Source organism: Arachis ipaensis, chromosome B1, assembly GCF_059453495.1.
Source record: "Arachis ipaensis isolate K30076 ecotype BB chromosome B1, ASM5945349v1, whole genome shotgun sequence".
Classification (NCBI taxonomy): Eukaryota; Viridiplantae; Streptophyta; class Magnoliopsida; order Fabales; family Fabaceae; genus Arachis; species Arachis ipaensis.
The window spans coordinates 28,369,435-28,441,523 of NC_142436.1; the positions used below are offsets into that span (position 1 = coordinate 28,369,435).

A 72,089-nucleotide genomic window follows, 5' to 3' on the forward strand; every position below is an offset into this window, starting at 1 on the left:
TATTGTCTTTCTGCCATGTCCCTGGGATATAGTGCCCGTCTCACTATGTGCACTCCTGGGATATAGTACCCGACTCACTTTTATGCATTCCTTGAGATATAGTGCTCGCCTCACTTTTATGCGTTTCTTGAGATATAGTGTCCGACTCACTCTTATGGCAAGAAAGGTTATGCAAGCAGAATACTACCTCAGCCCTCACATATGAATGTAGGCGGGAGACTACCACAGCCTCTACGCCGGTGCCGCTAACTCGACAAGCGAGATTAAACCACCATTTTTGCCAGGGACATAGTGACTTACTAATCAATGCATATCATTATTATTTAGTGATCACTGCTCGTACTCAACAAATTCATCAACATTGATCTTCCGAAATTTCTCATCAACTGTCATTTTGTCAACTCATCACAATCATCCTCATTTCTCAAGTTCTTTCAAGTTTATAAACCATTTAAATAAGATATCGCTCAACCTCATTCATTTCTCAATTCATAAACATTTCTCAATCATCATCAACATAACACTCTGCCATGTCTATACAAGTTAACCTCTCCACAGAATTTTTCAAGTCTAGGTCACTGACTTTAAACTCATAACGAAATAACTTTTTTAATTCACCCAAAACCCTCTCGCTCATCCCAAAGTCTAATCATTAGTTAAGAAATCTCAACCAATTATTAAAGAGGATTAGAAAGCTAGAGGAGTGCTTAAAAACTCAAAAATCACTTTTTTAGTAAAATATGGATCATGCGTACGCTATATGCTGTAGTAAAATAAGACAATTAAACCTCTAGAATTTTTTTAGGAGACACTTAAACCCATAACTAATGTAAACATAAATCTATAATAAACCATGAAGTAGAAAAAGTATCACTAAATTTCAATAAGTCATTATACATGGTGCTGTACTAGTTGTTGGCCTTGGTTAGTAATAGCCTTAGTTCCTTGCTTCTTCTTCTTCTTACGTTGTAGAGCTTTTGTTCGATGACATGCGCAAGAAAGGGTTGGTCTCGAATGGTGTTACTTTCATTACTTTGATTGATGGAAAATACAAATATAAAAAATTGATTTGGTTTGGAAGAATTTTCAGGTAATGATCAATCAAGGCATTAGATCAGACTTGATCACGTACAATGAGCTGATCGATGGTCTTTGCAAAATCTGTAATTTGAAGGAAGTTAGAAAACTTGCAAATGAGATGAGTGAGAGAAGTTTAAAATCTAACAAGATCACGTTTGCAACACTAATAGATAAATATTACAAAAATAGGGACATGAAATTTGTATTGGAGATCAAGAAGAAAATAATTGAAAGGGATTGAACTTGATGAGGTAGCTTTTACTGCAATCATATCATGACAGAGAAAAAGAATGAGAAGGAAGAGCAAGAAACTGAGGCTGCCGCCAACCAACGCCAGCAACAGTGCAGCAAATACAATGGCTTGTTAAAATTTAAGGATACTTGTCCTACTTCATGGTTCATTATGGATTTATATGTCTACGTTTAAATTGGTTAGGGATTTAAGTGTCTCCTAAAATTTTTTAGGGGTTTAATTGTCCTATTTTATTGTAACGTATTGCTGACACGGCAAAGGGCGTTTTGTTTCTTGAAATGGTTCCTTGACACATCATCAGCTAACGTGACATGTAGGTAAAATACCTTAATTCTGGACAGAGACACTAATAGAGGGGGTAGAATGTCTAACGGAGTTAATCGTTAGGGGTCACAATGTCATTTTCCAATCAATGAGGGGTGAAATGAGAGTTAGCAAAATCGTTAATAATTGGGGTTACTCTAAAATAAATATTGTTTGGATTATATTACTTAAAATCACTCTTAAACAAAAAATTACAATAAAGATATAAATTTAAATAAATTTTATTAATTAATTTTATAATAAAAATTAATATTTATTTATTAAATTAAAAATAATATATAAAAATTAACAAAATGTATTTTATATCAAAAACAGAAATAATATATGAATAATATATCAAAATATACTTTATTAAATTATATTATTCATAATTGTTTTAGTACTCTCGGTAATTTTTTATTTAGTACTATTTTAGACTATAAATTTTTATTATTTATAACTTTATTAATAGTTATAGTTAGTATTTTATTTATTGTATCCTTTTTAGTAGGATCAATAACTTATATTATAACAAAATTACAATAATAAACATAATATACAAGAATTATGATTACAAATTTTAACATAGCCAGACAAAAAATAAAAAAATTTTATACAAAACAAAAATAAAATATAATAAAAAATAAAAGAAGGAACTCATATAAACAAAAAAAATAAAAATTTTATAAAAAAAATATAATTATATACATGAAAGATCTTAGTACTAAAAAAACTACGAAAAAAATAAAGAACAAAATTAGTAAGAAGAAAATAAATTCAATTAACTAATTAGCTAACGTAATTTCCTGAACGCAGAAGCTAGAATTTTTAAAATTTTTAGCTTCATGTAAACGTGGGTTTAGGATGTAAAATCACATATGCTTTTAAAAGAGACGAAAAAGTAACCAAACACACAAAAGAAAGCGTTCAAAAAACTTAAACGCACTTTTCTCATTCCTAACGTTAAATCAAACGCAGACAAATTATAGTTTATAATAATGATATGGCAACGAAGGGATAAGAGAAATTCTTAAGAGCCATCAATTTTTAATGTTTTTTTGTTATTATTTTTTATTAATACAAACACTAAATTATCTTTAATAAATAAATTTTATTAATTTATGTGTGTAAACTCTAAAAAAATATAAATACAAATTACAAATTGTATTGATTCATATATGCAAACTCTAATAAATATAAGTGTAAACTATATGCTGATTTTATTATATGATAATTATAAATTACTAAAATAGTTACTGCTCTACTTAACAATTGTATGGACAAACTAACTGTTTTGATTCAATACTATAGTTTAAGGAGTTATGTAGATTTGAAGTTAAAATTTGTTTAACTATATTGGTAGAATATAAACATTTAACAAACAAAAATATTTAAAAAATAATAAAAATCGAATTAAAATAATTTAAATTTTTTATTTTGTTTTTTAATTATTATTAAAATAAATAAAAAGTTTTAAATAGTTACTGCTCTACTTAACAATTGTATGGACAAAAATTAACTGTTTTGATTCAATACTATAGTTTAAGGAGTTATATAGATTTGAAGTTAAAATTTGTTTAACTATATTGGTAGAATATAAACATTTAACAAACAAAAATATTTAAAAAATAATAAAAATCGAATTAAAATAATTTAAATTTTGTATTTTGTTTTTTAATTATTATTAAAATAAATAAAAAGTTTTAAATATAATAAACATATAATTTTAGATATTATATATATACAATTATAGATGTTAAATCAAAGAAAATAACATTATTATTTCTTTAGCATTACTTATAAAAAATGGGTATAAGTATAATTGAAATAGTGTAGCATTTGCTGTGCAAAGCTTCAACACTCTTGCCACTAAGCCAAACCTACTTCTTTGACTATTATCGACTAATAATAAAATATATAATAACAAAGTTTACATGAGAATGCTCTAAATTTACAATCATACACTAGTTCATATATGTAAGGTTAATTTTATTTATTAGTTTTTTTTTAGATTAGACCCATTAAATTAAAGGCTAATAATTTATATAAATTATATATATATATATATATATATATATCATATTAAAGCAATGAACTAATGAAATTTATATATAATTGATTTAAATTTAAATAATATGAAATATTAAACATTAATTTTTATTTTTCAATAAATATTGTATTATAATTTTATATATTTATTTAATTATTACCAGGTTAAACGGTTCGACTACTGACCTATCGATTGAACCATTAATCCAATAACCCAATAATTTCACCGGGTCGATTGTCGATTCGGTTTTGATAACTATGCTAGTAATTGATTTGTTATTACTCCCATTACATATAGTTAATTATGTTTTGACATATCAGCACATTTTCAATAAAAAATAATTCAAGAGATTAAAATAAAAGGTGAATATTAATTTTTGAGATTAAATTAAATAAAAAACAAATTTAAAGACGCGAGTGCAACATCCAAAATCAATTTAAATATTAACTCGAGATTAATCGCTATCGATTTTTAGCTATAATCCTTTATGATTATTAACCTCATTTTTATTAGAATGAATACTCAACTCGGCCCTGAGAGCAACTCCAATGGGCAAGAAGTTGAGACCCTTTTTTTTTTAAGTAAAGTGAGCTCAACACAATAGAGTGGAGCAATAAAAGTAGCTAAAAGCAACATCAAAAATCCAAATACAACAACTCCTAGTCATTTTCGGCATGACCATCAACAACCAAAGGGCTCACCACCAATCCATTCTTCGGGATACGTAAATGACATGTTTATAATTTCCACCACACTTGAGGCATGATTTCGGAAGAGCCTACCATTCCTTTCTAGCCAGATTGTCCATATAACAGCAAAGAAGCCAATAAATCACCTTTTCCTGTCCGTCTGCCTTGGTGATGAATTCGTCCAGGTTTCAAAATGGTACTTTAGTGTACCTGGAAAGCTCCACCTCCTTCCAAAGGCAAGCAGCCAAGCACACCACACTTGCCAAGTGATCTCATAACCAAGAAACAAATGAAAATCAGTTTCCACAGACTTACAGCATAACACACACATATTGTCATTCGGATCAATAATCCATAGTCTACACAGTCTATCATTGGTATTCACCCTGCCGACCAATACAAACCAAGAAAAAAGCTCAATCCTTGGAGGGATGAACCCTTTCCAAACCGCACTAGTGAAGCTATAGCTTGTAATTTCCTCCGGTAGTATTTCTGCCTGCAACACCCGCACAAAGGAATTAGTTGAATAAACACCTGTTTTTATCAAATTTCCATACTACTCTATCCTTTCTCTCTCAGTTGTGGGCTTGACTGATTGTAATATCTCATGAAGTTGGTTTACTAAATCCAACTCCCATTGGAACAACTCTCTCCTCCATTGGAAACTCCAAATCCACTTTAATCCATCCCAAAATCCACAATCACTTATAACAGATCCGTGAAGGTTGGAAACCGAGAAGAACCTAGGGAACAAGTCTTTCAACACCCCATTAGGTAGCCAGCTATCCTCCCAGAAGCGGATTGTTCTGCCATTCCCGAGGTCCATAGCCATCCCTCTGATCATCTTTTGTCTCAGCTGCGGCTCCCTGATTTGTAGCTGACAGATATTCTTCCAAGGACCCCCTCTTGTGGGTACAGGCTGGGCGCCCAGCATCACAGCAGTATCCATGTTGTTACAGGAGCAAACCACTTTCTTCCATAAAGGACAATCTTCTTTTGAAAATCTCTACCACCACTTAAAAAGCAATGCTGGTTTCGAACCACTGCATCACCAACTCCCAATCCACCTGCCTTCTTGGGAGCCATTACTACTTCCCATTTCACGAGCGGTATCCCGTGCCTCCCATCTTCTGTACTCCACAAGAACTGTCGTTGTAGGGAAATCAACTTCTCTGCCACTGTCTTTGGCAACTTATATAGGCTGAGATAGTAAATAGGCAGACTATTAAGGACAGACTTAATGAGGACTAGCTTGCCTGCTTTGTTGAGGGTCTTTGCTTTCCACAAACTCAGCTTTTCTTCCACCTTGTCAATTACCGGTTGCCATGTCTTCACCAGCCTCGGATTTGCTCCAGTGGGATGCCCAGATATCTGACTGGTAGTGACGCCTCCTTACAACCCAATAGAAGACACATTCTACGGACCCACAGCCTATCACAATTGACCGGGTTAAGGCTGGACTTCTCAAAATTAATGCTCAACCTAGACATCAGTTCAAAGCATCGGAGCAGCCGTTTATAATTCATGATGGTCTCCTCCTCAGTTGGACAGAAAAGAATAGTATCATCTGCAAACTGCAAGTGGGACAACTCAATGTTATCCCTTCCAACCAGTAGCGGAGAGATACGTTCGTTCCTTACCGCCTCACCAATCATCCGATGGAGGACATCAACAACTAATACAAACAAAAAGGGAGACAGTGGGTCGCCTTGCCGCAAACCCCTTTCCATTTTGAAAGGCTTCGACGGTGATCCATTGACAAGTACCGACATAGATGCAGAGTAGACACACTCCTTGATCCACCCTCTCCACCTCTGACCGAACCCCATCTTCTGCAGTACAATATCCACAAAACTCCACCTGACCCTATCATAAGCCTTTTGGAAATCAAGCTTTATTATCACTGAGCTCTTTTTCCGTGACTTCACCCAGTGCACAATTTCATAGGCGATCAGAGCCCCGTCATGTATTTTCCTGCCCTTTACGAAGGCGCTCTATGTCTCTCCTACCAAACCCGGCATTACTTTTCGCATCCTCTGAACCAACACCTTAGATATGATCTTATGGACACAACCCACCATACTAATCGGCCAGAGATCCTTTATTTCTCTAGCTCCAGTAAACTTCGGCGCCAGTGCCACCCAAGTGACGTTCGACTCGCTAGGCAGCTTAGCTGACTGGAAGAACCCTATCACCGCTCCAATGAACTCCCTTCCTATTTCTCCCCAGCACTTCTTTATAAAATTCATATTATACCCATCACTGCTTGGTGCCTTTGTTGACTCACAATCCCAAACTGCATCCTTTATTTCTTCAAAAGTTGGCATCACCTCTAGCTCTGTTGCCTCTTCCGCATGAATCTGCTTTACCAGCCCATCCCTGAAACCAATATTCGGCGCTGCCTCCTGGTGGTATAGCCCCTTATAGAAGTCTCGTATAGCAATCTTGATCCTGGCTTGATTCCTTACCAATCTCCCTTTAACCATCAAGGCATCAATCCGATTGGACCTTCTTCAGGCTGAGGTTAAATTGTGGAAATAACGAGTATTTTTTTCCATCTCCTTTGCATGCCGAGACCGGGACATCTGCTTCCAATGTAGCTCCTTTCTGATATACCATTTCCTACAGAAGCTCACGAGCGCCTTTCTCCTTACTTCAACCATCCCATCAGCCGCTCCGGTGCTTACCATGTCATCTAGTTTCTTTATTTCATCCTCAAGCTGTGTAATCCTTATGTCCATGTCCCCAAAATTCTTTCTATGCCATATTCTCAGCGGGGTCGTCAGAGCTTTTAACTTGTCCATGAACTGTACCTCCCCTAAGCTCCTCCATTCCTCCTTTACCATCCTCAAGAACTCATCGTGAGTAAACCAGGAGTCCAGACTCCGAAAAGGTCTTGGCCCCCCTCTAAGCCGAGTGACCTTCATAATCATTAGACAATGGTCTGATAACCCTCTTGGGCCTCCTCGCAGCCTTGTTTCAGTAAACTCTTCTAACCATTCCAAACTAACCAGAACCCTATCAATGCGGCTGCAAGATTGCCCCCTGAACCAGGTGAACAAGCGATCAGTGAGTGCCAAGTCCACTAACTCCATATCCTGAATCCGTGATCTAAACTCTGCTGCAGAAACCGTCAAAGAAGTAGCTCCCTTTCTCTCTTCCACATGAGTTATCTCATTAAAATCCCCCATGTAACAAAACGGGACTTGGCATAACCCATATAAGAAGCTCAGCTCTTCTCACATAACAAGCTTTTCCTTCTTATCATGTGGACCATAAACTAGGCAGAAAGGACAAGAAAAATTATTTTTTAGTAAGACACCCTCCACACACAACCATCTAGCTCCTTTATAGCAGTTGTTCATCTGAAATACTGTTTCATCCCACATCAAACACAGGCCACCTGAAGCACCAAACGACCCCACGAACTCCCATTTAACTGCACTATTACCCCACAGTTGCACTATATCAAAGTTATTCATGACCTCTTTCTTTGTCTCTATCAATCCTAACATATGCAATTTAAACTTTCTTCAAAAATTCTTTACCATGCTCAGTTTACCAACTCCCGCCAACCCCCTAATATTCCAAGAGCTAAAGATCATTTTAAAGCATTAATATACACCTTTTTCCGATTTTTCGATCGACTTCTCCATGCTTTCTCCTTCTGCTTCGCTTGTTTTTTCTTCTGTGCGATTGCCTCGTTCTGTGCTTGTAGTATTGCCATAATGTCATATTCTTCGTTATAAAGCACTGCCCCTGATTCTACTGCAAGTTTCCATGCTTCCCGGTTTTCTTGCATTTCAGCTGCCCATATGTTCTCGGCCATTTCCGATTCAGCTTCGCTTCCTACGTCACAAGTGGCATTACACTGGCCCTTCGAGGCTCCCCCGGTACCACCTGTATGTAGTTCCGACGGAATATCAACCAACCCCGGATAGCCACCTGTGCCACTACCCTCTACAAGACCCTCACCTTCGGGATCATTAGACTGCTCTCCCAGGCCACCCCTCTTCCATGGCAGCTCCACAGATAGGTCTCCCAACCTTGTTCCATCTCCTTCCAGCTGACAGCACCACACTCCCTCATGGCTTTCATCAACATTTTCATCACATGCGACCGCATATCCTGTTCCCCCGCCAGAGAGAGTCGCCACCAACCCACCACTCACCGATGGTGTCCCCCGCGCGTCAATTCCACCAGATTCGTCTCCCCGGTCCTCCTTCCCAGTGAGTTCCCTTCCCATCGCAAACCTCTCAGACTCCCTACCCGCAGCACAAGGCCAAGATTCATGTGGCCTCTATCGTGCCCCACTAGCCCCATCATGGGTCGCCGACCAAACCGGGCACCCCTCACCGATAGCCGCCTGGCTCACCATCGCCCCAACACCATACACCAGCGTGGAGGACTTCGAGTGGTAACCACCCATATCAGGGAGGTGCGTCGCGCTCTCTGGGTCAAGGTTTCTGCAGGCCTCCCTACTCCTGTCCGTGCCGACCAAGAGTGTGCCGCCTTGTTCACCCTCTTTGACGTCGCAGCGCAGATCCGCAGTAGCCCTGCCCTCAGGTCAAACCAAACGAGGACTCCGCACTGTGTTGCCTCCGACCCGCTCCACTTCAGGCCCAAGTAGCACCAGCTCAGATCCAGCAGCAGGCGTAGCGTGTGGGCCTTGGTTAGTAAGGCCCAATTCGCCTTCAAATTCCTTAGACAACTCCAATTGGGCCCTGAAGCTAGGTCTCATGTCTCTGACCCTTCTAGCATTCAAACCCACCCTAAACCTGCTTGTAACCTCACCCGCAACCACCCGATATCCATCATAATCCCATGATTGAGTTCTTTCTGGCGTAACTACTGCATGGTCAGCCCTTCCCTCTTTGGGAGACAAATCTGTATCCGTTGCCGTTGTTATTTTTGAATTCGAAAAACAGTTACTCCATTCGTTCAATATCTCGGGAGTAATTACGACTCTGCCCTCCGGTCTTTCTTCCATCCTATTCGTCAAGGCGACCATCTCAGCCGTCGTGTGCCAACCCTTCCGCTGCATGGGACTTGGAGGACCACCAGCGTTACTCTCAACGTTTCCCTCATGCCCGTCCACAACAACTTGCGTCACGCCACCTGCATAGCCATGCGAACCGCTTCCCATCTCCTTGACACACACATTGAAGCCAGACGACCCTACAGATAAGCAGAGCCTTTCATGGATAGCATCAAACCTACATGTATCAATCAGCACCTGGCCAACCCAGAACGACGTGACAGAGTTTGTTTCGTCCTCACAAACAACCACCTCACCCCACTGGCCACCAATCGCACGGAATGTATCCTCCGTCCAAACATGTAGCGGAACTCCATAACACTCAATCCACACTCTTCTCATATCATACCGTTCCTGCTCATTCCAAAGGCACACACTCTGAAAAAACTGCAGGAGGCTATCCTCGTAAAGCCCCAACGCTTCTTCCGCACTCTCGGTTGTATCAAAAATCAACAAGGCCTTGTATTTTCCTACGTTACAAATTTTAACAACGTGAGGCCAGGCCTTCCAGGCTAAATTGTTCAACAATCGGAAGTCAATTTCTCTCGTGGTACTCCCAATAACACTCCTCTGCAGCCAGTTCATATTAGTCGTAGCCACAGAGACCTCCAGACCCTTCACTCCCACTTTCGTCACATCCTTCCCCGGAACCATGGTCGTAGCTGGAGTGATTCCACCTACGCATTTCCTATCGTTGGCACGAACTCCCTCCTGATGGTGCTCGATCCCTCGATCAACCACCACCGCAACTGTACCTCTCCGTGCAACGGCAACATCCACTGACCTCCCTCCCTTAGAATCCTCTCTTCTGTACTTAGCCTCCCCTACAAAAATCTCCTTCCCCCTTAACTGCATGCGGTTCATTTCTGCAATTGCTCTCAGTGCTCCTCCCTTCGTAGTATATCGTATGAATGCGAATAGATAGATCATCCCATTTCGCAGCTTCCTTGAGAGATAGATGTTGTTAATCCTTCCTGTCCATGAAAATAGCCCAAACAATTTCTTTTTTGAAATATCCTCTGGTAATCTGTCCACAAAGATGCTGAAGGAATCCCGTTCCAAACGAACGTACTCCTCCCGATTCCAAACCCTGGGATCCTTTTCATGTCGCGCAAAAAACCTAAAGCTACCCTTCCCGGTGTTTCCCCATCCCTCTCTCGCTCTCTTTCGCTCTCCCATTCTTTTTGTGTTTCTTCTAGTTAATCCTAAAATAGTTTCTTAGATTCACTGTTTGCATGAGTTCAGGAAAATTATACAGTATTTTTTTCTAAGTTGAGACCCTATTTCTGACAGGAGTAGGAACTTACCGTTGGAGAGATGAAAGAAGGAGTTCCTGCACAGTTTTTTAGGAGAGTGAGTCCTTCTAAATAGGGACTTATATTGTCCAATAATAACTTGCCACTTGGCAAGTTATTATAAAACTAAATAATTATATCTTTATTTAATTAATAATTTATATTAATAATTTAAATAATAATTAATTAAATAATTAAATCATAATTAATGTATTAATAATTATAATAATTAATTAGATTAAATAATTAAATTTTTATTTAATTAATAATTTATATTAATTATTTATATTTTTCTTTGTAATAAGTAATTTTACAAATTAGTGTAATTTCGAATTATATATTGTGTATTTATTATTATATATGAATTTTTTTAATATTAATATATTTTAATAATAAATTATTTTTAAATTTATAAATTTAAATAATATTATTGAAAAAATAATTATATTAATTTTAAGTATTTTAATTAATTAATTAAGTGAAATCACAATAGAGACTAAAGTTAGTTCCTTCTAATGGAGAAGAGAGAGATGCTTTGAGTTCTTATTTACTATTTATGACGCAAAAACTGATGTGAAGTTATTTTTATGTGGACCATAAATAAAAATTGGGATGAGTTCTCTACTATAGATGGTCTGACAATTACCTCAAAAAAACTACGAGATCCTTAACAAAAAAAAATATTTAACCCAACTCTTTAACTTTATTTTTATGGAACTGATGAGTGGTTGTGCAGAAAAAACAAAAAAAAACACAGGAGGCTATTACTTGTTTTCTGATTTTTTTGAGCTTCATCCGACTTATTTGGCTTCTCTCGCCACGGAAAATTCCCTGGCTCTGCCCCTTTGGACTCTGCACGCCCATTCACTCTCAAGTCTCAACTCGCATCCCTAAGACCTACGCTTCATCTTCACTCGATGGCGTTATCGTTCCTTCCATCCACCCCAACCCTTCAATCTCTCAAACCATCTCTCCCCTCAATCTCACCCCCATCTTCTCACGCCCCTTCCCTTATGCTTCTTACTTCCTCCAAATTGACGGGCCCAAGCCCAACCGGCCCATTTGTCCTCACCAGAAGACACCACCTTTCTACCAGAGCTTCCACCTCGCAGTACACTCCCACTGTAGCCGAGGAACTCGCCGACGTAACCATTTTCACCGCCGCCGGCGACCCTGTTGCCTTCAAAGACCTTTGGGATCAAAACCAGGTAATGAAACCTTCTATCTTCTTTATACACTAGTAACTTAATTAGAGAAATTATGTTATAACCATCATTAGTAATTACAAGTTTGTTAGTTAGTTATTTTACATTTTCAATTGCAAGATAGTAGAGACTAAAGTGTACCTATCGCAGTGTTTCTTGTTCTTGTACATGTTAATTGATTTTGTTGCCTGAGAGAACATGGATTAACGAGAAAAATTAGCAAAGCCAATTGTTATTAACCCAAGTTAATCCCATCTTTGGTTCAGAGAGAAATTGGAGATGCATCTTTTTATAGCTAACGGTGTTTCTCGAGATTGAATTAGTATAATATTGCTTAACCCTTCTTAAAACAAATCATCATTTTTTTCCCTGTTACTAAACTAACTAACTATAAATCTTCTCAAAACTTCATGTTAATTTAGTCGTTGAAAGATTTTTAACATTAATTTAGTTCTTGAAAGAAATGCATGATATCTCTTTCTTATACCAGTTTAGTTCTACCAGAAAGATAAATATGATATAATTTTGGTCCTTGAAAGAATAAATTAATAAGTTTATGGAAAATGAATGATTAAATACATATTAAATGCAACTTTTATGAACAAAATTACATCATGTATTTTTCCTGTCATAAACTTATTAATAATGTCAAAAATCTTACAATAGTTAAATTGATAGCACGTGTATCTTTCAAATTAAACTGCTGTAAAAAATCTCAGAGTGATCAATAGTTAATTTGTTTTTTTCCCCGGTTTGATAGCCTCTTTTAACTGACTGTTAGGCTAAAATGCAGCTCAGATTCTTTCTTCGGACAATATATATGCCTGTTTAGATTAATTTGTTTTGGGTTTAAAGTAAAAAAGTGTTCTGAGGGGGGGGGGGGGAATGTGATTATTTCTCTCCGAATATCGGAAACAACCAGGATTAATTGAATACTGGTATTGATTTTCACAGGGCATAGCTGTGGTGGCCCTATTGAGGCACTTTGGATGCCCTTGCTGGTAACTGATATTCTTTCGGTCACCATTGAAGAGTTTTTTGAAGAATAGTTCTTCTAATTATGCTTTGTTTGATCTTGTTCCAAGTTGGGAATTAGCTTCAGCCTTGAAAGAAGCCAAAGCTAGGTTTGATTCAGCTGGTGTTAAACTAATTGCAGTTGGAGTTGGTGGCCCCAGTAAAGCCCGCATGCTTGCTGAGCGAGTAATTTCTTTCTCTTGCTTTGTATATGTGTTTATCTTAGTCTCTGAAGTTTCAAAAGTATCAATATAGTTTTGAAGGTACACTTTTTAGGTATTTTAGGGACAATGACATGTGGAATGCAACTTCAGGGATAAAACAACCTACGAAATATAATTTTAGGACTAGAGTGATACTTCAAAAAATTAAGGACTAAAGTGAATCATGCTTACAATTTTTTAGGAACTAAATTGAACCATTACTCTTTTCTTTTTTGCTCTTTTTTGGTTATGTTGTGAGGGACAACCTTGAGGGTTTGATTATGTTGGTAAAAATAGATGGTAATTTTCATAAGGGTTTATAGATGGTAATTGTCACGCTTATCAAACTTATTTTCAATTATTTGGTCAAATATTTTCGGATTGAAAACCTTAAAACAACCATTTCAATTGCAAATTTATAGGATAGCAATGTTAATTGGTTTTATCTTGATCAGGCCTAGGAGTAGCATGTGGATCTCAATACTCTAATATATCTGAATTTTGAAGGATTCCTGTTATTGTTCCATATCTGTTTTTCCATGCACATTTTTTGGCCTCTTGATGTCAAAACTGACATGTTCTGTTTGACTTGATATTTTTGTATGTTAAGTTACCATTTCCAGTGGATTGTCTTTATGCAGATCCTGACCGCAAGGTAACATATATCGGTAGAACGTGGTATATTCACCTACTAAATCTCATCTTCTATTACATATGTATGTTAATCAGTTCTTCTTTCTTTCAGGCATATAATGTTTTGGACCTATATTATGGTTTTGGTCGTACATTCTTTAACCCTGCCAGTGTAAGCTTAACCACTGACTTTTCTGTAGTCATATCCATGGTTTTAAATTGCGGTTCCATTCGTGGTTGTAGTTGCGCTATGATGCCAAAAATTAACGAAAATTGCATGTGAGCACCAAAACAGTAATATTGGGGCTGCATTGCAGTTGCGGACCGCAATTTGAAACCATGGTTATGAGTGAGATCGATTGCATGCTGTTTGTTATTATGTTTCAACGAAGAAATTGATATATACAGGCAAAGGTGTTATCAAAATCTAGATTTGATGCTTTGCGGAGTGCTACAAAGAACTATACGATAGAAGCCACACCAGATGATAGAAGTGGTGTGTTGCAGCAGGTTTGATATATAATTTTGTCTAGCAGCACAGGACTGAAACAAACTCAATAATCTTCACTGCATTATTTTCTAAACTCATCAATTTTCATTCTCTTAGGGAGGGATGTTTGTGTTCAAAGGGAAGGAGCTATTATATGCGAGAAAAGACGAAGGTACAGGCGATCATGCCCCCTTAGATGATATTTTTGAAGTATGTTGTCGCAATCCTATTGCCTAAAGCTGTAATATATATGAAATTCAAATCTGTAAGTTGACTTAGGTTCATATCAATCCTATAGATGACAACATACTTTGTACGCTATGAATATGATGTATTATAAGTCTGATTGTAGATAGATATTGTTGTATATATTCATCACAAAACCTTGGGATTATAGATAGTATTTTATGCTCAGAAATTTAACTAGTCTAACTTAGTCGACCTATATTGTTACTTAAGTGTTGGGATGATGTAATTTGATCCAATTATTCTTTGGATTATTGTCTGCTCGAATTGACATTCTAAAAAAACAGCTTTTTTAGAAAACAAAAATAAAAATAAACCAAAATAAAAAAACGGTCGAATTAAAAGTTGGCTCAATCATCTCCACCACTAAAATTTGATTATAGCTATAATTACTATTTCAAGAGTAGCTTTATGATGTCTGGATCCGTTTTCGTCACTAATTTTGACAAGGTTAATAACCTACGATAGTTAAAATAGCCAAAAGTCTATTTTGATTGGCCAAGTTAAGTATGTAGCTCTTACTCTCAAAAGAGTTTAGAGAAACATAAGACTTGATTTGGTAAGTTTAGATTGTCATGTCTGTTGGAATTAGCCCACAATTGGCCAAGATCGATTAGGCGTTTGACGCCTAACCTCTATTTTTTTCTTACTCCAAATTCTTATCCTTTATGTTAATAACTAAAGGATAAAATTGATTTTTTTTTTTTTTTGTATTTTTAATACATCAATTCATTTTAATTCCAACAAAATTTTATGAAAAAAAAATTAAATTTAGCTATATTGTATATCCAAATAAACTAAATTCATATTTTTTTTATCCATTCTAAACAAAGAATATAATTTTAAAATCAAATCAATTCCAATACTATTATGTTTCAAACATACAGTTAGAGTAAATGAGGAAATATTTAAATTGATTTTTTAAATTGCACATATGACTACACAGTCAAATTAATCTATCAAATTTTAATTGAATGAAATTGATTTTTAAGCCATTTTATGTTCTCATATCATTTGATCATTTCAATATGGATCGGCAGGTTCTATTCAGGATACAATGAAACGCCATTATTTTTGTAGTTAGTGGAGATTAATATAGGTCAGATCGCTTGAAGAGAAAAAAAAAAAGTACTAAGAGACAAACGTGGCATATATTAGATATGGGAGAGTCAGTTTGATCTAATGAAACAGTTCAATTACACATCTAAATATTTTTGTATCCAAGTCCTATTAAGCAGACTCAAATTTAACAAAAATCACTTTTATTACACCCGCGTGTATACATATACGTTTCAATAAAGCTTCTTCGTCTTCGTCTTCGTGTTCTTTCTTCTCCATATTCTTCCTTCTTCTTCTTCGTTTTTCTCTTTTTTCGTCTTCGCATTCTTTTTTCTTCTTCTTTGTGTTCTTCTTTCTTCTTCTTCGCCATCCTCCTCCTTCTTTTTCGCGTTCCTTCTTTTTCTTCGTATGTTTTCTCTCAATCATCATTCTTTTATTATTGCTATTGTTGCTGCGTTTTTTTTCCTCCTTTTAATTGAGGTTCATTTAGATCCAGAAATGAATTCGATGTGTTTTTATTGATAATTGAGTCTTTTTGACTGCTTATTTAAAATTGAACTAATTTCGGTTCATTTGTGAATTAATTAAACTTCAATTGATGCTGGTGATAAGTATTGATCAAATTTTTTATTTCTTAAGTCATTTTGGTTCATTTCTTAGTTTAATTGAGGTTCATTTGGATTTAGAAATAAATTGTATGTGCTTTTGTTGATGATTGAGTCTTTTTGACTGTTTACTCAAATTGAACTAATTTCGGTTCATTTGTATGTTAATTGAGGTTTAGTTGATGATGATGTTAAGTTATGACTAAGTTTTTTATTTCTTAAGTAATTTCGGTTCATTTATTAGTTTATTTGAGGTTCATTTAGATCCAGAAATAAATTCAATGTGTTTTTGTTGATGATTGAGTCTTTTTGACTGCTTGTTCAAAACTTAACAAATTGAATGGAATGAAGTGGAATCTAATGCCACTGAATAAAATGATAATAAATAATTTCATTCTTCTTTGCTAAAAAAATTGGTCAATACTAATCAACAGCAGCAAGTGAACCTCAATTAGCACACAAATGAATCGAAATTAGTTCAAATTTGAAAAAACAGTTAAAAAGACTCAATCATTAACAAAAACATATTGAATTCATTTTTGGATTCAAATAAACTTCAATTAAACTAAGAAATGAACCGAAATTACTTAAAGAATAGAAAATTTAGTCAATATTTATCAGCAGCATCAAGTGAACCTCAATTACACAATAAACTAAGAAATGAATTGAAATTATTTAGTGATAGCATCAGAGAAAATCGGAACTAATAAAGATGTTACAAAACATTAGTATTATTGGTGATGACGATAACAAAAAAGGGAAAGAAAAAGAAAAAGACGCAACATTGGAGAAGAAGAAGGAGAAGGGAAGAAGAAGAACCTGCGTGCGCAAATTTGGAAGAAGGAGAAGGAGAAGGAGACAGAAACGGATAAGGAGAAGGAGGCACCTGATTTGAAAAGTTGTTATAACAACTTGGTTAGACTTGGTTAAGTATTTTACTTGGATGTAGAGCTTTATTGTTAATGAAAATTTGTCACACCTAAAATTTAGGTGATCAATTTCAACATTTATTTTAAATTTAAATATAAATTATTTTTTTAAAGATTACGATATTTGTAACACCTTAATATTCAAATCCTTATACTCGAGTCATAAGTCAATGATGATAAGGTGGTATGACTTAAGGTGAATTTGTAATACATATATACTTGAAATGAATTATTAAACGAGAAGTTTGAAAATGAGTAAAAGAAAAATTGCAAACGAAAACACTCACATATCGATGAAAAGAACAAAGCACATTCGGAAAGAAGAAATAAAATAAAATATTAAGGAAAGAAAAGAATAAATACAAGATATATATACATAATTATAATAGCCACTAGTCACGACCTGCGAAATTTAGATCGACTAAGATTATAGAAATAAAAATCAATTGACAACATCATTTTCTATCTCTCCCAAATATACATCGATAACTCTATAGGCGAGTTTTCAAAATGAAGAATACATACATATAAATTTTTCAAAATAAAAAAGAAGAGATTCTAAACAAAAGGTAAAAACATGAATCCAGAAAACTTCGCCGTCTCCTAAAAGAATCACAGCTCACTGCTAAGCACCATGACCTACATTTGAAAAACAAGAAATATATACAGAATGAGAACCCCCAACTCATGGGTTCTCAGTACGGTAAAATGCCAAATAGATACTGCATAAGGCAACAGGAATTCACTAAGCAATCCTATACTCCATACTTCATCATATCCATCCTAAGTTCTCACTAATTCGTAATTAGGTAACTGTCCTAGGGCATTTTACTCTAATTCAATTTCCTCTTTATTTCCACAACTCTCCACTTTGACCGGAACAACCCTCAGATATTTTGAACTCAGTGATTCTATATGAACACATAAAATCTCCACCTGGAGCAAGTAGAATCACTCTACTGCATCTATCCAGAGAGCTCAAATCATCTCATTCAGTATTTATCTTTATTATTCAATCTTTTCATCATTTCCTCTCAACAAGAATAGCCCTCAGCATCAACCAACACCAGCATGATAGACCTCTCAGTTATGCAATCATAAGCAATGCAAACAAGTAATACACAAGTAGATTCAAGTAAATCAATTAACATATAATCATGTAACATATTCAATTAGGCAAACTATTATAATTAAGCAAACCCAAACAAATAAAACATATGCAAATGGTGCATGTCTGTCCTACTGGCCATGAACTCACGTGTCGGTTACTTGCTAGAACCCAACACATCCAGTAGCTAACCCGGACATTGTCTTCTCTGCTGTCTACTCGCTATATAGCATAGCCTTGCAGGGTGAGTGCCCTGTACACCTCGCAAATAGATGAAATCTCACAGAGTTAAGTGCTCTATACACCTCGTAGAGTTAATACTCTGTACATCTCGTAGACTCACAAGCCTGTATCTTTCGTAGGGTTAGTACCCTTTCATATCATCGTATAACCATTTACAATTTTACCATCACTTTTCTTATCTCGTAGGCAGATCAGCCTGTATCTCTCACAGGGTATGTGCGCTGTATACCTCACAGGCAGAAAACCTGTATCTCTTTCTAAACTCATTATTTGTCTCGTAGGGTCAGTGCCTTGTACACCTTGCAGGCAGAAAAGCCTGTATCTCTTTATTCATACCACAACACGAGAGAGGGAATCCTCTACCTCAACTCGCTCATTCATTCATCTCCTTAGTCAATTTCATATTCAATTAGTTTGCTACTCATAATACCCTCATTATTAATCCAATTTCTCACTCCTCAATCTCCTTCATTATCAATATCACTCTCTCCACATGTTTATACTCATTTCAAAACCTAGCACAAGAAGAGAAATCCTCAATTCCAACTTTCCTATTCATCCTGGGATATACTGCCCGTCACACTTCTCAATCATCATCTTATCAAAATCTTCACTTACGTATATAACATACAACTTGGAGGGAATTCTCAACCTCCCCAATCCGCCATCATTCACCAATTATCAATAACTTAAACCCATGATTCATTTTGCACATTATCATCATCATTCTCATCATACTCAATCGTAATCGATCTCCACCATCCGTCATCCCTGATTACCATAACCCTTCTCATCATACATGTTCAATCATTCATTCTCAATTCACTAATGCAACCCACAATTTTATTCTTAACTTTTCTATTCTCTATTACACCGGCTTTAAACTCTTATTGGGGTTTATAGAAGTTTAAAAGGCTAAAAGAATGGTTGAAAACTAAAAAATTCAAGTTTTGCAAAACTAGGTGGTCATGCGTACGAATGATACGCATGTCTCATACGTACACATGAGTGTGAAAATTGGCATAGTCGCGTACGCGGACCACCTTCGCGTACACGAGAAATTTGGATAGAGAGCTCGCGCGCATACGCATAACATGCGCAGCATACGCATGAGCGTAATTTTGACAATGTCACGTACGCACGATGGGTTCCGCTTACGCATGACATATCAGAATGGAAAAAGCTTATATGCTCCAGAAACCAGTTTTTCAGCTCAAATTTCAAACCTTCATAACTTTTTCCACAAAATTTATTTTTCAACCATTCTTGAACTGTTGGAAAGATCAATAAATAAATTTTCATAAAAATCTAGTTTCATAAAATTTTCAACTCCGAGGACCAAGTTACGGCCTACCAAATTTGGTCAAAAATCAATTTTAACAAAAAATAGAATTTATCAACTTTTCCAAAAGTTCACAAGCCAAAATAGTTTTAACTCAACCAAATGATCCCAAACCACTTCACATCTCAAATTCTCAATTCCACTATTCTAACATACAATTACCAAAATTCCACATACTCAATATCAAAATTCTCATTCAAACTCATGCATCATCATACAATACATTAACCAGCTTACCATTCTTACCTTTTTCAGCCTCCACCCCAAACTCACAGCCTCCGGCCCAATATCCATCCATTCAATATATAACTCATAAATGTAAAATTCACCGTCGAATTCAATAATTTCAACATCACATCAACTACACACAACAATTCCAACCAAATACACAATTCAAGCTTATTCTTGGAGGGTATCTAGCATAGAATTTCATATTACATTATACGGCATTTAAATGAAACTTAAACCGTACCTTAATGACGTCAATACCAAACTTTCAAACTTGAAGTCCACCAAGTCCAAGTTCTAAATTTACCTCCGCCAAATTCAAACACCACAAATACTCACTTCAATATCTCAAGTACCCAATCTACACTAATTTTACATAGTATACACAATACTCAAACTCTAGAGTTTCATAAAACTTCATAAACAAATGGAAAAATAAGCTCTTACTTTTATCCACTAAAATTAGTGATGATATATAGCTAGAACTCAAGCTAGAGTTTTTCCTAAATACAAGAATCACTAAGCTCCATGAACATACAAGCCAAAAATGTAATTTTCACACTAAAATCAAAACTGGAAATTGGTGAGGAAGAGGCTTACCGAATTTTTTTATATGAAATTGTAGAGCTTGACAAGAGCTTTGTGTGACCGTAAATGGCTTGTCAATCAGAGTTTCAGATCAAAAGTTATGGAGCTTTGAAGATCAAAGGGGTTAGGGTTTGTGTTCTCCTTTTCTCTCTTCCTCTAATCCGTGTCTCTCTCTTCAAAAAGGGAGAAATGTATTTGTGTTGTACTTAAATAGAGTTTATATAGTATGGGCTTGGGTCCAAGTGGACCCAGTCCACTCGATTTAGCCCGTTAGTTCAACTTTGAGTCAAAACCTTTAAGATTATATTTTAATTCGTATTTTAATTATTTTTTTCTTTCCCAAATCATCAATTCTATTTTCTTAATTTCTCTGACTTATAAGTTATTTTTTCACTCACAGTACTAGACAGTCTAAGTCGGTACTACCGGTTAAATTTCTAATATGCATCCTTACGCATTTTTTCGCATAAAAATACATTTTTCTACTCGAAAAAATCCTCGAAAAAATAGGGTTTGTGATTTCATATACTTCGTTGCAACCCTCACCAACTAAGATGGTGCGTATGAATTTTTGGGATTTTTTTATAGTTTTGATTTTTGGGAGTGTTATTTTAAGTCTTTTGAATTTTTGGTATTTTTTATTGTTACTTTCTTAGGTCTTTCTTTTTGAATTTGTTCTTGGTTATGATTTTGGTTCTAATTGTTTAGTTTCAATTTTTTTCGGCATATTTATATAATTAGTAAGTAGAATTATTTTAATTTTGTTGTTTTATTTTCTCTTTTAGTTTTATTCTATTGCAGCATTGAATCAACTTGTGCTGCTTATTCTGCCGCTGATGTGTTCATCAATTTTGCTTCATTTAAAAAGTAAATAATGTTGTTGTTTTAACATTTTAACATAAAATAGCATTCTGACATTCTAATTTAAGTAGTTAGGGTTTATGATTCATTGATTTAGGATTTAAGTTTTATATTTACATGCAAGTTATTGTCATTTGTGAAATTTTCCCAAATTGAATTACTAATTTTGCTTTAAATCAAATGAGATTACCGCACTACATTATATTTATTTATCTGCAATGATTGGGAACCAAATATGAGTCTGGAAAATATCCTTTTTATATCTTAGAGATGATTGGAATTTATCATGCCTATAATTTGTTAATGGGTGCAAGAATCTCTTCTAGCTTATTGAAAGATACTTGTCTTGCTTCCAATGAAAATCTCCTACAATTTGACATTTAAGAGAGCAGGGTCACTTTGAATCATATATGATTTATGTATTTGTCAATTTTTTCTTAATTCAATTCAATTCAATTTTTATGAAGCTTTTATTTGAGTTATTAAATCATCTTTAATTTAATTGTTAGTATTAAATAATAATACCAAAACATCAAAAGAACTCAAAACTATATTGTAATTTATAATTGCTACTCATTTTTTCATAATATGATAATTGTGGAGTGCTTAATGATGAGAATCTCCTGGATTTGTTTTGTTTTTTTGTTTATTTTTTATCAAATTTATATATACTTCGACTATTTGATATTGTCTTTAGAATCATGCTAATATATGATAAAATTTTTGATATTTAGATTTACCTTGATGTTAAATTGAGTGATTGATTGGTAGATAGTTGATGTTATAATGGTAATGAGTGTTATTTTATATTTCTAATTTTTTATTTAATTTTTCATATTTACAGGAGTGTCAAAATTATAATACCATACTAGTTACAAGATTCAAGAATATTTTAATTCATGAAGACACTAATTTATATCTAACTTTTGTATTGTGGTTGAACTTGTAGAACTAACTTTAATGCTATTTTGCTTTAAAATAATCTTAGTTAAATAAAAGATGTTTGAATTATCTATGTTATTATATATTATATAAATATTGACTTGCTCAATAAATTAGTTAATATATCAATTAATTAAAAAATAATATAATTTAACAAATTATGTGTGTAATTTATACTATTAAAAAAATTATTACAAAATAAATATTGTGCTTTTGTAATTAAAGAAATAAAAACGGTTACAAAATCGAATTATATTTTATAACAAAATTTTGTATAAAAAAATTATATTATTACAAAAAAAACCATCTCATAAAATAAAATAAAATTTGTTATCACTTTTATAACAAATTTTAATTTTTATATTAAAAAAATTTGTTACAAAATATTATTTTATATTATAACAATTTTATTTTTTTGTTAAAAAACTTTTTTTAATGGAATATACTGCAATAATTCTTTTACAATTTTTTTTGTTACAAATTTTTTTCGTAAATTCAAATTTTTTATAACAAGTTTTTGTTTTTTTTGTTATAAACACTGTTTTTTTTTTTTTTTTTTTTTGTATAAGATGCCTACTTACTTATCATACAAATTAGTACCACCAAGCACCAATGCTAATCAACGACATATAATACTTGAAAGCCTCATTACACAACGAAAATGTCTAAAACATTCAATGGAAGAACATCGGTGACTCATTGACCATGTTGCTAGCAGAGATGTACTAATAGACATGTACATCTAAACTCCTATGACCTATCTTGGAAGCAAGTTATAAGACTATTTCTAATCTCTAAAAATATGTGTGATTGCCTTTTATTTAGATAGTTAGCCTTTTTTGTAGCTTGATTTGAACCATATTCAATATGGTTGCATTCTGCGTGCAAAATATTTAGAGATCACGTGGTGATCAAGATGCCTGTAATACTATGTAGCCAAGCCCAAGCATGTGTGCTTCCCATCGTACCTTCTAACTTCCTAACAGCTCTTTCTTTGTCTTAGAGTTACTTGAATAAACTAGATGCATCAATTTCTAAACTGTACACATGTACACTTTCCATGATATTTAAATATGATCTGACTCAAATACTTTGTACTCAACATCTCGTATATAAATCGTTTATTGCTTCTACATAAATTGTGCTAAGATATTTGGCGTCCCAAAATGCACATAATCGTCACAAGTTGGTTTGTTTTGCGATTCCCACATAAATCGCTACAGCTTGCTACGATTATGTATTTCTTGAACTATCATACCTTAACATAATTTATGTACATAAGAGTTTGAAATTTTGAAACGTAGCAGGATATTACGATTTATATATTAATCTATGGTACTTCATATTATCCTAGTGCCATTTATGTATAAAAAAAATAAATAAAATATGCATATTTAATTTCATTTTTGAAAAATATGATAATTTTGATTTTTTTAATAATTTATTTAATTTAAAAGATATTATATTATTTAGGCAATTGTTTACTTTAATTAATTTATGTTCCCTATCTTCCAGCAATAGAGAGTACAGGGAATGTGAATGAATTAAAGACAAGGTAGGCTTTAATTAATAAATTAAAAGGCAACAAGCTATTGAATTTTTAGCTTTCAATGAGTATCTTAGGGCATTTCTTTCTTGGTGAAAGAAAATCCAGCAAAGTCTTCGCAGCAGGCCTATCAGTAAACTAGCTTAGGCTTGGGCTGTCCCCTTGGTCGCCTGTGTCAAACTACAATTTGGATGAAATGTGAATTGTGAGATCATATTTGCGTATTATTTTTTTATTTATACTTTTCTGCTTTATTTAGGCTTAAAAGAACAAAAGTTTCAGAAAAATCTGCCGTAACTCTTAAGAAATTTTATCGTTTTCTCGATTAAATAAAATAAAAAGTTTATATTTATTAAATTGTTTTAAACTGAAACAAACGTTAAGTGATAATAAAAAAATTTAAATTAACAGAGTAAAAGTTCCCCTAATTAAACAAGTATAAAAATTAAGTATTTTTATTTGTATAACAAACTTAACACCTAATTAAAATATAAAAATATACACATTAAATTCTTTTAAGTTTTAGATAATGAATGTTAAAATTAATTATTAATAAAAAATTAAACTCTTTCATATAAAAATAAAAACTAAAAAGTTTATTGTTTATTTTTTTTTATCTATGGAGATCTTGGCGTTTTTAGTTGACGGGAACCTTTGTCTCCTACGACCTTTTTATAAAAGTAATTCAATTCTATAAATCTTTTTTGCTATAATCTATAATGTCAGGATAAAACCAATATAATTTTAAAAGATTTATATTCTCGTAATGTTATTACGGGCAAAAATACTAGTTAGTTACTAAAATCAATTATTAATTTATTTGTGTATAAAATATATATGTATTTTAATTTATTTTCAATGTGTATTTATATTTTAACATATATTTTATATTAGTGACTGATTTTAATAACTGATTCTGATGTACATATAGCAAAGTGGATTATTATCCAAAATATTAAGAGGTAAATACTTTAGCAATGGTAATGCTATAACGGCAGAAATTGGAGTCTTACCTTCTTGGGGATGGAGGAGCATACTGGAAGGCCGAAAGATTGTTGAAAAAGGTCTTAATTGGGCTGTGGGTACTGGTGAGAATATCCGAACCTTTGAGGATCCTTGGTTGCCTCCTCCGTATCCTTTAATGATTTCTGACATGCCAAATAGACAGGCTATTTCTGAGTTGGTTCCAAGAGTTAAAGATCTAATTACTGAAGATAGGAATTGGAATCAGAATCTCATTCAAGAATTATTTCCCAAAAACGTTGCAAACAGGATTTTGTCAGTTAAAATTCAGCAGGGTAGAGACAAATTGCAATGGGATTTGAACAAATCCAAGCAATATGATACAGCTTCAGGTTACAGAATTGGCTATTTATTTTACCATCCGCCTCTGGAGCTTTGCCCTAATTATATGCAGCAGAAAAAGCCGTGGATTGATCTATGGAAGTTGAACTTGCCTCACAAAATTAAGCTATTTATCTGGAAAGCTCTACATGGCCCACTTCCGGTGCTTGCTCAGATTCATCACCGCATCCCATTTATATCACCAATATGCCCCTGCTGTCATGAAGCAACGGAAACAGTCACTCATTGTTTAATCGATTGCTCTAGAATTAAAGACGTATGGTCTCAGAGTTATCTTCGTGACTGTCTTCCCCCTCAGAGTTTTAACGACTTTTGGACATGGTGGACTGCATCAACAGAGATACTTAACCGTTGAAGAATGCTGACCGTAATCCTCAATTGCTTGCCATCATTTGCTGGAACTGCTGGAAAGCTCGCAACCAGTTGATTTTTGAAGGTTCTACTTCTATGCTGTCTGCCATTCTAGCAAGCTCTGTCAAGTTGCTCCGTGAAATCCAAAGAACTCCCAGTTTAGGTCGTCATCTCCATGAGGCAAGCTCTTAGTTGCATGCAATTGGATTTATCATTCTTTTTTCTTTAAGATTTTTCTTCGTTTTTCGACCACGCACCGTCGGATGAATACCTTCAGTGTAGTGTTTTTGGAAAATCCCCACCTTTTATTATGCTGTCCTGCTTTTGGACATCTTTGTATTTCATTTTTTAATAATTAATGAAATATAACCTATTATCTTTGAAAAAAAATGTGTATTTATATTTTAACATATATTTTATATTAGTGACGAATTTTAATAACTGATGTACATATAGCAAAGTGGATTAATTAAATTTAAAAAATAAAAGAAACTATTTGCGAGATTCTCATCCAACAGTACGACATCGACATGCAATATTAGTCACTAATGGCAGAGAGAGGAAATGAATCAATGATCTTGGCGTAGGGTAAGTCAAGTAAAGGGAGTAGTCGGGTAAAGAAAACAGAGAAAAACTTGCCATTGGGTTCAACAAAAGGGGAGTCTTAAATTCTTGGCCACTTAGAAAAGAGAAAGTGCACAAGGGACCTTTTTCTTCTCATGCATACACTATAGCATTAACGCCTAACGCGGTTTCTGTGGTGGTAACTACCTAAGATAAGTTGCTATCTAGTTTCACTTTTTCTGATGACTCCCTATGCTTGTTCCAAAAATTTTATTTTAAGATTTCTGAAAGGAAAATAATATAGAATAGAAAAAAAATTAATCAAATAAGAGACAAATAGAGAGGGAATTAGCCAAATAGGAATGCGTCGATTTTCCTCTCCTCTTTCATTGTGATTTGCATTTTTTTGTTGCATTTGTTTTTGAGCGTAAGTGAGTTTTTAGATTTAGAATTATTTTTTATTGTATTTTTAGATATGAATTTTGAAATCTTTGTTGGAACAGTAATTTCTGTTGATTCTTTTTTATGCTGTTGTGATTGAAATTTAAAATTGAAATTAGATTTTTCTGTTTTAATCAGATCTGTTGTTTTTTCTTTTATGTGTTTTGGATTTATTTTGAATTTTAGAAATTTTGTTGTTATATTTTCTAATTTTGCATCTTCAGATTCTGAATCTAAATTTTAGAATTGTATATCTGTGATTATTGAATTTTTTGCTACTAGCTTTGTTGAATTGTTATTGTTAGTTAAAATTTGACTCTAAATTGACTTGAATTTCTGGATTTCAATTGTCTATTAATGATTCTGGTGTTTGCATTAGCTGTGGTTGATATTTCTCCAAATACATACGAAATTTTTTCAAAACTACATCTAGAATTGTATTCCAAAAAATTTTCAATGATAGTCTTGGACGAGAATCTAGCACATTCTGATACATAAATGTTATATCAAATATTAATCTGTATGCATTTGGATTTCATTTCTTTCATAATCCGAACCATGTTAGAGCCTTGTCTTTGAGACATTTTTCTATCTCCAAAAATTTTTGGTGTTTTGTAATTTGTTGAGCATTTTAAAGCTGTGCTATGAGAATAAGCCAATGGTATTCATCTCCAGTACCATCAAACATAGAAAATTGGTTCAATGAAAGCATCACTTGATACAAATTGTATCAAGAGATAGAAAATTAGATAAAAATTTAGAGAGAATAGAATAGAAATACCTAGGATTAGGGTCAAAGAGAGAAAAGAGAATTTCTAATTATATCATTCATATCATACTACTACACCATATTCCTATTTATAGTATATTTCTTTAATTGTCCTATAGGCCTAATACTAATCCTAATAGGCTATCAAGAATTTATTATTTTTGACCATCAATTAGCCATCAATATTTAAAAGTGTGGGCTAAGTTAGATTACTAAACTAAAAGAATTGAATTAATGGCTAAAAGTGATGGTCAAAATTAATAAATTCTAATAATCTCCTAACATTTCTCTTAATAAAATTAGAGAGAATTAAAAAAAAAAACATAATTTTATAAAAGGAAGAATTACAAAACAAATTATGCCAATACTTTATAATAAATTCTAGAGTAAAGGACATTTTCATCCCTGACCTTTTTTTTTCGCAGACATTTTCGTCCTCAAGCAATGGAAAATACATTAAAGCCCCTGACCCCTGAAAAATGTGGACATTTATGTCCTTCCGTTGAATTCAGCCGTTTGCACTGGACAGAAAAGGCTGAGCTGGCAGAGGTGGCGCTGAGGTGGCACGTAACGGAGGCCAGGTGGCATAGAGCATTTCGTAACAGGACATATAAGTCCCTGGAGACGAAAACGACGCCGTTTTTATATCCTCCCCCATTTTTTCAAATTTCTCTACCCTTTTTTTCTTCCTTCGTCCTTCTTCCCTTCCATTCTTCTTTCTCGACCCTGCCTCCATCACCGCCGCACAACCGCACCTCCATCAGCCACCATCAACGCCGGCGACCTCCTCCTTCCTCTCTTTTCGCGTCTTCTTCCCTTTCTCACTCCCTTACTCCCATTAGTCTCTCTCTCTTCTCACCCTCCTTCCACCCACCGTTTGTCCGCGACAACCTTCTCGGCGACCCACTATCGCCGCGCCGCCGCCTTTCTGCAAAAATTAGTCTCAAATTTCGAGGGGTTAGGGTTTTTCTCTGCACGAACAATAATGAACAGTGTCGGATTGGGATCCTCGAACCTCTGCATAAATGACACTCTCACTGACGACGAGCTTCGTTCGATCCTGGCGAAGCTGGAGAACGAGAAGGACAAGGAGATCTTCGGGTTGGTGTGTAAGAGGTGGCTCCGATTGCAGAGCACCGAAAGGAAAAAGCTTGCGGCGCGTGCAGGTCCACACAGGCTTCGGAGAATGGCTGATAGATTCACGCGCTTGCTCGAATTGGACCTTGCCCAGTCCGTTTCGCGGTCGTTTTATCCCAGCGTCACCGATTCCGACCTCGACGTCATTGTCAATGGTTTCATATGCTTGAGGGTCCTCAATTTGCATAATTGTAAAAGGTGAACTCTTTTTTCCTTTGTTCCATGTTGTTTTTGTTTGTTTTGTGAGAAAACCGTTGAAATTGACCTTTGGGATGTTGCTTTTCTTCTGATGGGGAGTGAAAATTTCAATGAGATTCACATGGAATGTTTTTGACCTTTTCAGTTGGTGAAGGCTGCAAGGGGTATTGCCGATCCGAATATGGGGTTTGCTTGCCAGTTGTTGCAGTGCCAGAAGAGGGTGCATGCAGTTCTTCTTAGTCCTACCTCTTAGTCCTGCAAGGGAAGCTCATGAACCTGCTAACTTCTGGGAAGTATTCTTCAGGTTCTTGCCTTTGATGGATAAATCTTATAGTAAAATAGAAAGTTTCAAATCAAGTGCTAAGGTTCAGCCTGGTGAGAAGAAAGTGGGCTCCTATGATGTCGATTATGAAGTTTTCCAAAAAGCTATTGTTAGAGGTTTTGTGCCACCATTTCCATCATCAGAGAATGAACATGAAACCCATCTTCCTGCAAGAGAGAGTAGTTGGAGTGCCTTAAGGCGTAAAGTTTCCTCTTCTCATATGAAGGAGATTGTCAAAGCCCCTAAGTCATCCCTTCCAAGGGTTTATTCCGATTCCATGTTGTGTATTCATTCAACAAAAACTTCATCTCCATCCTCATCATCTATATCATCATCTTCACCCTCGTATATCTCTCCAGATTCTGTTTCTTCGCCCTCATATATCTCACCTTGGAAGGAGGGTGAGAAGAGAGAGAGACTAATGGGAGTAAAGGAGTGAGAAATGGAAGAAGACGCGAAAAGAGAGGAAGGAGGAGGTCGTCGGTATTGATGGTGGCTGACGGAGGCACGGCTGTGCAGCGGTGATGGAGGCAGGGCTGAGGAAGAAGAATGGAAGGGAAGAAGGATGAAGGAAGAAGAAAAGGGTAGAGAAATTTGAAAGAATGGGAGAGGATACAAAACGGCATCGTTTTCGTCTCCAGGGACTTATATGTCCTATTACGAAATGCTCCATGCCACCTGGCCTCCGTTACGTGCCACCTCAGCGCCACCTCTGCCAGCTTAACCTTCTCCGTCCAGTGCAAACAGCTGAATTCAACGGAAGGACATAAATGTCCACATTTTTCAGGGGTCAGGGGCTTTAATTTATTTTCCATTGCTTGAAGACGAAAATGTCCGCGAAAAAAAAAGGTCAGGGACGAAAATGTCCTTTACTCTAAATTCTATTACAGATGAGAATGATCTAATTGAGCTATTGGGCTCAATTTTACCCTTTACATTATATTCTCCTTAACGACAATCTTCTTCAAAGATGTGAAAAGAATATACAATAATTCTATTGTTTTAATCAAAATAAATCCTAATTATTGTACAAGTAAAAGTTAATCTACTTCGTTAAAAACTATATAAATATTCCACTAGAATCCCATTGCTTAAAGTGAATTTCTTCAGCAAAAACCCAATATAATTGTTGTCTTTCAATTGCTAAATCTAATTGTGCTTAGTAGATAGCATCCAAATATTGATAAAATTCATTGGATTTCTCCTGACTATCCAATTTCAAAGAAGACCTAATATAGAACAGGAGAGCATCAACTCTTCTTTTCCACCAATTTAACAAAGTTTTTGGTTGGGATTGATGTTTCCATTAAACACCAGCAACCACCCTCCACACCACACCTCAACCACATTCTGATCATATTTATGCCTAAAACTACCACATCTTCCTGTTTCTTCACAGTTTGAGTATCCTCTTTAGAATACCAAGGGAAGGCAGATGCCATGAGTGGTGATGCCTTAGCCATAATCAGGAAGATGCGACGGAATAAATCTCTGCCTTTCATCAACGAGGCTCTCCGTGATTGATCACTTTCTCACTGCATTCATATACCAGCAAGGTGGCTTTGGTAGTGATCTATGCACCCCATTTACCTTTGGTGGTTCAAGCTTCAATAGACTTGAGTCCTCCACCTTTTCCTTTGCGACCGTCGTCCCAAGCGCTGTTGTTGGTTATGCTTCACTCGCCACTATTGCTCGAAGTTGTTCTACCGCTGTGGATGTCACGTTCTTCCTCAACTACTTTGGTTCTTGCATCTAGGTTGGTTGGTTTCAGATTTGGACGCTTCAAATGTATATCTAGATTTTCTGTTTCTTGATTTGTTAAATTATTGTTATTTGAAAATTCAATTCTGATTGGATTTGAATTTTCAGATTTGTTTCTTTCTCTTCCTCATTCATTTCACACAGCCTTGCACTAAACTTAGTTTTTAACATAAATTTTGGATTTTTACAGAAAATCTCTCTAGAATATGAATCTTTAAGCCGGTAACGAAAACACAGAAGTAATAATTCAGGATCTATTATCTTAATACTTTCTACATAAACCATCAAATTATCATAATATCCTGAAATTATTCTATATTTTTTTCGAATTGAATTTAGCAGGACATCATTGAAATTGAAAATGGTGGTTAATAAAAATACTATTGAAAGAGGAAGAATATAAAATAGTAAAAAATTAATGAGATAAGAGAAAAATATGAAGAGAACTAATAAAAAAGAAAGTATAAATAACCAATTCTATATGCGTCCAATTGATTAACTTAGTAGCTAACTTTTCAAAAACCTGATTTTAAAATTTCAAAAAATTAGGCTTGCACTCAAAAAACATGCGTCCTTCCATTCCAATTCCTCATGTCGCGACCTCCCTGACGATCAATGCATATGATGAATAAGAAATTAATAACAATGCATATGATGAGCAAGAAAGTAAATAATAATGCATATGCCATGCCCAAAAAATAATACATTTTATCAAACACTTAGAAGGCATAAAAGAAAAAGCATATTAAATTGCAAAGATTATAAAATCTAACAACTACCAATTGCAAGAAATTAATAACTAACAACTCAATCAAACAATAAGAAACATGAAAACATAAATTGTATTATGGAAACCAAAACTACAATGAGTTCATAAACATAAAAGTGACAAAAGAAAGAAAATGGAAAATAAAACTAAAAGAGCAAAGATGTAAGAACAATAAATTGCAGGGAAACTAAACCAAAGCAACAATTAAAATTTAAACCTAAGAGAAATCTATCCTAAATCTACCCTAATTCTAGAGAGAAAAGAGAGTTTCTCTTTCTAGAATATGACCTAAAGTATGTTTCTATCTAAACCTAATTGCTCTCCTTTGTTCCTTCTTGAATTTGGCCTCAAATACTTCAGAAATGAGTTGGATTTGGGTCTCAATGAGCTCAGAAATCGCCCCCGCGTATTTCTTTAAGTTGGTTACGTGCTACTTGTCACACGTACGCGTGGGTCACGCGTACGCGTAGCCTTGAATCCACCAAATCCTTATTTTTTTTCATGAATTCTCCATCTTGCATGCTTTTTCTTCACTTCTTTGATCCAATCCTTGCCTCTTAAACCTGAGATCACTAACAAACACATCAAGGTATCGAGTAGAATCAAAGTAAATTAAATTTAGCAAATTAAGGGCCTAAAAAGCATGTTTTCACTCTTAAGCACAAATTTAAGAGAAAATCATAAAAGCATGCTATTTCATTGAATAAATGCAAGAGAAGTCAATAAAATCCACCCAATTAAAACAATATGAATACCATGAAATGTGGATTCATCACTCCCCCTCCAACTCCTCTCGCCACGCCCTCTCCCTCTAACTCGTGTTACCACGCCGTTGAACCCTCCCTATCGAATGCTCTCGACGTGCGACGTCGTGCCCTTCCACTTCAACACCTCTCGCCATAATGCCATGCCATCCCCCTCTAACTCCCATCGTCGTGCCCTACGCATGCAATTTTTCTCACCGTAATGCCACGCCCTCTACGTGCAACTCATCTTGCCGCGACGCCTTCCAATCCTTTGACGTGTCCCCTCCCCTATCCACATCTATTATTATTATTATTAGGATGATTTTTTAATCATTTTGGATGTTTTCTTTTCCTAAATTTTGGATATGTCTTTTTTATAGGTCTTGGATGTTTTTTTTATGTTTTGAATGTTTGTTCTTTTTAGGTTTTGGATGAGTTTTTTTAATAATTTTAGTTGTTACTTTTTTTAGTTTTTAAATGTTTCTTTTCTCATGTTTTGGATGTTTTATTTTATTATCCGATACCTCTAAAATTTAAACATCCAAAATTCATATATAAGAAACATCTGAAATAATGTCTTCTTTTTTAATAGTTTTCTTTTTTTATTTTTTATTATACATTCTCATAAAAAAAATATCTACTGACGCCAAACGATGGACAATGATGGGTGGCACAGTGCAACGCCGCAGTTATGGCATGACATGGCGGCTGAGATAGTTGAAGATGATAATAAACAACGCGGCTAAAGGACGTGGGAAAAAAGATATAGGATTTTGTGATTTTTTTTAACGGTAAGTGAGAGTAAAAGTGAGATTAGGATTACTCTTAATTTTGATTTAAGATTGTGATTTTTTTGTTTTTTAAACTTCTTTTATAGTCTATATATTAATTGGCTATAGTTGGCTGGTATTCTAATTAATTATTTAACAAAGTTGTTAATCAAATTAGGGAGAATTAGAAAAGAATTAATTTAATAAAAAGAGAAATTATGAACCAAAAAAATAATACGAATACTAATTTCTTGTCTGATTGATCCAATTACTAATATTCTATTTCTATTTCTAGTATATTTTGCTACCAACGAGAATTACTTGAATTATTGAATTCACTTTTACTCCTTCAATTTCATCTTAAAGTAAAGATTTAGGAAACAAGAGCATACTCATTAATTATACACACTTTAAATCCTTACAAATATTTTATAGATCAAATATTCTCTACGTACAAGTTATTTACACAAATAAGTCCAAACAAGTTTTTTTAACCTAATTCACCTCACGCGCCACTATCTAACAATTTTTCAATTAATGCGTGAATATATAACTGCCTTTTTTGAAAGGATTTTGTTTTCTTTGAATTTTCTCAACGTTTTCGATCTATGTTCTCTTCTATCTCTGCGCTCTTTGCGTTTCTCTTCCTTTGTTCTCTGCGTTCTCTTTCTTCCTTTTTTTGCGATTTTTTTTATTCTCTATGTTTTTGAAATCAAGCTTTGAAATCAGTTTTGAACAGTTATCTCGTTCTTGAAGATAATGAATAATTCAACTTTTGAAGATTGTCAATTAAACCAGAGCGAAGTGGATTATTGTTTTGAATCTAATCAAGTGGCCGAGATGTGATTCGATTCTAGTTAATATTTTCGTTAGTAGTTTATGATTTTGTAGGTGAATAATGTTTTTGTTTGTAAAAATTGGTTGTTCATCGTTGATGATTTGAATTGAATGCAATATAGGAGTTTTGATAAATTTGTTACATTCTCATTCGGTGTATATCAGAATTCTTTTGGTGTATTGTGGAAAAGTTTTTAGTGTATTTATAGGTTCAGACTTTTCAATTGGACGAGGGTGAATTGTATTATTGTTTTAAATCAAATCAAGTAGTAAGGTATGATTTGAATCATCTAGTTTCTATTTGTGAAAATGTCTATGTATAGTTGATGGTTTGAATTTGAATGTAATGTACGAGTTTTGAATCTGATTTTATTATTTTTGATGATGAGTTTCGGTGTATGTTATCCTTTAATATGGTGTATTGTGGACTATTTTTGGTGTATTTTACAGTTTCTAGCTGATGTTGATGAGCAACTTGTTCCAAAGATTAGGATTACTTTTAACACGCTTGAAGAAACTGCAAAATTCTACAAAGATTATTCGAAAGTTGCAGGTTTTTCTACAAAAATTCGGAGCACAAATAAGAAGGAAAATGAAATTAAGAACCAATTGATTACATGTAGTAGAGAGGGGAAATGGAAATCAAACATATCTCCAACTGAGAAGACAAATCTCTCAACTGGATTAAATTGTCCTACAAGACGTTGGTGTTTGGATCATTTCGAAGGTTGTGTTGCATCATTCACATCCGTGCTGTGTAAATCAAGCAGAGATGTTTAAACAGCACAGGGAATTAAGCATGTCCGTACAATGTACAATAGAGAATAACGAGGAAGTCGGAATCAGACCAAGCAAAACATACCAATCATTTGTTGCAATAGGGGGTCATCATGAATTAAGTTTTATTAAAAAAGATATGAGAAATTACATCACGAGAGAAATACGGAATGTTTCAGAATTAGAGAATGCAAAAGAATTTGGGAAATACTTTTTAAGAATGAAAGAGAAGAATTAGAATTTCTTTTTCGAGCTTGAACTTAAGGTTGATTAGTCAATTAAGATTGTTTTTTGGGCCAACGCAAGAAGTAAGGCTGCTTGTGAGTATTTTGGAGATGTTATTTCATTCGATACCACTTACAATACAAATAGGTAACATGCTGTTCTGGTTTATGTGTATTTTGAAACACTTTCGGTGTATATAGATAGTTTTTTGGTGTATACGCATTTTTACATAATTTTTCGCAGAAAATTACATTTTTCAACTCGGAAATTTCTACTGAATTCAAATCTCACCTCTAAATTTTAAAATGAAGACTTCTAAATTTTTTACCTATTTTCGGGCAATTTATTTATTATTATTTTACGTTAATTATTTCTGATTTTTACATTCTCCCCACCAAATTAGAAAATTTGTCCCCAAAATTTAATAATTACCTGAGAATAACTCCAGATAATCCTTTTGCATGTCTGACTCTAACTCCAAAATGTTCTCTTCCACTCCAGCTCTCTTCCAAGCTATCTTGACCAACAAAACTTCCTTTCCACGCAGCTTCTTCACACTAGTGTCATCAATCTGCACTAGTGTGACTTGAAACGTCAGGTTCTCCTTCAACTCAGCCGACTAGGGCTCTAACACATGAGCTGCATCCGATGTGTACTTTCAGAGTTGTGACACATGAAACACGTTATGCAGGTTAAACAAACGCAGCGGTAAAGCCACTTGATATGCCACCGGCCCGACTCGTCTCAAGATCTCAAAAGGTCCAATGAACCTCGGATTCAACTTCTTTGTTTTGATAGCCCTTCCAATTCCCATTTTTGGAGTAAACCTTAGAAATACATGCTCACCCACTTTAAATTCCAACTGTTTCTTTCTCTGATCCACATAACTCTTCTGTCGGCTCTGTGCAATTAAGATTCTGGCCTTAATCTGTTTGATATTCTCAGTGGTCTCTGCTATCAAATCCAGCCCCAACAGACTTGCTTCACCGGCTTCATACTAACACAGTGGAGATTGGCACTTCCGTCCATACAAAGCCTCATACGGAGTCATTCCAATACTCGCATGAAAGCTATTATTGTATGAAAACTCCACTAATGGCATGTAACGGTCCCAACTTCCCGGTTGATCCAAAACACACGCCTTTAGTATCCTCCAAGTCTGAATAGTTCTTTTCGACTGTCCATCTATTTGCAGATGATACGTTGTGCTGAGACATAGTTTCGTACCAAAAGCTCTTTGAAAAACTCCCCAAAACCTTGTTGTAAATTGGGAATCACGGTCCAACATTATGCTCGATGGCACCCCGTGCAATCTAACCACCTCTTTAATATACAACCTCGCCAACTCCTCCAATGAGTAGTTCATCCGTATCGGTAGAAAGTGAGCGGACTTAATTAATCGATCCACGATCACCCAAACCGCATCAAAACCGGCTCTCGTCCTTGGTAATCCCAATACGACGTCCATCGCAATTCCTTTCCACTTCCACTGAGGATTCTCAAGTGGCTGTAGCATTCTTGATGGTCTCTAGTGCTCTATCTTCACCTTCTGACACGTCAGATACTTAGACACAAGTGTAGCTACATCACCCTTCATCTCAGGCCACAAAACATCTTCTTCAAATCGCGATACATCTTCATACTTCCTGGATGAATAGAGAATCTGCTGCTATGTGCCGCCTTCAAGATATCTTGTCGCAAAACTCCAATATTTGGCACGAAAATTCTACCCTCGTACCTCTATATTCTGTCTCCGTCCCATGAAACTCCCCATCATTTTCCTTTCTCAATTGCCAGCAACACCTTCTGTAACTCCTGATCGTCTCGTTGAGCTTCTAAAATTTCGGCCTTGAAGTCATTAGAGATCTACAGTTGGTTCAGGCATACACTCCCATTAAATTCTCTGACACTCAGTCTCAAATCCCCAAACTTGCTCACCAACTCCTCTTCCGTAATCATCACCCAAGCGACTGTCAACGACTTCCGACTCAATGCATCCACTACAACGTTTGCCTTCCTGGGGTGATAAATTAACTCAATGTCATAATCTTTCAGTAGCTCCATCCACCTCATTTGACACATATTGATATCCTTCTGATCAAAGATATACTTGAGACTCTTGTGATCAGAAAAGACTCTAAACCTCACTCCGTACAAGTAGTACCTCCAAATTTTTAACGCAAATACGACTGCCGCCAATTCCAAGTCATGAGTTAGGAATTCACCTCATGTGGTCTTAGCTGACGCGAAGCATAAGCTACCACATTCCGTTGTTGCATTAACACACAACCCAAGCCTTTCAACAATGCGTCACAGTAAATCTCAAATGGTTCGCCTGGTTCAAGTAGAATTAAAACTGGAGCTGAAGTCAACTTCTCTTTCAAAGTCTGAAAACTTTACTCACACTCGGACGCCCACACAAATGGTGTCTCTTTCCTTGTTAACTTAGTCATGGATAGTGCGATTTACGAAAATCCGTGAATGAATCTTCTGTAATATCTAGCTAACCCGAAGAAGCTTCTAATCTCAGTCACTGACGTCGGTCTCTCCCATTTCATTACCACCTCAACCTTTGAAGGATCCACCGTTATCGATCCTTTACTTACCACGAGACCTACGAATTTCACCTCTTCCTTCTAGAACTCACACCTAGACAATTTCGCATACAATTTCCACTCCTTCAGGATTTGCAACGCAATCCTCAAGTGTTCTTCATGCTCTTCCGCCGTCTTTGAGTAAATCAAAATGTCGTCTATGAATACCATCACAAACTTATCCAAAACGGGACGAAATACTCTATTCATGTAATCAATGAACACAACAAGTGCATTCGTCAACCCAAAGGACATCACCGTGTATTCATAGTGACCATAACGTGTTCTAAACGCAATTTTCGGAATATCATCCTCCTTCACCTTAATCTGATAGTAACCGGATCTTAAAACAATCTTTGAAAACACCCTAGATCCTTGCAACTGATCCATTAAGTCATCGATTCTAGGCAACGGGTACTTGTTCTTCACAATCACTTTGTTCAACTGTCGTTCATCCATGCAGAGTCACATTCCTCCATCTTTCATTTTCACCAATAAAACTGGTACTCTCTATGGAGATACACTCGGGCGAATAAACCTCTTGCTCAGAAACTCTTCTAACTGAGTTTTAAGTTCTTCCAGCTCTATCGGAGCCATTCTTTATGGCACAATCGAGACTGGTCCGGCTCCCGACACCAAGTCTATCGCAAATTTAATTTTCCTTTAAGGTAAAAATTCGGGAATATCTTCAGGAAACACTTTAGGAAAATCTCTAACTACCGGAATTCGATCTAACTTCTGTTCATCACCTAACGCATTCGCAGCCAAAAGTATATAACCCTGACACTCTTTTTCACTATAATTCACCAACACAGAGTTTAGGTAATAACACTCAGCTACCACTGCTCCTCTTTCTCCTTCTGGCATAAACTGAATCGATCACTCAAAGCAATCCAACAATACCCAATTCTTTGACAACCAACCAAACCCTAAAATCATTTCCAACCCAACCATTGGCAAACAGATTAAATCATGAACAAATTTTCTATCCCCAATCTTGAAAGATATTTGCCTACAACCTGATCTAGTCACAACCGTCTGATACGGGGTATGCACATACAAATCGAAAGCTAATTCTGATATTTTCAATCCTAGTTCCTCAACCTTATCAAATGTAATGAATGAATGCGAAGCTCCAGTATCATACAATGCAACCAATGTCTTATCACCAAATAAACCTTTACCTCTCATCAAAGGATCTGCCTTAGCAGCATCACTGGCGTTCATAGCAAACACTCGTCTTTGGGGTTGATTCTGACCCGCATTCGGATTCCTCCTACGAGGGCAATCCCTTGACATGTGTCCAGAAAATCCACATAGAAAACAACCACCTCTTCCTCTCGTCGGGTGGTATTGATCATAAGTAGGTCTCCTAATGCATCCTTGACCTTGAGGGTGTTGAGGTACATGTCCAACCCTCTTAAAGTTCTGACCTCTCGGCTGAAAGTACTTTCCTTGGCCTCTGTTATTATTTCCTCCTTGGGTATCCTTTGCTAACCTTCTTTGTATAATCCTCCACAACCCTTGCCTTGTTCACAAGCTCGGAAAATATCCGAATCTCCAAAGAAGTCACAGCAGTCATGATGTTTCCCTCAAACCACCTTGGTACTTTATGCATTTCCAACTCTCATAGGACTCTGGGGTATCCTGAAACACCCTAGAGAACCTACACAGTTCCTCAAATCTACTAGTGTACTTGGCCACGGACAATGAGCCTTGCTTCAACTTCATAAGCTCTAGCTCCCTAGCTTCTCTTACTGATTCTGAGAAATACTTCTTGTAGAAGGCCGTCTGAAATACGTTCCAAGGACTGTTGGCGTTCTAAAGTTGTAGTAATCGGCATTCTCCTTGCCACCAATGTTAAGCCTCTCCTAAAAGTTAGTACGCCGCAAACTCCACAAACTGATTGTTCGGAATATGCTGGGCCTGTAGAGCACGCTCCATGGCTTGGAACCAATTGTCTACTTCAGCAGGGTTGGTCGACCCTCTGAAAGTTGGTGGATGAACCTTTAGAAATGAAGCCAAGGTCATCGGAGCACCTCCCAAGTTGTTACCGTCTCCTTTTCCATTCCCATGCATTTCCATTTCTATTTTCATTTCCAGTCGGTTGACCCATCCTCTTCACGGCTTGCATAGTTGCAGCAGCATTTGCTTTCATGGTATTCGCTAGGTTGGCCTCTCCACTCCGTCACCATCTCGCAACTCACCGAGGTGGGTTACGACCTGCATCTGAAAAATAACAACATATAATATGAGAACCGGAGGTTCTCAGTATGATAATAGTGCCCAGTAATGTAAGATATAAGGTTTCGGGATGCCAAAGACAATCCTAGAACTTCACATCAAGCATGGATTCAAACTTATAAAACAATTTAATAAAGTCCTTAAACAGGTCATCTAACTTAGGGAATTTCTGAACTAATAGTAACACCGCTGTCCCACAGCCTTCGCCTTCCTAACCTCCATACGATCCTATCGCCACCGCCTACTGAGCCTCTTCAATCCCAGTAGAAGACATAATTATATGCAAACAAGTAATACACAAGTAGTGTTCATGTATAGCAAGTAAATCAGGAAGCAACTAAGCATGTTATACATTAGGCATAGGATGCAAGTAAACAAAGCAAACAACCATATAAATAATGCACATGATGAATGCCTGTCCTATTAGCTGCGATATCACATTGTCGGTTCAACTGCCAACCCGAAATATTTCCATGGGAATGTCGCCTTTCGATCATGAATATAAATGGGTACCCCCAAGGATATTGTGCCCGGCACACGGTCCAAGGGATATAGTATCCAGCACACTCTTGTGATTCCGAAAGGATGTGAGCAGGATTCTCTACCACAGACCTCACAGCTCAGCGTAAGCGGGACTAACGCCTACCCTTATGCCTACATCTCAACGTAAGTGGGACTAAACCTAGCCCTTATGCCTACATCTCAGCATAAGCAGGACTAAACCCGGCCCTTACGCTTATCGTACAACAACTCATCGATATCAACATAAAACAGTATTCAATACGTTTATCATTCATCTCTGAGTTCCAGACTCGTCATAACCATCATTAGTCCTTAATTCACAAGTTATCATCAACTCTCAAGTTCTCAAGGTCATCACCAATATAGCACTTTAGCCGTTCACCCACAACTTCAAAAACCTAAATCTCTGTCTTCTAAACTCATACAGAAATACACCAATTTAATTCACTAACACATCTCTATTAGCCTTAGGGCTTAATTACTAGTTAGTAATCTTAAATGGTAATTAAAGAAGTTTAGAAAGCTAGAGAACCCTTGAAAAGTGAAGAAAACCATTTTTTAGCAAAACAAGGGTCTCGCGTACGCAAACCCCTATCCGCGCACGCATAAGTTGAAATTTGGACGTCCGCGTATGTGGCTCTCTGTTCGCGTAAGCGAGTGTCCCAACCCGAATGGAATTCTCACGTCGCGTGTTAAATTTTTGCATATCATGCCTTGAAAATACATGCTCACACATGCATGTTAGTGCCCGCGTACGCAAGATACCCCAGACAGAGGAGAATGCTCGCGTCGCGTGCATAGGTTCGCGTACGCATGCTGTATCAGACTTAGAAAATTTTTAAAGCTGCAGAATTTCAGATTTTTGCACCGAACTCCAAACGCGCATAACTTTCTCGTTTTAAAACATTTTCCATTCGTTCTTCGAACGCCTTAAAGCTCTCGAACCCAACTATCAGAAAAATCTAGTTTCATAAAAATGGGAGTCCAGAGGCCAAATTATGCCTCACCAAAGTTCGTTAAAAATAAGGTTTTACACAAAATCATCAAAGTTCTCTACTTCTAAATTTCAAAGCCAAATCAAATCAAAACCTACTCAATTTTATCACAAAATACTACTACACACTACACTTTACTATTCTATTGTACTTCAATCACTTCAACACCTATTTCACTCAATTTTCTCACCATAATCCAACACAATCAATAATTCCAAATCAATATTTCAATATCAACAATTTGCACAATTCAATCTCTCATATACATCCTTCATCAATATACGATATCATCACATCACTACCATAATATCACAATATCATATCACAATTATCATCCTCACATCCAACCACATGCAACTCATACAACCTCATCATAATTTACATATCACATACATAATCCAATCATCTATTTATTCAATTCAATTCTATCTTAAGGTCAACTAGTTTAAATGTCACGAAACATCGCATATTATATAGAGAAAACCGAAACCATACCATTGCTGATTCTCAATATGCACAAAACACCAAAATCAACAACTAAGTTCAATGAGCTTTGCCACCAAGTCAATCAACAAGCAACTTCAATTCACCAACACCACTTCTCAAGTCACTAAATATCAAGCTATACATACCAATACCACTAACATCAATACCTAGAATTCACAATATACCAAACCACAAGGGTTTTTGAAAAACTTTACCTTAATCATAGAAATTGGGGATGGAACTCAATGATTTCTCACTATTGATTGGCACCTAAATAACCAAATCACAAAAATTTACTCAAAAACCAAACCTTAAATTTGAAATTCACATAGGGCAGAGAAAGGGAGTATGAAACTCAAAAACTTACCAACAAAAGTTAGTTAGAAATGACGGATTCGGCGAGAGTTTCACGTAGCCGCAAATGAGATGCGAATCGGAGCACCGTAACTCGAGCTATGAATGAAAGTGAGAAAGTGAATAGTAGTGTTGCAATGGAGGTTTCTCTCTTCTCACTTCAACTGCTAGGGTTGGGATTATGTGGGTTATGAGGCTGAAAAAGGTTCATTTAAGAGCTTATGTATGTTGGGTTTGGGTCCAATTTGGGTCCGGTCCAACCCGTTAGCATTTTTGGCCCATTTGACTCAACTTTGGGTCAAACCTTTAGAATTAGCGTCCGGTTTTCAACTTTAATTATTTTTCTAAGTTTTACTACAATTTTTATTATTCTCACGTAGTACCGGACAGACTTAAGCCGGTATTGCTGGCTAATTTACCGGTATGCATTTTTACACAATTTTCTGCAGAAAATTACATTTTCCAATTCAAAAATTTTTACTGAATTTAAATCTCACCTCTAAATTTTGAAATTAAGACTTCTAAATTTTTGAACTATTTTCGGACAATTTATTTGTTATTTTACGTTAATTATTTCTGGTTCTTACAAAAGACAAGATACATTCATAAGAAACTCATCTATGCTGACAACAAAATATGTGTAATAAGGTATATAATCATAAATTAACCCATGCTTGTCTACAAGTGTAAATTTAATATTTATTTTATTTATTAAAAAAATAATTATGCTAATATAGAGCTAAATTTAGAAAAATTCAGAAATTGAATTTAGTTAAAAAGTAACATTGAGGAATACTACAAGAAATAAGGAGTTTAGCCACGAAAAAAATCGTGGCAAAAAATCGTGGCTAAACTCTAAGATAACCGTAACAACCATACATTGGCCACGAAAGAATATTTGTGGCTAATCGAGGGGTTGCATTTCAATTTGCCACGATTTTAGCGTTATTAGCCACAGTTTTAAACATCGTGGAGACCTTCAAAGAGCCCCAATTTGTATATCATTATCCACGTATAATGCCGTGGCTAAATAATTTGTGCAGGCCGAATTTTTCAGCCACAATTTTTTTGTGGCTAATGTTGGATTATTTAATCACACTATTTTCGTGGCTAACTCACTCTATTTTTCACATACAATCCGTGGCTAATTTATGCTAATTTGCTCTAATTGAACAATTTTATTAAATTAAAATTATATTTATATATATAACATTAATAACAAAAATTAAACTTTTTAAATATATAATATCTAACATTTTTTTATAATAATAATAATAATAATAATAATAATAATAATAATAATAATAATAATAATAATACAAGTCTAAGCTTATATATAATAAGAAATAAAATTTTTTTAACATAAATAAAATAAATTCTAATCCCTTCTAAAATAAATATATTTAAAATTTCAACTATTACTTATTAAATACACAAATTAAATATCTGGCATATCACTGGATAAACTAGGTACTTTATTACTGTATTTTGATAACAAAAATTGATACAGAGCTGCCAACTGAATCTTGCATTGATTTCTTCATATCCATAACTTTTTCTCTAAAGTTTCAACCAGCTTCTCTAAATTTATCATATGTCCTACATTTTCAGCACCAAAAACTTTTCCAATTTACAGCGTTGCTCTACGGGCCATTATTACACCAAAAAACCGTACCAATAAATTTGCGTCATTATCTCGACTTTGTCTATGCCCATCAAGTTCCATAATGTCTTTTTCATCATTTTTCAAATGTCAAACTTGAATTGTTGTCCTTTTGTCGGTTGTGATTTCTCCCGTAGAAATGTCTACAACTGAATACAAAATTGAATAAAAGAAATAAATTAAATATTAGAACTCAAAAAATCACGTAAAAAAATTGAAATTTCATATACCTTTGACATTCACGATTAAAGGGTCATTATAATCTTTTCTGGTAGGTACAGTTGCTTGAAACTTATTTCGTCCAAATCTTCTGCAAATTCTTCATTGTTGTTGACATTTTGTGGTTATCTTAGTTCTGCTAAAAGGGTCTCTCCTAAGTTATTACGTTTTTGCTCCACCAAAAAATCTGCTAAAAAAACCAACAAATAACACCAAAATTAAGAAAGAAAAATCGGTATTTTGAGTTTGGAGGATACCCTATCATATGATGGAAAGTTATATTGGAATTTGTCCGTGATTACTTTAACTTTCCGCCAAAAACTACCTCAAGTTAGCACATTAAAATTTTAAATCTTAAAAATTCAACTTAGTCATTGTTGTTTAGATCGTCTTTTAACTTTCTTTAATCTTAAGAATATTTCTTTCTATTCTACTGTTTATTATTTACTAAATATACTTTAAATTATTTTATTTTTAATACAATAGTTATTTATTTATTTATTTTTTAATGGTTAAATATGATTAAAAATTTAAATTTAAATTTAAATTTTGAGTCTGTAATATTTTTGTTTTTAATTTTTATTATAATAACGATAAATAACCAAAAAACTACTTTAATAAATATATGACTTTCAAAATCTCTCATTTCATGTAGTTAATAGTTGATGATTTAAACAATGCACTATTATTTAATTATTTACCTATTATACACAAAACAATATAATAAGAGTTATATATTAGGTAAGTTTTGCAAAAAATTTTACCTAAAAAATTTAATGTTTAATAAATTTTAATTACTAAATTAGTTACTAAAATTTTATTACATTAGACAAATTAATTATCACATAAAATTGTTATAAGAAATTTTACAAATCAATTTCTTTGTTACTTAATAAAATTGCAAACTTTTTATATAAGTGACTCATAAATTAATTAGTATTAATTTTTTTATAACTAAAAATAATTATAAAATAATTAATTAATGGAATATACCAATTAAATAATAGTATAAATAAAAAATTTAATTCATAATTTCACAAAATAATTTTTAAAAAGATAATTATCTATACCAATATATAAAGCCAATACCAGAGTTTGGTGTCCAATTTTTATAGACACTATTTACCCTCAAATAATTCATTTTATAAATCAAATTTATGGACAAAATAGTAACAATACATTTTCAGATTTTTAATTAAAAAAAAAGTCACTAACCCACGAAAGAGTTAAATAACTACTGCAATCGTGAGTAAATTAAATAACTGCTCCACTTATAAATATTTCTCACCTCACTGTTATCAATCTTTTTTCTGTATCTTGCTCTCTTTTGGTTCTGACATGCATTTATTAAGAAAGGGAGTTGATACAATTTTTATGCCAACTCCATTGCGTATCTATATTCTACCTTTTAAAAAATACAGGAATAGAAACACACGATAATAGAACTGGTCCAAATAATAGACGTCATGATAATATAAGTGGGTGATATTTTATATTTATGGTTTATTTTATTTTTGAGTACTCATTTCTAATTTTTAAAAGAAAATTTAAAAGACAAGTACTCTTTATCTTATTCCATTTTTACATCTAAAGTTTGTATTTTTTTTGTATAACTGTAGATCGAGTGTTCAATGTCTAAACAAGTTTTTTATATTATCCAGTTTCAAACAATATATAAAGGGAATATTACAATTTGATCTCCAACTTTTGAAGAAATCATCTCTCTTCAAATAACTCATTTCACAAAATAAATTTAATAGATAAAATAGTAACAATAATTTTTTTAATATTTTATCTTCATCATATAATATATAATATTTATTCAAAGAATCTTTCGTAATGAATAAATTTAAAGATATGTTATTGCACACTACTATGTATAAAATGCCTAATAACGAATAAGATTATGAATTTCATAATAAATAATTAAAATAGATAATTAACAAATAAAAAATTTAAAAATAGACAATACATTCATAATACTAATAATAGTAATTGTAATAAAATTAATTATTTTATATTTTATATTTTTAATTAAAAATAACATTTAAATATAATTTTTTTAATATTTTAAAAAATTTATGACGTGATAATTGATAATGAATAAAAAAATTTATATTTTTTATGCAGTTATACAAATTATATTTAATTTATTTAAAAATAAAAGAGATTATATTTGTTATTTTAAGTTATATGTAAAAAATTTATTTATTTATTTACCTATAAATATATTCTATATTTATTAAAATTTATCAATTTTTTTATATTGTTTAATACGTATTATTAAAGTCTATGTTTATTAAAGTCGATTAATACTTTTATTTATATATTAATATGTATCTATAACAATATATAAAGTCAATGTCAATGAGTTATAGCTCAAATGGCATAGACTCCCTATACTTAATTAAGAGGTTGTAGGTTCGAGTCACATATCTTTCCAAATTTTAAGCCAATGAGTTATAACTCAAATGGTATACTCTCCCCATACTCAATTAAGAGGTTGCGGGTTCGAGTCTCCTATCTTTGGTAAAAAAAAATATATATATATATAGAGAGAGTTTGGTGTCCAATTTTTATTTTTATGCCAACTCCATTGCCGTATCTATATTCTACCTTTTAAAAAATACAGGAATAGAAACACACGATAATAGACGTCATGATAATATAAGTGGGTGATATTTTATATTTATGGTTTATTTTATTTTTGAGTACTCATTTCTAATTTTTAAAAGAAAATTTAAAAGACAAGTACTCTTTATCTTATTCCATTTTTACATCTAAAGTTTGTATTTTTTTTTTTTTTTGTATAACTGTAGATCGAGTGTTCAATATCTAAACAAGTTTTTTATATTATCCAGTTTCAAACAATATATAAAGGGAATATTACAATTTGATCTCCAACTTTTGAAGAAATCATCTCTTCAAATAACTCATTTCACAAAATAAATTTAATAGATAAAATAGTAACAATAATTTTTTTAATATTTTATCTTCATCATATAATATAAAATATTTATTCAAAGAATTTTTCGTAATGAATAAATTTAAAGATATGTTATTGCACACTACTATGTATAAAATGCCTAATAACGAATAAGATTATGAATTTCATAATAAATAATTAAAATAGATAATTAACAAATAAAAAATTTAAAAATATACAATACATTCATAATACTAATAATAGTAATTGTAATAAAGTTAATTATTTTATATTTTATATTTTTAATTAAAAATAACATTTAAATATAATTTTTTTAATATTTTAAAAAATTTATGACGTGATAATTGATAATGAATAAAAAATTTTATATTTTTTATGCAGTTATACAAATTATATTTAATTTATTTAAAAATAAAAGAGATTATATTTGTTATTTTAAGTTATATGTAAAAAAAATTATTTATTTATTTACCTATAAATATATTCTATATTTATTAAAATTTATCAATTTTTTTATATTGTTTAATACGTATTATTAAAGTCTATGTTTATTAAAGTCGATTAATACTTTTATTTATATATTAATATGTATCTATAACAATATATAAAGTCAATGCCAATGAGTTATAGCTCAAATGGCATAGACTCCCTATACTTAATTAAGAGGTTGTAGGTTGGAGTCACATATCTATCCAAATTTTAAGCCAATGAGTTATAGCTCAAATGGTATAGTCTCCCCATACTCAATTAAGAGGTTGCGGGTTCGAGTCTCCTATCTTTGGTTATATATATATATATATATATATATATATATATATATATATATAAAGTCAATACGAAGAATTGACCATAACTTTAGTTTCTAATTTTTTTTTAACTATATTTATTCTCTAACAAACTATTTCATAAAACAAATTATAAGGATAAAATAGTCATAAAATTTATTTTAAAAAATCCAATAACATCCCACTAAAACAAATTATAAGGATAAAATAGTCATAGCTTTGTTACTCTTATAACCATGATAATACATCTCTCAACAAAAAAAATGCACATCAATGTCTTCACATTTTTCATCATCTTCATATTTTGTTTAATTTTATGTTTGTTTTAGTTTATATCCTTTATTTTATCAATGTCTTCACATTCTTCACCATCTTCATGTTTTATTTAATTCTATATTAGTTTTAGTTTATATCCTTTTATTTTAAGTACGTTGTAGTCTCACAGTCTCACTGGTAGTTTGGTTTCACTCTAATTATTCTATTAAAGTTTTATTTGTAATTTTTTAGAAAAATCTACTAATTTTGTTCTTCATACACACTTTTATGTGTTTCTCTTACTATCGGCCTTCTCTTTTTTCAACACCCTCAATTGCATCGCCTCCTTCGTCTTCCATTGCCTTTATCCACCGTTGCAAATTTCATCATTTGATTTCACGCATAACTTTCACTTACATTTTTCCTTCTCTTCAGTTTACTTATTTAATTTATATTTTTAGTCATTCTTTTATCCTTTTAATTCATTCTCAATTTTTTACGTAAAAAATAGTTCTGTCTTTTTTTCTTATCAATTTGATGTAAAAAAAATCATTTTTTTTATCTTATCGATTTGATGTAGAAAGAAAATATTTTCTTTTTATCTGATATGTGTTCTTATTTTTTGTTTACATGTCTTTATCTATCAATGATGGAAAGAAGAAGTTTCATAAATATTTTGTTAACTTATTATTTTTAGATTGCTTTGCAATAATATTTTTTTAATTTTTTAAATTATTAACTATATAGAGTATTATATTTAAAATTTGAGTATATAAATATTTCTTCTGAAATAAAATGAAATTATTAATTTTGTCTATCACATTATCATTTATCTTAAGGAGTGGCTAATTTATTTAATTGGCATGTATAAAGGGCGCAAGAAAGTTCACACCTATCAAAGGTTTGTTAAAAACATTAACATGTTAATTTCCTAAACTATCTAAACTATTAATTATGTAGAGTATTGAATTTGACATTTAATTATAAAGAGTACTAGAATTGACATTTATTAATTTTTTAAATTATTACAAAAAAATTATTAATTAATTTAATATTATTTGTCTGTCATATGATTGGCATATAAAAGATGTAAAAAAAAATTATACCTACTAATAGTAGAGTGAAAAACCTCCACGTATATTTTGTTATTTTTTTCTTTATTTTTAATATGTTTTATATAAGAAAATATTATTTTTTATTGATTATTAGATTGACATATAATACCATAAATATAGTAAGATAAGAAATTTGTTAATTGATTTTGTTAATCTCTTTTTTATTTTTAATCTATTTTATATTAGATAATATTATTTTTATTAATTATTAGATTGACATATAACATTTAAACGTGTTAAGACTGTGTTATATATTTTTTGTTATTTCAACTTTTATGATTATTTTCTTCTCTTTATTTTTCTATGTCATAGGTCATGTAAGTTTTAATTTATTATTTATCTTATATATATTCTATTTTAAAAACTATTTTATTTTTTTAGGTTCTCTAATTTGTTTTATTGTATTTTTCTTTTACTTTGAAAATTTTATGGTCTGAAGATAATAGGTTTAAAAATTTATTAATGAATAACTAAATAATAGAAATAAGTTGATAATATACAAACTAATTTAGAGAGAGAGAAAAAAACTTAACAAAAGGAAGATATAGATTTTCACCTTTTGTTATATGGTAAATTGATTATATATAATATAATAAATGGTACATGTTCTCAATATAAGAACATGGGATTTAATATGACGACCCTTTCATTAAAATGTTTATTTTTGTACTTAATAAAAAACCTAATATCATTTAACTTTAATTTTTAACTTTCAAGATACATGAAAGATAATTTAAAAGATACTTATTATATAAGAAGTTAAAAATATTCTAAATTTAAAAAATTATTTAATAATAAAATTAAGTTTGTTCAAAATCGTAGGGAGAATTAGAGAGAGAACGAGAAAGTTGAAACTTTTTAACTAATTACAAAGAATCACCACCATCAAAGCTATTAAATTTGAGTATATTAAGTGAGGTCGAAGAAGCAAACCATGACGATAAATCTAAAAATTTTTTGTCTCTTTTTATATAGTGTTTCAGTTTAAGTAACTTTTCTTTATGAATAATATTTAAATGACGAACAAAATAATAAGATTCGTATTAGACTATGAAAATTAATCTAATCCTTATAATATGATGTCATTATTTCAAAACATGTAAAATAAAATCATAAAGTATAATTTAATTGATGTGCACAATAAAATAAATATGAAACTTATAAAATAGCAGTCAAATGTGGATAGTAATGGTTGCCTTCCGTCCTAAGCTAAGGTACTATATTAAACTACGACTTAAATTTATAATGATTAGTTAAAAAACTTACAATTATAGTACTATTTTTTATTATTTTAGTTGAAAATAATTAGGATTACTAACATCAAATTTTGATAATTTGAAAAAATTTTAAATGCTTTATGTCTTAATTTTTTTAGTAAAATTTCAACAACTCATAAAAGTTAACACAATAGATGGTTATAAATCAAAGTAATAAATAAGAGTAAACGTTGCGATAATGATATTTAGTGATAATTAATAACGATAAGATGATGAGAATGTGGAAGGAGAAAAAAAAATGAGAAAGGAGAACAATGTAATATAATAGTGGCGATAAGACAATAGCAGGTATGTATATAGAGAATAATATATAGTAAGAGAAAAAATAGTGTTTGATATAGTGAGTGAATATAATAAAAATATAAATTAATAATTCTGAAAAAAATAATAAAATTAAACATAATTTAAAAAAATAAATATTAAATTAAAAAAATATTTTTTATCAATTAGAATTATGCATGAAGATAAAGAGTGTTTTGAATATAAATTTTTATCTTTGTTTTAAATTAAATATTATTAAAAATAAATAAATAAACTTAATAACGTTTCTAAATAGTTAATTATAAATAATATTTCTAAATCTTTATTTTCATTTTGTTACACATAATAACGACATAATAAATTTATTTAATATCTTATTTAATTTAAATTTATAATTGGGTAAAGTATATTTTTTGTCCCTGAAGTTTAGTAAAAATTTTAAAAATACCCTTAAGTTTTAATTTGTTTCAATTTTGTCCTAGAAGTTTTCGATTTGCATCAAATATACCCTTAAGGGCTAAATTTTCAAAAAAATTAAGACCAATCTAACAATAATGCATGAAAACTATGCTTGATTTGCTTGTATTGAGGGTTGTTCTTATGAAATTGTTGTTGAATTGGTCTTAAATTTTTTGAAAAATTAGCCGTTCAGGGTATATTTGTAGCAAATCGAAAACTTTTAGGACAAAATTGAAACAAAATAAAACTTAGGGGTATTTTTAAAACTTTTGCCAAACTTCAGGGATAAAAAATATACTTTACCCTTTATAATTTTATATATTCTAAAAGTTAAATAATTATAAAATTTTTATTTTTATTTTCAAATTTTTTTATTCTTAATGTTTAGATTATTTTATTAAATTTATAATTTTAAAAATAAAATTATAAAAATTAATCTCTTTAAAATAATAGAAAAGCGGCTGAACAGGCACTATCGTGCCTGTTGAGCCGCTAGTATATATAAAGTCAATACGAAGAATTGACCATAACTTTAGTTTCTAATTTTTTTTAACTATATTTATTCTCTAATAAACTATTTCATAAAACAAATTATAAGGACAAAATAGTCATAGCTTTGTTACTCTTATAACCATGATAATACATCTCTCAACAAAAAAAATGCACATCAATGTCTTCACATTTTTCATCATCTTCATATTTTGTTTAATTTTATGTTTGTTTTAGTTTATATCCTTTATTTTATCAATGTCTTCACATTCTTCACCATCTTCATGTTTTATTTAATTCTATATTAGTTTTAGTTTATATCCTTTTATTTTAAGTACGTTGTAGTCTCACAGTCTCACTGGTAGTTTGGTTTCACTCTAATTATTCTATTAAAGTTTTATTTGTAATTTTTTAGAAAAATCTACTAATTTTGTTCTTCATACACACTTTTATGTGTTTCTCTTACTATCGGCCTTCTCTTTTTTCAACACCCTCAATTGCATCGCCTCCTTCGTCTTCCATTGCCTTTATCCACCGTTGCAAATTTCATCATTTGATTTCACGCATAACTTTCACTTACATTTTTCCTTCTCTTCAGTTTACTTATTTAATTTATATTTTTAGTCATTCTTTTATCCTTTTAATTCATTCTCAATTTTTTACGTAAAAAATAGTTCTGTCTTTTTTTCTTATCAATTTGATGTAAAAAAAATCATTTTTTTTATCTTATCGATTTGATGTAGAAAGAAAATATTTTCTTTTTATCTGATATGTGTTCTTATTTTTTGTTTACATGTCTTTATCTATCAATGATGGAAAGAAGAAGTTTCATAAATATTTTGTTAACTTATTATTTTTAGATTGCTTTGCAATAATATTTTTTTAATTTTTTAAATTATTAACTATATAGAGTATTATATTTAAAATTTGAGTATATAAATATTTCTTCTGAAATAAAATGAAATTATTAATTTTGTCTATCACATTATCATTTATCTTAAGGAGTGGCTAATTTATTTAATTGGCATGTATAAAGGGCGCAAGAAAGTTCACACCTATCAAAGGTTTGTTAAAAACATTAACATGTTAATTTCCTGAACTATCTAAACTATTAATTATGTAGAGTATTGAATTTGACATTTAATTATAAAGAGTACTAGAATTGACATTTATTAATTTTTTAAATTATTACAAAAAAATTATTAATTAATTTAATATTATTTGTCTGTCATATGATTGGCATATAAAAGATGTAAAAAAAAATTATACCTACTAATAGTAGAGTGAAAAACCTCCACGTATATTTTGTTATTTTTTTCTTTATTTTTAATATGTTTTATATAAAAAAATATTATTTTTTATTGATTATTAGATTGACATATAATACCATAAATATAGTAAGATAAGAAATTTGTTAATTGATTTTGTTAATCTCTTTTTTATTTTTAATCTATTTTATATTAGATAATATTATTTTTATTAATTATTAGATTGACATATAACATTTAAACGTGTTAAGACTGTGTTATATATTTTTTGTTATTTCAACTTTTATGATTATTTTCTTCTCTTTATTTTTCTATGTCATAGGTCATGTAAGTTTTAATTTATTATTTATCTTATATATATTCTATTTTAAAAATTATTTTATTTTTTTAGGTTCTCTAATTTGTTTTATTGTATTTTTCTTTTACTTTGAAAATTTTATGGTCTGAAGATAATAGGTTTAAAAATTTATTAATGAATAACTAAATAATAGAAATAAGTTGATAATATACAAACTAATTTAGAGAGAGAGAAAAAAACTTAACAAAAGGAAGATATAGATTTTCACCTTTTGTTATATGGTAAATTGATTATATATAATATAATAAATGGTACATGTTCTCAATATAAGAACATGGGATTTAATATGACGACCCTTTCATTAAAATGTTTATTTTTGTACTTAATAAAAAACCTAATATCATTTAACTTTAATTTTTAACTTTCAAGATACATGAAAGATAATTTAAAAGATACTTATTATATAAGAAGTTAAAAATATTCTAAATTTAAAAAATTATTTAATAACAAAATTAAGTTTGTTCAAAATCGTAGGGAGAATTAGAGAGAGAACGAGAAAGTTGAAACTTTTTAACTAATTACAAAGAATCACCACCATCAAAGCTATTAAATTTGAGTATATTAAGTGAGGTCGAAGAAGCAAACCATGACGATAAATCTAAAAATTTTTTGTCTCTTTTTATATAGTGTTTCAGTTTAAGTAACTTTTCTTTATGAATAATATTTAAATGACGAACAAAATAATAAGATTCGTATTAGACTATGAAAATTAATCTAATCCTTATAATATGATGTCATTATTTCAAAACATGTAAAATAAAATCATAAAGTATAATTTAATTGATGTGCACAATAAAATAAATATGAAACTTATAAAATAGCAGTCAAATGTGGATAGTAATGGTTGCCTTCCGTCCTAAGCTAAGGTACTATATTAAACTACGACTTAAATTTATAATGATTAGTTAAAAAACTTACAATTATAGTACTATTTTTTATTATTTTAGTTGAAAATAATTAGGATTACTAACATCAAATTTTGATAATTTGAAAAAATTTTAAATGCTTTATGTCTTAATTTTTTTAGTAAAATTTCAACAACTCATAAAAGTTAACACAATAGATGGTTATAAATCAAAGTAATAAATAAGAGTAAACGTTGCGATAATGATATTTAGTGATAATTAATAACGATAAGATGATGAGAATGTGGAAGGAGAAAAAAAAATGAGAAAGGAGAACAATGTAATATAATAGTGGCGATAAGACAATAGCAGGTATGTATATAGAGAATAATATATAGTAAGAGAAAAAATAGTGTTTGATATAGTGAGTGAATATAATAAAAATATAAATTAATAATTCTGAAAAAAATAATAAAATTAAACATAATTTAAAAAAATAAATATTAAATTAAAAAAATATTTTTTATCAATTAGAATTATGCATGAAGATAAAGAGTGTTTTGAATATAAATTTTTATCTTTGTTTTAAATTAAATATTATTAAAAATAAATAAATAAACTTAATAACGTTTCTAAATAGTTAATTATAAATAATATTTCTAAATCTTTATTTTCATTTTGTTACACATAATAACGACATAATAAATTTATTTAATATCTTATTTAATTTAAATTTATAATTGGGTAAAGAATATTTTTTGTCCCTGAAGTTTAGTAAAAATTTTAAAAATACCCTTAAGTTTTATTTTGTTTCAATTTTGTCCTAGAAGTTTTCGATTTGCATCAAATATACCCTTAAAGGCTAAATTTTCAAAAAAAATTAAGACCAATCTAACAATAATGCATGAAAACTATGCTTGATTTGCTTGTATTGAGGGTTGTTCTTATGAAATTGTTGTTGAATTGGTCTTAAATTTTTTGAAAAATTAGCCGTTCAGGGTATATTTGTAGCAAATCGAAAACTTTTAGGACAAAATTGAAACAAAATAAAACTTAGGGGTATTTTTAAAACTTTTGCCAAACTTCAGGGATAAAAAATATACTTTACCCTTTATAATTTTATATATTCTAAAAGTTAAATAATTATAAAATTTTTATTTTTATTTTCAAATTTTTTTATTCTTAATGTTTAGATTATTTTATTAAATTTATAATTTTAAAAATAAAATTATAAAAATTAATCTCTTTAAAATAATAGAAAAGCGGCTGAACAGGCACTATCGTGCCTGTTGAGCCGCTAGTATATATAAAGTCAATACGAAGAATTGACCATAACTTTAGTTTCTAATTTTTTTTAACTATATTTATTCTCTAATAAACTATTTCATAAAACAAATTATAAGGACAAAATAGTCATAGCTTTGTTACTCTTATAACCATGATAATACATCTCTCAACAAAAAAAATGCACATCAATGTCTTCACATTTTTCATCATCTTCATATTTTGTTTAATTTTATGTTTGTTTTAGTTTATATCCTTTATTTTATCAATGTCTTCACATTCTTCACCATCTTCATGTTTTATTTAATTCTATATTAGTTTTAGTTTATATCCTTTTATTTTAAGTACGTTGTAGTCTCACAGTCTCACTGGTAGTTTGGTTTCACTCTAATTATTCTATTAAAGTTTTATTTGTAATTTTTTAGAAAAATCTACTAATTTTGTTCTTCATACACACTTTTATGTGTTTCTCTTACTATCGGCCTTCTCTTTTTTCAACACCCTCAATTGCATCGCCTCCTTCGTCTTCCATTGCCTTTATCCACCGTTGCAAATTTCATCATTTGATTTCACGCATAACTTTCACTTACATTTTTCCTTCTCTTCAGTTTACTTATTTAATTTATATTTTTAGTCATTCTTTTATCCTTTTAATTCATTCTCAATTTTTTACGTAAAAAATAGTTCTGTCTTTTTTTCTTATCAATTTGATGTAAAAAAAATCATTTTTTTTATCTTATCGATTTGATGTAGAAAGAAAATATTTTCTTTTTATCTGATATGTGTTCTTATTTTTTGTTTACATGTCTTTATCTATCAATGATGGAAAGAAGAAGTTTCATAAATATTTTGTTAACTTATTATTTTTAGATTGCTTTGCAATAATATTTTTTTAATTTTTTAAATTATTAACTATATAGAGTATTATATTTAAAACTTGAGTATATAAATATTTCTTCTGAAATAAAATGAAATTATTAATTTTGTCTATCACATTATCATTTATCTTAAGGAGTGGCTAATTTATTTAATTGGCATGTATAAAGGGCGCAAGAAAGTTCACACCTATCAAAGGTTTGTTAAAAACATTAACATGTTAATTTCCTGAACTATCTAAACTATTAATTATGTAGAGTATTGAATTTGACATTTAATTATAAAGAGTACTAGAATTGACATTTATTAATTTTTTAAATTATTACAAAAAAATTATTAATTAATTTAATATTATTTGTCTGTCATATGATTGGCATATAAAAGATGTAAAAAAAAATTATACCTACTAATAGTAGAGTGAAAAACCTCCACGTATATTTTGTTATTTTTTTCTTTATTTTTAATATGTTTTATATAAGAAAATATTATTTTTTATTGATTATTAGATTGACATATAATACCATAAATATAGTAAGATAAGAAATTTGTTAATTGATTTTGTTAATCTCTTTTTTATTTTTAATCTATTTTATATTAGATAATATTATTTTTATTAATTATTAGATTGACATATAACATTTAAACGTGTTAAGACTATGTTATATATTTTTTGTTATTTCAACTTTTATGATTATTTTCTTCTCTTTATTTTTCTATGTAATAGGTCATGTAAGTTTTAATTTATTATTTATCTTATATATATTCTATTTTAAAAATTATTTTATTTTTTTAGGTTCTCTAATTTGTTTTATTGTATTTTTCTTTTACTTTGAAAATTTTATGGTCTGAAGATAATAGGTTTAAAAATTTATTAATGAATAACTAAATAATAGAAATAAGTTGATAATATACAAACTAATTTAGAGAGAGAGAAAAAAACTTAACAAAAGGAAGATATAGATTTTCACCTTTTGTTATATGGTAAATTGATTATATATAATATAATAAATGGTACATGTTCTCAATATAAGAACATGGGATTTAATATGACGACCCTTTCATTAAAATGTTTATTTTTGTACTTAATAAAAAACCTAATATCATTTAACTTTAATTTTTAACTTTCAAGATACATGAAAGATAATTTAAAAGATACTTATTATATAAGAAGTTAAAAATATTCTAAATTTAAAAAATTATTTAATAATAAAATTAAGTTTGTTCAAAATCGTAGGGAGAATTAGAGAGAGAACGAGAAAGTTGAAACTTTTTAACTAATTACAAAGAATCACCACCATCAAAGCTATTAAATTTGAGTATATTAAGTGAGGTCGAAGAAGCAAACCATGACGATAAATCTAAAAATTTTTTGTCTCTTTTTATATAGTGTTTCAGTTTAAGTAACTTTTCTTTATGAATAATATTTAAATGACGAACAAAATAATAAGATTCGTATTAGACTATGAAAATTAATCTAATCCTTATAATATGATGTCATTATTTCAAAACATGTAAAATAAAATCATAAAGTATAATTTAATTGATGTGCACAATAAAATAAATATGAAACTTATAAAATAGCAGTCAAATGTGGATAGTAATGGTTGCCTTCCGTCCTAAGCTAAGGTACTATATTAAACTACGACTTAAATTTATAATGATTAGTTAAAAAACTTACAATTATAGTACTATTTTTTATTATTTTAGTTGAAAATAATTAGGATTACTAACATCAAATTTTGATAATTTGAAAAAATTTTAAATGCTTTATGTCTTAATTTTTTTAGTAAAATTTCAACAACTCATAAAAGTTAACACAATAGATGGTTATAAATCAAAGTAATAAATAAGAGTAAACGTTGCGATAATGATATTTAGTGATAATTAATAACGATAAGATGATGAGAATGTGGAAGGAGAAAAAAAAATGAGAAAGGAGAACAATGTAATATAATAGTGGCGATAAGACAATAGCAGGTATGTATATAGAGAATAATATATAGTAAGAGAAAAAATAGTGTTTGATATAGTGAGTGAATATAATAAAAATATAAATTAATAATTCTGAAAAAAATAATAAAATTAAACATAATTTAAAAAAATAAATATTAAATTAAAAAAATATTTTTTATCAATTAGAATTATGCATGAAGATAAAGAGTGTTTTGAATATAAATTTTTATCTTTGTTTTAAATTAAATATTATTAAAAATAAATAAATAAACTTAATAACGTTTCTAAATAGTTAATTATAAATAATATTTCTAAATCTTTATTTTCATTTTGTTACACATAATAACGACATAATAAATTTATTTAATATCTTATTTAATTTAAATTTATAATTGGGTAAAGTATATTTTTTGTCCCTGAAGTTTAGTAAAAATTTTAAAAATACCCTTAAGTTTTAATTTGTTTCAATTTTGTCCTAGAAGTTTTCGATTTGCATCAAATATACCCTTAAGGGCTAAATTTTCAAAAAATTAAGACCAATCTAACAATAATGCATGAAAACTATGCTTGATTTGCTTGTATTGAGGGTTGTTCTTATGAAATTGTTGTTGAATTGGTCTTAAATTTTTTGAAAAATTAGCCGTTCAGGGTATATTTGTAGCAAATCGAAAACTTTTAGGACAAAATTGAAACAAAATAAAACTTAGGGGTATTTTTAAAACTTTTGCCAAACTTCAGGGATAAAAAATATACTTTACCCTTTATAATTTTATATATTCTAAAAGTTAAATAATTATAAAATTTTTATTTTTATTTTCAAATTTTTTTATTCTTAATGTTTAGATTATTTTATTAAATTTATAATTTTAAAAATAAAATTATAAAAATTAATCTCTTTAAAATAATAGAAAAGCGGCTGAACAGGCACTATCGTGCCTGTTGAGCCGCTAGTATATATAAAGTCAATACGAAGAATTGACCATAACTTTAGTTTCTAATTTTTTTTAACTATATTTATTCTCTAATAAACTATTTCATAAAACAAATTATAAGGACAAAATAGTCATAGCTTTGTTACTCTTATAACCATGATAATACATCTCTCAACAAAAAAAATGCACATCAATGTCTTCACATTTTTCATCATCTTCATATTTTGTTTAATTTTATGTTTGTTTTAGTTTATATCCTTTATTTTATCAATGTCTTCACATTCTTCACCATCTTCATGTTTTATTTAATTCTATATTAGTTTTAGTTTATATCCTTTTATTTTAAGTACGTTGTAGTCTCACAGTCTCACTGGTAGTTTGGTTTCACTCTAATTATTCTATTAAAGTTTTATTTGTAATTTTTTAGAAAAATCTACTAATTTTGTTCTTCATACACACTTTTATGTGTTTCTCTTACTATCGGCCTTCTCTTTTTTCAACACCCTCAATTGCATCGCCTCCTTCGTCTTCCATTGCCTTTATCCACCGTTGCAAATTTCATCATTTGATTTTACGCATAACTTTCACTTACATTTTTCCTTCTCTTCAGTTTACTTATTTAATTTATATTTTTAGTCATTCTTTTATCCTTTTAATTCATTCTCAATTTTTTACGTAAAAAATAGTTCTGTCTTTTTTTCTTATCAATTTGATGTAAAAAAAATCATTTTTTTTATCTTATCGATTTGATGTAGAAAGAAAATATTTTCTTTTTATCTGATATGTGTTCTTATTTTTTGTTTACATGTCTTTATCTATCAATGATGGAAAGAAGAAGTTTCATAAATATTTTGTTAACTTATTATTTTTAGATTGCTTTGCAATAATATTTTTTTAATTTTTTAAATTATTAACTATATAGAGTATTATATTTAAAACTTGAGTATATAAATATTTCTTCTGAAATAAAATGAAATTATTAATTTTGTCTATCACATTATCATTTATCTTAAGGAGTGGCTAATTTATTTAATTGGCATGTATAAAGGGCGCAAGAAAGTTCACACCTATCAAAGGTTTGTTAAAAACATTAACATGTTAATTTCCTGAACTATCTAAACTATTAATTATGTAGAGTATTGAATTTGACATTTAATTATAAAGAGTACTAGAATTGACATTTATTAATTTTTTAAATTATTACAAAAAAATTATTAATTAATTTAATATTATTTGTCTGTCATATGATTGGCATATAAAAGATGTAAAAAAAAATTATACCTACTAATAGTAGAGTGAAAAACCTCCACGTATATTTTGTTATTTTTTTCTTTATTTTTAATATGTTTTATATAAGAAAATATTATTTTTTATTGATTATTAGATTGACATATAATACCATAAATATAGTAAGATAAGAAATTTGTTAATTGATTTTGTTAATCTCTTTTTTATTTTTAATCTATTTTATATTAGATAATATTATTTTTATTAATTATTAGATTGACATATAACATTTAAACGTGTTAAGACTGTGTTATATATTTTTTGTTATTTCAACTTTTATGATTATTTTCTTCTCTTTATTTTTCTATGTAATAGGTCATGTAAGTTTTAATTTATTATTTATCTTATATATATTCTATTTTAAAAATTATTTTATTTTTTTAGGTTCTCTAATTTGTTTTATTGTATTTTTCTTTTACTTTGAAAATTTTATGGTCTGAAGATAATAGGTTTAAAAATTTATTAATGAATAACTAAATAATAGAAATAAGTTGATAATATACAAACTAATTTAGAGAGAGAGGAAAAAACTTAACAAAAGGAAGATATAGATTTTCACCTTTTGTTATATGGTAAATTGATTATATATAATATAATAAATGGTACATGTTCTCAATATAAGAACATGGGATTTAATATGACGACCCTTTCATTAAAATGTTTATTTTTGTACTTAATAAAAAACCTAATATCATTTAACTTTAATTTTTAACTTTCAAGATACATGAAAGATAATTTAAAAGATACTTATTATATAAGAAGTTAAAAATATTCTAAATTTAAAAAATTATTTAATAACAAAATTAAGTTTGTTCAAAATCGTAGGGAGAATTAGAGAGAGAACGAGAAAGTTGAAACTTTTTAACTAATTACAAAGAATCACCACCATCAAAGCTATTAAATTTGAGTATATTAAGTGAGGTCGAAGAAGCAAACCATGACGATAAATCTAAAAATTTTTTGTCTCTTTTTATATAGTGTTTCAGTTTAAGTAACTTTTCTTTATGAATAATATTTAAATGACGAACAAAATAATAAGATTCGTATTAGACTATGAAAATTAATCTAATCCTTATAATATGATGTCATTATTTCAAAACATGTAAAATAAAATCATAAAGTATAATTTAATTGATGTGCACAATAAAATAAATATGAAACTTATAAAATAGCAGTCAAATGTGGATAGTAATGGTTGCCTTCCGTCCTAAGCTAAGGTACTATATTAAACTACGACTTAAATTTATAATGATTAGTTAAAAAACTTACAATTATAGTACTATTTTTTATTATTTTAGTTGAAAATAATTAGGATTACTAACATCAAATTTTGATAATTTGAAAAAATTTTAAATGCTTTATGTCTTAATTTTTTTAGTAAAATTTCAACAACTCATAAAAGTTAACACAATAGATGGTTATAAATCAAAGTAATAAATAAGAGTAAACGTTGCGATAATGATATTTAGTGATAATTAATAACGATAAGATGATGAGAATGTGGAAGGAGAAAAAAAATGAGAAAGGAGAACAATGTAATATAATAGTGGCGATAAGACAATAGCAGGTATGTATATAGAGAATAATATATAGTAAGAGAAAAAATAGTGTTTGATATAGTGAGTGAATATAATAAAAATATAAATTAATAATTCTGAAAAAAATAATAAAATTAAACATAATTTAAAAAAATAAATATTAAATTAAAAAAATATTTTTTATCAATTAGAATTATGCATGAAGATAAAGAGTGTTTTGAATATAAATTTTTATCTTTGTTTTAAATTAAATATTATTAAAAATAAATAAATAAACTTAATAACGTTTCTAAATAGTTAATTATAAATAATATTTCTAAATCTTTATTTTCATTTTGTTACACATAATAACGACATAATAAATTTATTTAATATCTTATTTAATTTAAATTTATAATTGGGTAAAGAATATTTTTTGTCCCTGAAGTTTAGTAAAAATTTTAAAAATACCCTTAAGTTTTATTTTGTTTCAATTTTGTCCTAGAAGTTTTCGATTTGCATCAAATATACCCTTAAGGGCTAAATTTTCAAAAAAAATTAAGACCAATCTAACAATAATGCATGAAAACTATGCTTGATTTGCTTGTATTGAGGGTTGTTCTTATGAAATTGTTGTTGAATTGGTCTTAAATTTTTTGAAAAATTAGCCGTTCAGGGTATATTTGTAGCAAATCGAAAACTTTTAGGACAAAATTGAAACAAAATAAAACTTAGGGGTATTTTTAAAACTTTTGCCAAACTTCAGGGATAAAAAATATACTTTACCCTTTATAATTTTATATATTCTAAAAGTTAAATAATTATAAAATTTTTATTTTTATTTTCAAATTTTTTTATTCTTAATGTTTAGATTATTTTATTAAATTTATAATTTTAAAAATAAAATTATAAAAATTAATCTCTTTAAAATAATAGAAAAGCGGCTGAACAGGCACTACCGTGCCTGTTGAGCCGCTAGTATATATAAAGTCAATACGAAGAATTGACCATAACTTTAGTTTCTAATTTTTTTAACTATATTTATTCTCTAATAAACTATTTCATAAAACAAATTATAAGGACAAAATAGTCATAAAATTTATTTTAAAAAATCCAATAACATCCCACTAAAACAAATTATAAGGACAAAATAGTCATAGCTTTGTTACTCTTATAACCATGATAATACATCTCTCAATAAAAAAAATGCACATCAATGTCTTCACATTTTTCATCATCTTCATATTTTGTTTAATTTTATGTTTGTTTTAGTTTATATCCTTTATTTTATCAATGTCTTCACATTCTTCACCATCTTCATGTTTTATTTAATTCTATATTAGTTTTAGTTTATATCCTTTTATTTTAAGTACGTTGTAGTCTCACAGTCTCACTGGTAGTTTGGTTTCACTCTAATTATTCTATTAAAGTTTTATTTGTAATTTTTTAGAAAAATCTACTAATTTTGCTCTTCATACACACTTTTATGTGTTTCTCTTACTATCGGCCTTCTCTTTTTTCAACACCCTCAATTGCATCGCCTCCTTCGTCTTCCATTGCCTTTATCCACCGTTGCAAATTTCATCATTTGATTTCACGCATAACTTTCACTTACATTTTTCCTTCTCTTCAGTTTACTTATTTAATTTATATTTTTAGTCATTCTTTTATCCTTTTAATTCATTCTCAATTTTTTACGTAAAAAATAGTTCTGTCTTTTTTTCTTATCAATTTGATGTAAAAAAAATCATTTTTTTTATCTTATCGATTTGATGTAGAAAGAAAATATTTTTTTTTATCTGATATGTGTTCTTATTTTTTGTTTACATGTCTTTATCTATCAATGATGGAAAGAAGAAGTTTCATAAATATTTTGTTAACTTATTATTTTTAGATTGCTTTGCAATAATATTTTTTTAATTTTTTAAATTATTAATTATATAGAGTATTATATTTAAAACTTGAGTATATAAATATTTCTTCTGAAATAAAATGAAATTATTAATTTTGTCTATCACATTATCATTTATCTTAAGGAGTGGCTAATTTATTTAATTGGCATGTATAAAGGGCGCAAGAAAGTTCACACCTATCAAAGGTTTGTTAAAAACATTAACATGTTAATTTCCTGAACTATCTAAACTATTAATTATGTAGAGTATTGAATTTGACATTTAATTATAAAGAGTACTAGAATTGACATTTATTAATTTTTTAAATTATTACAAAAAAATTATTAATTAATTTAATATTATTTGTCTGTCATATGATTGACATATAAAAGATGTAAAAAAAAATTATACCTACTAATAGTAGAGTGAAAAACCTCCACGTATATTTTGTTATTTTTTTCTTTATTTTTAATATGTTTTATATAAGAAAATATTATTTTTTATTGATTATTAGATTGACATATAATACCATAAATATAGTAAGATAAGAAATTTGTTAATTGATTTTGTTAATCTCTTTTTTATTTTTAATCTATTTTATATTAGATAATATTATTTTTATTAATTATTAGATTGACATATAACATTTAAACGTGTTAAGACTGTGTTATATATTTTTTGTTATTTCAACTTTTATGATTATTTTCTTCTCTTTATTTTTCTATGTCATAGGTCATGTAAGTTTTAATTTATTATTTATCTTATATATATTCTATTTTAAAAACTATTTTATTTTTTTAGGTTCTCTAATTTGTTTTATTGTATTTTTCTTTTACTTTGAAAATTTTATGGTCTGAAGATAATAGGTTTAAAAATTTATTAATGAATAACTAAATAATAGAAATAAGTTGATAATATACAAACTAATTTAGAGAGAGAAAAAAAAACTTAACAAAAGGAAGATATAGATTTTCACCTTTTGTTATATGGTAAATTGATTATATATAATATAATAAATGGTACATGTTCTCAATATAAGAACATGGGATTTAATATGACGACCCTTTCATTAAAATGTTTATTTTTGTACTTAATAAAAAACCTAATATCATTTAACTTTAATTTTTAACTTTCAAGATACATGAAAGATAATTTAAAAGATACTTATTATATAAGAAGTTAAAAATATTCTAAATTTAAAAAATTATTTAATAACAAAATTAAGTTTGTTCAAAATCGTAGGGAGAATTAGAGAGAGAACGAGAAAGTTGAAACTTTTTAACTAATTACAAAGAATCACCACCATCAAAGCTATTAAATTTGAGTATATTAAGTGAGGTCGAAGAAGCAAACCATGACGATAAATCTAAATTTTTTTTGTCTCTTTTTATATAGTGTTTCAGTTTAAGTAACTTTTCTTTATGAATAATATTTAAATGATGAACAAAATAATAAGATTCGTATTAGACTATGAAAATTAATCTAATCCTTATAATATGATGTCATTATTTCAAAACATGTAAAATAAAATCATAAAGTATAATTTAATTGATGTGCACAATAAAATAAATATGAAACTTATAAAATAGCAGTCAAATGTGGATAGTAATGGTTGCCTTCCGTCCTAAGCTAAGGTACTATATTAAACTACGACTTAAATTTATAATAATTAGTTAAAAAACTTACAATTATAGTACTATTTTTTATTATTTTAGTTGAAAATAATTAGGATTACTAACATCAAATTTTGATAATTTGAAAAAATTTTAAATGCTTTATGTCTTAATTTTTTTAGTAAAATTTCAACAACTCATAAAAATTAACACAATAGATGGTTATAAATCAAAGTAATAAATAAGAGTAAACGTTGCGATAATGATATTTAGTGATAATTAATAACGATAAGATGATGAGAATGTGGAAGGAGAAAAAAAAATGAGAAAGGAGAACAATGTAATATAATAGTGGCGATAAGACAATAGCAGGTATGTATATAGAGAATAATATATAGTAAGAGAAAAAATAGTGTTTGATATAGTGAGTGAATATAATAAAAATATAAATTAATAATTCTGAAAAAAATAATAAAATTAAACATAATTTAAAAAAATAAATATTAAATTAAAAAAATATTTTTTATCAATTAGAATTATGCATGAAGATAAAGAGTGTTTTGAATATAAATTTTTATCTTTGTTTTAAATTAAATATTATTAAAAATAAATAAATAAACTTAATAACGTTTCTAAATAGTTAATTATAAATAATATTTCTAAATCTTTATTTTCATTTTGTTACACATAATAACGACATAATAAATTTATTTAATATCTTATTTAATTTAAATTTATAATTGGGTAAAGTATATTTTTTGTCCCTGAAGTTTAGTAAAAATTTTAAAAATACCCTTAAGTTTTATTTTGTTTCAATTTTGTCCTAGAAGTTTTCGATTTGCATCAAATATACCCTTAAGGGCTAAATTTTCAAAAAAATTAAGACCAATCTAACAATAATGCATGAAAACTATGCTTGATTTGCTTGTATTGAGGGTTGTTCTTATGAAATTGTTGTTGAATTGGTCTTAAATTTTTTGAAAAATTAGCCGTTCAGGGTATATTTGTAGCAAATCGAAAACTTTTAGGACAAAATTGAAACAAAATAAAACTTAGGGGTATTTTTAAAACTTTTGCCAAACTTCAGGGATAAAAAATATACTTTACCCTTTATAATTTTATATATTCTAAAAGTTAAATAATTATAAAATTTTTATTTTTATTTTCAAATTTTTTTATTCTTAATGTTTAGATTATTTTATTAAATTTATAATTTTAAAAATAAAATTATAAAAATTAATCTCTTTAAAATAATAGAAAAGCGGCTGACCTGTTGAGCCGCTAGTATATATAAAGTCAATACGAAGAATTGACCATAACTTTAGTTTCTAATTTTTTTTAACTATATTTATTCTCTAATAAACTATTTCATAAAACAAATTATAAGGACAAAATAGTCATAAAATTTATTTTAAAAAATCCAATAACATCCCACTAAAACAAATTATAAGGACAAAATAGTCATAGCTTTGTTACTCTTATAACCATGATAATACATCTCTCAACAAAAAAAATGCACATCAATGTCTTCACATTTTTCATCATCTTCATATTTTGTTTAATTTTATGTTTGTTTTAGTTTATATCCTTTATTTTATCAATGTCTTCACATTCTTCACCATCTTCGTGTTTTATTTAATTCTATATTAGTTTTAGTTTATATCCTTTTATTTTAAGTACGTTGTAGTCTCACAGTCTCACTGGTAGTTTGGTTTCACTCTAATTATTCTATTAAAGTTTTATTTGTAATTTTTTAGAAAAATCTACTAATTTTGTTCTTCATACACACTTTTATGTGTTTCTCTTACTATCGGCCTTCTCTTTTTTCAACACCCTCAATTGCATCGCCTCCTTCGTCTTCCATTGCCTTTATCCACCGTTGCAAATTTCATCATTTGATTTCACGCATAACTTTCACTTACATTTTTCCTTCTCTTCAGTTTACTTATTTAATTTATATTTTTAGTCATTCTTTTATCCTTTTAATTCATTCTCAATTTTTTACGTAAAAAATAGTTCTGTCTTTTTTTCTTATCAATTTGATGTAAAAAAAATCATTTTTTTATCTTATCGATTTGATGTAGAAAGAAAATATTTTCTTTTTATCTGATATGTGTTCTTATTTTTTGTTTACATGTCTTTATCTATCAATGATGGAAAGAAGAAGTTTCATAAATATTTTGTTAACTTATTATTTTTAGATTGCTTTGCAATAATATTTTTTTAATTTTTTAAATTATTAATTATATAGAGTATTATATTTAAAACTTGAGTATATAAATATTTCTTCTGAAATAAAATGAAATTATTAATTTTGTCTATCACATTATCATTTATCTTAAGGAGTGGCTAATTTATTTAATTGGCATGTATAAAGGGCGCAAGAAAGTTCACACCTATCAAAGGTTTGTTAAAAACATTAACATGTTAATTTCCTGAACTATCTAAACTATTAATTATGTAGAGTATTGAATTTGACATTTAATTATAAAGAGTACTAGAATTGACATTTATTAATTTTTTAAATTATTACAAAAAAATTATTAATTAATTTAATATTATTTGTCTGTCATATGATTGGCATATAAAAGATGTAAAAAAAAATTATACCTACTAATAGTAGAGTGAAAAATCTCCACGTATATTTTGTTATTTTTTTCTTTATTTTTAATATGTTTTATATAAGAAAATATTATTTTTTATTGATTATTAGATTGACATATAATACCATAAATATAGTAAGATAAGAAATTTGTTAATTGATTTTGTTAATCTCTTTTTTATTTTTAATCTATTTTATATTAGATAATATTATTTTTATTAATTATTAGATTGACATATAACATTTAAACGTGTTAAGACTGTGTTATATATTTTTTGTTATTTCAACTTTTATGATTATTTTCTTCTCTTTATTTTTCTATGTCATAGGTCATGTAAGTTTTAATTTATTATTTATCTTATATATATTCTATTTTAAAAACTATTTTATTTTTTTAGGTTCTCTAATTTGTTTTATTGTATTTTTCTTTTACTTTGAAAATTTTATGGTCTGAAGATAATAGGTTTAAAAATTTATTAATGAATAACTAAATAATAGAAATAAGTTGATAATATACAAACTAATTTAGAGAGAGAGAAAAAAACTTAACAAAAGGAAGATATAGATTTTCACCTTTTGTTATATGGTAAATTGATTATATATAATATAATAAATGGTACATGTTCTCAATATAAGAACATGGGATTTAATATGACGACCCTTTCATTAAAATGTTTATTTTTGTACTTAATAAAAAACCTAATATCATTTAACTTTAATTTTTAACTTTCAAGATACATGAAAGATAATTTAAAAGATACTTATTATATAAGAAGTTAAAAATATTCTAAATTTAAAAAATTATTTAATAACAAAATTAAGTTTGTTCAAAATCGTAGGGAGAATTAGAGAGAGAACGAGAAAGTTGAAACTTTTTAACTAATTACAAAGAATCACCACCATCAAAGCTATTAAATTTGAGTATATTAAGTGAGGTCGAAGAAGCAAACCATGACGATAAATCTAAAAATTTTTTGTCTCTTTTTATATAGTGTTTTAGTTTAAGTAACTTTTCTTTATGAATAATATTTAAATGACGAACAAAATAATAAGATTCGTATTAGACTATGAAAATTAATCTAATCCTTATAATATGATGTCATTATTTCAAAACATGTAAAATAAAATCATAAAGTATAATTTAATTGATGTGCACAATAAAATAAATATGAAACTTATAAAATAGCAGTCAAATGTGGATAGTAATGGTTGCCTTCCGTCCTAAGCTAAGGTACTATATTAAACTACGACTTAAATTTATAATGATTAGTTAAAAAACTTACAATTATAGTACTATTTTTTATTATTTTAGTTGAAAATAATTAGGATTACTAACATCAAATTTTGATAATTTGAAAAAATTTTAAATGCTTTATGTCTTAATTTTTTTAGTAAAAATTTTAAATGCTTTATGGTTATAAATCAAAGTAATAAATAAGAGTAAACGTTGCGATAATGATATTTAGTGATAATTAATAACGATAAGATGATGAGAATATGGAAGGAGAAAAAAAAATGAGAAAGGAGAACAATGTAATATAATAGTGGCGATAAGACAATAGCAAGTATGTATATAGAGAATAATATATAGTAAGAGAAAAAATAGTGTTTGATATAGTGAGTGAATATAATAAAAATATAAATTAATAATTCTGAAAAAAATAATAAAATTAAACATAATTTAAAAAAATAAATATTAAATTAAAAAAAATATTTTTTATCAATTAGAATTATGTATGAAGATAAAGAGTGTTTTGAATATAAATTTTTATCTTTGTTTTAAATTAAATATTATTAAAAATAAATAAATAAACTTAATAACGTTTCTAAATAGTTAATTATAAATAATATTTCTAAATCTTTATTTTCATTTTGTTACACATAATAACGACATAATAAATTTATTTAATATCTTATTTAATTTAAATTTATAATTTTATATATTTTAAAAGTTAAATAATTATAAAATTTTTATTTTTATTTTCAATTTTTTTTCTTAATTTTTAGATTATTTTATTAAATTTATAATTTTAAAAATAAAATTATAAAAATTAATCTCTTTAAAATAATAGAAAAGCGGCTGAATAGGCACTATAGTGCCTGTTGAGCCGCTAGTGTATATAATAAGAGTATAGTACTCACAAAAATATATAGTGAGTACTAAACCATGTAAATAAAAACTAATTTTTTTAATTTATTCTCATTTTTTTAAATTAAAAAATGATAAAATAATTAATTTTTAATAAAAGCTAAAATTTTTTTATACTTAAAAATTATTGAATTTTTTATTATCTATTCAAATTATATTATTTTAGCTAAATAAATTTTATCTTTATAATTAACTCAAATATTAAAATATTATCTTTATTTTTATAATTTTCTGTTTTATCTAAATTCATTTTTTTATATTTTTAGATTTAATTTTATAAATATATGTTAATATCAAAATATTTAAAAAATGATATTATACATTAATAAACTTATTTAAAAAATTAATTTATTCAAAATAGGATAGTAATGGCACGTTAATCTAAGCAGAAAGTACAGCTACAAAAATATTGTGTGGCAAAAGGTTAAATTTTAGCCACTGTAACAATATTTCGTGATAAATAGAAAATACACTTATTTATTTATATTACAATTTAGTGTTTGTAATTAAAATTTGGTGGTTAAACCCGTTTTTGTGGTAGTGGAACTCAATTGAACAAGTTGTGAATATTCCGAACAATGATGCGGTGACAGAGACATAAATGTGAATCAATATGTTATAATAAAGCAAGATGAGTTTTTTCATTATATTATTTGAAAAAAAAAAACTACGAATCACAGAGGAGAGGCAAGAGATTCCTCCCATCATCACTATTGATCGGTAGCCGTCAAAAAAATAAAAAGCTGAAAATGTGTCTTGTGCAAATGGAGCCATGTTTGTGGCGGAAAGTGCATAAAGAAAGTGACATGAAAATAACATCTCCATCGTGAAAGAGAAAGAAAGAATCCTCCTGCAAAGCCGGCCAGCCGGCCAGACGGCCAATCCCAAATATGATAGAAAATAACTTAGCATATGTCACTAAGAATATTCCTTATCCTAATGATGTAACAACATCGTAAAAATATACACAATTCTACTAAAATTAATTAATATCCTTATTCATATTTCATATATAATAAGAGCATCATACGGATAAATTCTGACATCAATTAACCTAATAAACATTATATTCAAGAATTATGAGTGATCCTAAAATTGTACTAGTCACTGGCTGTGCCATAGGTGGCATTGGCTATGAATATTGCAAGGCATTTGCCGAGAAAAATTGCCATGTCTTTGCTTCAGACATCTCAACAAGGATGCAAGACATGAAACAATTGGAGTCACACAGCAACATAGAAACACTCGAAATTGATGTATCTTCAGATCAAAGTGTTAATTCGGCGGTTTCAACCGTTATATCAAAGCGCGGTCGCATTGATATTCTGGTTAACAACGCCGGCATAGGTAGCACCGGTCCGTTAGCCGAATTGCCACTCGACGCAATTCGCAAAGCGTGGGAAATCAACACGTTGGGACAACTTAGAATGGTTCAGCATGTTGTCCCTCACATGGCTTCTAGCAGGAGTGGGAGAATAGTCAACGTTGGAAGCATTGTGGGAACCGTGTCGACGCCTTGGGCCGGATCTTATTGCTCGAGCAAGGCAGCTGTTATCGCCATGTCGAACAGTTTGCGGCTCGAGCTGCGGCCGTTTGGGATCGACGTGGTTCTCGTCCTCCCGGGATCTGTTAGGTCTAATCTCGGGAGGGCGAATTTGGAGAGATTGGGGAACCAAGATTGGAAGCTTTACAAGGAGTTTAAGGATGCTATTGCGGAGAGAGCGAGAGCTTCTCAAGGAGAGAAGGCAACGGATGGAAGAGTTTTTGCAAGGCATGTTGTGAACAAAGTTTTGAGGACTAGACCACCAAAACAAATTGCTTTTGGTCACATGACTGGCTTGTTTGCTTTGCTTTCTTGGTCTCCCA

General features: G+C 29.9%; 3 protein-coding genes across 3 annotated transcripts in view; 2 read left to right on the forward strand and 1 right to left on the reverse strand.

Annotated features, from left to right (window-relative positions):
• Positions 1–11,474: 11,474 nt before the first annotated feature.
• Positions 11,475–14,671, forward strand: LOC107627989 (Thioredoxin superfamily protein). Its single transcript, XM_016330797.3, has 7 exons — positions 11,475–11,916; positions 12,868–12,914; positions 12,999–13,113; positions 13,741–13,785; positions 13,876–13,935; positions 14,172–14,273; positions 14,371–14,671. Exons 1-7 carry the CDS (start codon positions 11,626–11,628, stop codon positions 14,488–14,490), a joined length of 780 nt encoding a protein of 259 aa, XP_016186283.1. The 5' UTR covers positions 11,475–11,625; the 3' UTR covers positions 14,491–14,671.
• A 23,568-nt stretch (positions 14,672–38,239) lies between these two features.
• Positions 38,240–38,875, reverse strand: LOC110265629 (uncharacterized). Its single transcript, XM_021108688.1, has 2 exons — positions 38,528–38,875; positions 38,240–38,446 (listed from the first exon to the last, which is right to left on the reverse strand). The coding sequence occupies exons 1-2, from the start codon at positions 38,873–38,875 to the stop codon at positions 38,240–38,242; spliced, it is 555 nt and encodes a 184-aa protein (XP_020964347.1).
• A 32,379-nt stretch (positions 38,876–71,254) lies between these two features.
• The window catches only part of LOC107617441 (short-chain dehydrogenase PC-15-like), an 891-nt gene continuing 56 nt past the window's right edge, over positions 71,255–72,089 (forward strand). Inside the window, exon 1 of the mRNA XM_016319202.3 lies at positions 71,255–72,089. This exon is cut by the window's right edge and continues 56 nt beyond it. Within this exon, the coding sequence (XP_016174688.1) occupies positions 71,303–72,089 (787 nt within the window). The 5' untranslated portion in view covers positions 71,255–71,302.

Bases quoted from the DNA above. Each gene is read 5' to 3' on its own strand.
- LOC107627989 (XM_016330797.3), top strand. From the start codon at position 11,626: ATGGCGTTATCGTTCCTTCCATCCACCCCAACCCTTCAATCTCTCAAA. The intron at 11,917-12,867 runs GTAATGAAACCT...TGATTTTCACAG, and splicing joins ACCTTTGGGATCAAAACCAG to GGCATAGCTGTGGTGGCCCT. The intron at 13,786-13,875 runs GTAACATATATC...TCTTTCTTTCAG, and splicing joins ATGCAGATCCTGACCGCAAG to GCATATAATGTTTTGGACCT.
- LOC110265629 (XM_021108688.1), bottom strand. From the start codon at position 38,875: ATGTCAAGGGATTGCCCTCGTAGGAGGAATCCGAATGCGGGTCAGAAT. The intron at 38,447-38,527 runs GTTGGGTTGGAA...TGATCGATTCAG, and splicing joins ATTTAATCTGTTTGCCAATG to TTTATGCCAGAAGGAGAAAG.